Consider the following 61091-nt stretch of genomic DNA (forward strand, 5'->3'; position numbering starts at 1 on the left):
ACCAGAGGCAGATTGGGGAGCAGGACAGGTAGATTAACTGAAACACACTGCTAAGGGGAGCAGCAGGCGAGACAGGAGAGGTTAGCGCTCTGGCTGGGGATCATAGCAGTGATAGCGCTGAGACTTAATCCCTAGGCCAGTAGGGAGGCCCAGTATTCTTCTTTTAAATGGGTATCACACTGGTGTCCTCTTAGACAACCCTAAGCTTATATTTAAAAAAGTGAATGCACATAAAGTACATAGCATGGCACCTGGCCAGAGTTTGTGGCCCCAAAATGACAGCTGGCAGCATTATATTTCCATTTATATGTCCTGCTCTGCCCTCAGTCACACAAGAGTATGGCCCTTAGCCCACAGGAAGCACTCCCCCTAGGGATGACTAGAATCTCACATCTCCACCAATGCTGAGATATGTTTGTTCCTGGAAAGAGGGGCTCTTCGAAGCACACAAACCCACAGTCGCTGCATCCTCCTTCCTGGGGCCCAGGAGACTTCGTTTACCATTTCGGTTGTCTTGGTCCTTATTTTAAAACTCACTAACAGGTTTCCATTAAGCTGAATTGAAACTAAATACCTCACCAGCTTGCAGTTTCCGTTTCTAAAAGAGTAAAAGCTCTCGGTCCCAAAGGAACAGTAATTCACAAACAGATCTTCCGCTAGCTATACTGACTGCATTTCAAATCTCTGAGCTTAGTCCTTGTCCAAAGTACACACAAGGCACTCAATTAATGTAGCTGAAAGAGATTTCAAAATTTTGAAACACCAGATGAAGTGTAACAGGCTCTATTGTACACTGTTGTGGGACTGCTAACACAAACTTTTTGTTGGGCTGTTTGACAATATCTACCAAAAATTAGATATTTTTTGGTTTTATATTTTATTTCAGTTATTTATTTTTATTTTTCAAAATAGATTTTTACTGAGGTTACTTTGGTTTATAACATTACATAGTTTTAGGGATACAGCATAATAATCTGACATCTGTATACACTAAATCATGATCAACATCCAAAGTGTAACTTCCATCCATTAACATACAGTTGAGGGCCTCCCAGGTGGCACAGCGGTTGAGCGCTGGGTTGCGAAGCTGCCCCCGGCCTCTGCAGCGCCGGTTTGATCCCTGGCCACCAGAGAGGGTCCCACATGGTGCGCAGACCTCTCCTGCTGCCCGCTGCTCCCCTCAGCAGTGTATTTCGTCAGTCTGCCTATTCTGTTCCCCGCTCTGGCTCTGGTGAGTTCTCTCACCCTCCCGCGCTTCTGACTGTACCCAGTGCTTATACAAATAAATAAATTAATTAAAAAAACAACAACAACAACATACAATTGACCCCTCCCCCCATTTTACCCACTACCATTTACCAAAAATCTACCAAAAATTTAAATGGAAACACCTTTCCACTCAGCAACTCAACTTTCTTCACTATCACACAGAAATCTGTGTGTATACGATTACTAGCTGCAGCATTATTTGTAATATATTTTTAAATTTAATTTTTAAAAAAGATTTTATTTATTTTTGTGTAGAAGAACTAGGGTGTTGATCAGAGCTGGGATGGGGGTGAGAGGATTCACCAGAGACAGAGTGGGGAGCAGAACAGGCAGATCTACTGAAATACACTGATAAGGGCAGCAGTGGGCCAAACAGGAGAGGTCTGCTGTGCCATATGGACTAGCTCCGTGGGCTGGGATAGAGCTCAGCCATGTGGTGGGCAGTCGCAGTGGTAGTGCTGGGACTTAACCCCTATAAGATATTAGGCATATTTTTAAGAAAAATGAGGTAAACTTTTATATATTGTTATAGAAAGCTCTCCAAGGTATTTTGTTAAATAAAAAAGTAAGTTATATGAATAGATTCCCCATTTGGTTTACTTTAAGAATAAGTATATATGTGTTTGTGTATACATACAAAATTTCTGGAATAGACAGAATCTCTTGACTATTGTTTGGTTCAGGGAATATGACGGGAGAATTGTGGGGCGGGGGACCAATATTGTTCATCTTATTCTCATTGTTATGGTTTTAACATTTTTAATATGAATGCATATTACTTTTACAATTTAAAATGCTAATTAAGAATTTAAAAAATCAGCAAAGTTAAGGAGGGTTTTCTTTCCTATTAATGCAGTGTTAGCACAGTACTCACAATGCAGGAAAAATAACTACAAGACAAGACTCATGCATCCCTGGAAGCCCAGGAGGTTGGAAGCCAATTCTAAGGGACCCTTCTCAACTAAGGCTGCATAAGGGAGGGTAGGGGAAGTTTCAAATACTGGAACTTTAGAGTAAGCTTTGGCTGGATGCCTAACTCTGGCATAAATGAGATCTTAAGCAAAATAGTTCATCTCTAATCCTCATTTTCTCATCTGTAACATGAAGAAAAATATTAATGCCCTCCTTAGAGTTTCTGTAAATATAAAATAAAGGACACCCAACTCAGAGTCCAGCACTCAATAAGTCCTCAAGTAACAGTGGTAGCCTTTGTGGTTGTTATTGTTTTATTGCTCTATCATGGTTTTCCATGCAATTGAGTCCCATAATGAGGACATTAATTGAATAGTTGAAAAGTACTGTCTAAGTCCTAAGAAGTCTTTACTGGAAAGGAGCCTACAAATCTCAGGTGTTCCAATAGAGGAATAACAACATTTTCTTTCAATTAAATAGGTTCCACAGCAACCTAAGTGCTCACTGATAGAACACTGGATTAAGAAGATATGATATATCCACACACAGAATATTATTCAGCCATAGGAAAGATCAACTGTCGCCTTTTGCACCAAAATGCAAGTTGGCTGAAGGAATTATGTGCATCAGGGCAAGTGAGAATGACAAAGACAAATATTGGACAACTACATAACAAATGATTTGACATATAGGTAAAATCATTATCAAAATTTGTGGACACCAGTAAAGCAAGTGAAGTTTCTGAAGTAAAGAGAGAAAGGTGAGGGAGAAAGGGTAAGTGGAGTCTGAGGGATGGTGGATAAATAAACACATACACAAAACATGAATAATAATGATTTTTAAAAATTTCCATTTTTATATCATCTTTCATCATATGATTGTTTTCCTTTTTTCTGGTAATGTGAAGACCTTGAGCTAACTCTGCACTATTGTGATAAAACCTCTCTTGGTTTGATACATTCTTCCTTTTTATATTACTCAAACAGATTTGCTAATATATATTTTTTTTTTATAGAGGCATGCTTTATTTGTTTGCTGGTTTGTTTGTTTGTTTTTGTTTATACATGCACTGGGTACAGTCAGAAGCATGGGAGGGTGAGAGAATTCACCAGAGCCAGAGCGGGGAGCAGAGCAGGCAGAAGGACCGAAGTACACCGCTGAGGGGAGCAGCGGGCGGCAGGAGAGGTCTGCGCGCCATGTGGGACCCTCCTCCGGTGGCCGGGGAGCAGCCGGGGATCGAACCGGCGCCGCAGAGGCCGTGCGCAGCTTCGCAACCCAGCGCTCAACCGCTGCGCCACCGGGGAGGCCCAGATTTGCTAATATTTTGCTGGATTTTATTCTTATATGTCCACAATGGATATTGGTCTATCATCTCCTTCTCTTGTAAAAGCTCTGATTTTATATCAGGGCTGTGATGGTAGCATTACATGACTTGAGACTTTTCCCTTCTCTGTTTTCTGAAAGATTTTGTGTAAGATTTATTTCTGGCAATTTTGATACAGTTCATCAGTAACACCACTTGAGTTTGGATTTTCTTTGTAGATTTTAAATTATGAGCTCAATTTCTTTAATTAGGTATGGAATCTTCATATTTTCCGTTTTTTTTATATCAGTTGAGGTAAACTATATTTTTCAAGAAGTTTGTTCATACCATCTAAGCTACTGAATTTATTGCCATAAAGTTGTTGATAGTATTCCTTTATTATTCTTTTAAATGTCTGTAGATTCTGTAGTAATGTCTTGGTTTTCATTCATGCTATTGGTTATAGTGCTTTCTTTTTACCTTGATGAGATCTGACTTTGTAATTTTCTCTATTGTTTTCCTTGCTGTTTCTATAAAACAGTAAGTGAATAAATCAATAAGATAAATGGAATTGATGAAAATAAATTTTGGCTCTATTGTTTTCCATTTTCTTAAGATAGAAATTTAGAACATTTATTTCTAAATGATTTATTTAATTAAAAAATTAGAATTTGTTTTAGATGTTCAATCATGCCATTTAGTTTATTCTGTATGGGGGGTGTGGGGGGGCTATTTATTTTTATTGATGTTAAATTGGTTTACAACACTGTATATGATTTAAAGGTATGGGTTCACCCCTGTCAAGTGTTGTTACCTCACCACACCCACTACCAAGATGCTCATAGCCCTCCACCATAGTCCATAGTGCTTCTCCCCAGAACATTGATTTTAAATCTTTCTTTTTTTCTAAAATAAACATTTAAAGCCACACATTTCCATTAAGCACAACTTTAGAGCATCCCACAGTTTGTGATGGTATATTTTCATTGCCATTAAATTAAAAATATTTTTTAAATTTCCAATGAGCTTTTTTTTTTTTACATAAGGGTTATTTAGAAGTGTATTCTTTAACTTTTAAATATTTGAGGATTTGTAGGATATTGCTATGTGTTTTATTCATTTATTATTATTATTATTTTTTTAATTTATTTATGCATAAAAGAACTGAGGGATAGGGCAGAGGTGCAGGGGGTGAAAGGATTTACCAGAGATAGAGAGGGGATCAGAATAGACAAATCTTGTAAAATAGAGAAAGACCAGAGTGGCCATGATAAGTTAGAGACCCAATAAAGTTAAAAGGGATTTGAAAAACTACCGAAAAATTGGTTAATGGGGAAATGAGAACAGAGAATGAAAAGCAGCTGTGAGTAGATATAGAGAGTCTATGAGAGAGATGGAAAAAGTAATTAGTACCTACACCTGTTTCAGAACCAGCAGTTTTCCAATTCCAATTCTAGGCTATGTGTGTATTTATAATACTCACTACAACCCCTCACATACCCCTCCTCCTCCTCCCCTTTCACCCACCCCTCTTTTAGTTGAGGTAACTTGAGTGAACCTCTGTTCTTTGCAATTTAAAGAACTTAATTAAAATATATGTGGTGGCACAAGAGGTTAAGACGCAACCTATGAAGCTGTCCTCAGCCACTGCAGCATGAGTTCGATCCCCAGCGAGGGAGCTACCCACATAGTGAAGCAGACCTCTCCTGACTTGCCCGCTGCTCCCCTCAGCAGTGTACTTCAGTCAATCTGCCTGTTCTGTTCCCCACTCTGTCTCTGCTGAGTTCTCTCACCCCCTACCCCAGTTCTTGTATGCATAAATAAATCTATCATATATATATGATAGATTTATTTATATATATAGATTTATTTATATATATAGATTTATATATATATATATATATATATATATATATATATATATATGAGTTAGAGTTTGCAAGGCCCAAAAAGTATTGGAGGTAGAAGAAAGACTTGGGCATTGTAGACAGAGGGAACAAGATCACTAACATAGATATGGAGGCTTGGAACCACAGGTCTATAATGCAGACTTTTCTATCCATTTATATTCCGATTTGTTCCAAAGCAAGATTTCTGAACAAATATATAAAATATGGGAAAAAATAACGAAATGGGAAAATGGATGTGAAGTAAAAAGAAAACTAGGAAAATTAGCTTAATACTTCACATAATTATTAACAGAATTAGGCTGTTTAGCGGGGATAAAAGGGGTATAAGCTGCTTCTTCTGGTGGTCAGAAAGAAAATAGTGTTCAGAGTATTGTATTACATATCTTTCTGTCATTCATTTATTTGCTCATCAACGAATTCATTATTCATTCATCCCCCATTTATTAAACATGTACTATGTGCCATATCCCAGGATGATAGCTAAGGAAGAACAAAGGTTGAGCTGGTCCCACTTTCAGAGTTCTCAAATCTGGGAGGTAAGTTTATGAAGGATATACATACCAGAATCCAGTGACTTCATGAGCAGGGCAAAGTGTTGTGTGACACAAAGCCATGAAATCAAAGTTTGATTGACAGTTGTGTTCTTTGATTGTTTGTTCCATCCAACTCTGTCAGTCCTTAGCTATTGGGAAGATTGAACCCTTCATACAAATTTCTAACTGGCAGAAAACACTTTTGTGTGGTTCACTCACAGCTGGAACCAAATTACTCTTGAGCATCAGCTTGCAGGCTGCAAAGCCCAGGGATAAGCACAAAAGCTCTCTGCCATTATTATTCGAGTACCTGGCGTGCACTGAGTATTAACAATGTGCTAGGCTCCACCATAAACAGGGGAGGAGACCAAGTTCTGGCCTCAAATGCTCACAGCTGTTTTGTAATCTGATAATTGTGCATGACAAACCTCAGACCATAACTCTGAAAATAGCATGACTATAATCATAACAAAATGGAACAGCCATTGGCAAAATTTGTTTTCTAGTTATCACTTCCAGAAGGAATTCCATAACACTAAGGGAGAGAAGAGAAAACTCTCAACTTCCTGCCACTAAACTTCTAAATTATCATCACATGTATCCATCCCTTCCTTCTTTGTCCTCTCCTGTTACAAAGTGTTCCTTCTCCTGTCCACAGCTGATCCACTCTTACCTTCTCAGAGACTTCCCTCTAGTCATTATTATGTCTGTCTCCTTCATCTTCAATTTCTCTCTCTATGCATGGGTCCTTTCCCTTGGTATTCAATATTTTCAGATCTTTCATCTCTTAAAATTCCTGATTTATATGGTTTTTACTGCCATGTAAATAGCTCAATTCAATCTTTTACCTCTGAAATTGTTTTTCCAAGCTCCCAAATGACTTCCTCATTATTAAATTTAAGGGTTATAGTAGTCCTCATTATCATTGGCCCATTAGAAGCAACATGCGATATAGCTGACCATGTACTCTATAAAACTCACTATAAATACACTCTTTGGCTTCTAGGACATTCTTATTCCTTGTTGTTTTCTAACTTCTACGACCACTGTTATCCTATAGTTTGGACTCTTCTTCCTCTGTCTAAACCTTAAAAGTTGCTGTTCCTCCTAGAAGTCTTCCTCCTAGCAGTTAGGAGCTCCCACCAGTTGCTTCTATACCCTATGCTACCTCCCCAACCACATTCCATCATTCATTCAATAATCAGTCCATTGAAGGCTGTTGACCTGATGGGCACTGTGTTGGGAGCTGAGAGTACAGATATGAACAAAAACATCCATAAGTCATACTCTTAAGGAGTTCATAGTCTAATGGGAGCGGCATACAATAATCAAGTAATTACACAAATAGTGAGCAACTACATATGATGCATACAATGAAAGAAAGGAACAAGAACAACGAGACTGTATTATAGAGGAAACTTAACCCTATCTTCATTAACAGGACGGGGGCACTGAAGTGAACTGAGGGGATTGATATGTGAGGTGAAATTGTAGGAGTAAGTACCTGTGTGAGGAAGGGTGTGAAGATAGAGCAGACAGTACATAAAACTAAAGTAAGTGTGGCAGTGACAGGGAAATAGTAGTACTTGTTAAGGCTTAGAGACCCAAGCAAGCATCAACCTACTCATGCCCTGAAGGGTTATTTAAAATTTGGCCCCTCCTCCCCTGGTGGCGCAGGCGGTTGAGCGCTGCGCTGTGAAGCTGTCTGCAGCCTGCAGCGCCTGCGAGGGTCCCACTTGGTGCAGCAGACCTCTCCTGTCTTGCCCGCTGCTCCCCTCAGCAGTGTATTTCAGTCAGTCTGCCTGTTCTGCTCCCCTGCTCTGTCTCTGGTGAATCCTCTCACCCTCCCCACCATCTGGCCTGTATCCCAGTTCTTGTATAAATAAATAAATCTTAAAAAAAAATAAAAATTTGGCCCTTATCCTAACAATAATGGAAGTCATGGAAGGTTTCTTAGTGGGGGATGACATAATCAGATAGACAGCTTGAAAAGAGCGCTTGATACAGAATAGAGAATGGCCTAGAAGGGGCATGCATGAAAGAGGGGAACACCAGCTACAAGGCTTTTGTAGCCCTGTGGGTGAGAAATAACTGTAGGTTGGGTTAGGGAGGTGGCAAAGAATACGAAAAATGTGGTTTGATCCAAGAAATATTTGGGAGGTAAAGAGGCAAAAGTTCGTACCGAAAGCTTGAAGACGATAACAGGTAAGGATGACACTGAAAAGAAAAGTCAAGACATGAAGATACCTTCTTACTTTGGACATAAAGAAACATATAAGCTTTGCTTAGATTCGCCTCACCTCCTCCTGTCCTTTCTTCCATGGGCCCCAGGCCCAGTCACCAGGCTAAAAATCTCTGAATAGTCTATGTCTCTCTTCTGGCTTTAGACCCACGCACCCCTACCCTAGTCATCTCTCATCAACATCAATATTTCTAAAGTATAGTCCCAGAACGGCCTCTTGAAAGAGCACAAAACGATCTGAGAACACAGGCCTTTTATTTGGCTCTTACAGGAGAATCATGCAAAATTCCAGACTTTGATTTTTTTTTATGGTAACCAACTGAATTATAAAGGAGTACTAAACTTTGTTAGTCATAAACTAAAATTAGCTTTTAACTGGAATTCACAGAAGACTCTAATTCAGTTCTCTACTAAGAAGTCTGGCTGCCAGGCAATGTTTGGCAATGTTGCAAAGCTTCTCTTGCACATATACGCATGCAGTCAGTTGGAATTCTCACAATTTTCAGGAAGGACAATTTGTTATTGGGGCATTACCAGTGATGTTTTGAGCTGGTCATGGTTTATGATGCCTGACATTCATGCATTTTAATTACAAATTATGATTCATGGAGCGCCATTATGATCAACTTAATATGCCATGGGTTATTTGATTAACCCTATGGGACACAGGGGTGCACTCTCTGCCATTTCCCCCTCCCTTCCTTGATGATCCAGAACATGTGCAACAAGCTCCCATCTCAGGAACTTTTTTCTTGCTTTGCCCTCTGTCTGGGATGTTTTTCTCCAGACACCACATAGCTAACTCTTTCAGTTCCTTCAGATATTTTTCAAAGGTCATTTCTGTGAGGTTTTCCTTGACTACCCTATTTACATCAGAACCTTCTGGTTTCCTAAGCTCCCTAGTCCACCTTCCTGCTTTATATTTCTCCTTGATACCTATCACCACCTGATAAGCTATTTTATTTGTTTATAGACAATCTACCTCCGCTAATAGATAAATGTCATGAGAGCAGGGACTTTCTTTGTTCCTGTATCACCAATACCTAGAACAGTACCTGGCACATAGCAGGCGCTCAATAAATTATTGTTGAATGACAATGAATATTTCCAGCAGCAGAATTTTTGATCTCTTCACCTCTAACAACCAGCTCTTAAAGCATGGTGTATGTCATTCAAATTTGAATCATTTATAATCTACTGCCAAAGCAGAGATAAATATGAACCCAGGAAAACATGCTTTTACAGTGATATTTCCTTGTTATCACTCCCTACTAGTCTTCCCATCTCAGGCTCATCCCTTCCTATCCTTCAAACACATTTAGATAAAAATTTCCAAAGAATAGCTCCAGGCATTTGAAATTTGTATTTAACTTATAACTTTTCTCAGGCATTGTGCTGGATACAGAGAATCAACAATGAATGAGACAGACATGACCTTGCCATCACAGGTTTTATAGTCTAGGGAAATATCACTTTATCCTGACTCTAGAAGGGGGCTTAATCCCTGGTAGGAAAACAGGATGGCTAAGCTGAGACCTAATGTATGACCAGGACATGAAGGAGAGATTTGAGGCTGGGTAGCACAGAGCAGCTGGCAGCAGACAGAAAAGACTATACCAAGCAGGCGGAGGAAACAGCAGTTCGAAAGGGCTAGGGGAGAAAGTATAGATGTCACCTTTTGGGAAACAAGGGCAGTTCAGTGTATACATAGAGCAATGGTGATATCCAAAGTCAGGTGGGTAGTAAAGCTAGACCATGCAAGGCCATACCAAGCAGGCTGGACTTTAAGGACTTTATTCTGAGAACAAAGGGGCAACATGAACAAAGAGTTCAGCCTCTTCTCTATCCCCTAGCATACCCAAGCCTGATTGTCCCTGTCCACTGCAAGCATCTCAGTGCTACCCACCTTCTCCTTGAAGTTCTTCTGCAGCTTCAACTTGCATGTCTCTTTCTCTCTCAGCCCAGGGGTCCCCCCACTCCTTTATCTCTGTATGCCTATGCTCTGTCTCCCCCACTGAACTGAGGACGGGGACAACTTCTGAAACATCTCTAGGTTGTCCTATATCTGGTTTACAAGGGGGGTGACAAAGACATCCTAACCCAACCCAACCTTTACTCATACCTCACACACCAATATTTACACTATGGTAAAATAACCCTTCCCTCTGGGGGGCTGATATGTGTAGGGGACAAACATCTAGGTTTAATCCAGGTTGCTCTGCTTCCTAAATGTGTTGGAGACTGATTACCAAGCCAGTTCAAACTGCAAGTGCTAAAAAAGATAAATCTAATCTGTAGTGACAGAAAACAGATCAGGGGTAACCTGGGGTTAAGGAGAATTGATAGATGAGGCACAAGGGAACTTTTGGGGATAGAAGAGATGTCCTGTATCTTAACTATGGAGATGGTTCACATGTGTATAAATTTGCCAAAATTTGTCAACACGTGCAACTAAAATGATCCATTTCATTGCATATAAACTGGACCTCTGTAATGAAGAATCACAAATAAACTGCATGTAAATGAAGAAGAACAAGTAGGTCCAAGCATGTATTGAAGTTCATGAGCTTCAAAACACAGCTCAACCCTAATATACAATTAGGACTTATTGTGTGGAACGTGCAGCCTCCCATGGTTGTAGAGATTGAGGAAAGGTGCTGTGGAAGGCCAGGGGAAAGAGTAAAGCAGCAAAGGCTAATGCGGAGGAAGCCAGACCAAAGTATGCGAAGCCACAACCGTACAGACACAGATTTGCTCACTAAAGCCCCAAACACCTAGGCCCGAGTGAGGGAGATTTAGAATAAATAAATAGATCTGCCTCACAGAGCCAGGAACTGCATATTCGTCCCAGGATGGTAATTTATAAAGCGGGTGGGAAAAGTGATTCTTGAAGGACTGAGTGGCTTCACCATAGAGGGCTCCTCAAGAATCTGGGACTTTCCTTTCAGGGTGCTGTTGGGGAGGAAAGCAGAACTCTGCGTTGTGAGGGTAAGGGAATGACTCTTGGGTTTCCTGTGAGAAGGGATGACATCTGGCTAGGTGGCATGAAGAAACAATGTTCACATAGCCGAGTGAGTTACAAGAGTGGACCAGGGGCTCACAGAAATGAGAGACATATAAGAAAGAGTGGGGGATTAGTGTTTGAAGTGTGCAGTGCATAAATGGTGGGGGGCAGGGAAAGGAAAGAGGTCTCGCTCCTTTTCTTCTTAACCTGACCCCTCTCTCTTCTCAAGTCTCCCATCACAGAAATCTCCACCAAATCCCTGTGTTTCGTGTTTCTGTGTTTCGTGTTTCTGTGTTTCATGTTTCTGTGTTTCGTGTTTCTGTGTTTCCTATACAGTGAATTCTCTTGTACTCCCTCTGGGGACTCCCAAAGGGCAAGGCACAGCTAGCCCAGAGCTGCACACACAGCAAAGGGCTGAAAAATTTTTTTTTCAGGACAAGCACATGAGGGCAATGAGGAATGTATGAGTGGGAGTGGGGGCAGGAGGCTTGGGAGACTGGGTGGTCAGGATGGGTCTGTAGGGTGGAGTGAAAGAATGGATGGTGAAGAAAGGACAAGAGAAAGTCAGGAAGGAAACAACGGGTCAGGGGCAGTGTGGGAGAGAAGGCTAGGGTCAGTGAGAGAGAGCAGGGCAAGACTAGAGGTCAGTGGGAACACGGGCTGGGGGTCACAAGGAGAGAGAAGGTTGTGGGGTAACAAGGACAGGAGAAGAAGAATCAGTAGGACAGGATGATCAGTGATCGCTGGTGGGGAGGGTCGGAGGTGGCCGGGAGAGGGCCTGTCGGAGCGTGTGTTACCTGCTTATAAGGTGTCGGTTTCGGAGGCATCTTAGAAGCAGCAGGAAGCCCCTCAACACCTGGAGCGCCTCCCAAACGCTCCCCCGCCTGAGGACAAAGGTTTTGGCGTCCTCTCGGCCACGCACAGAAAAATCCGGATTCTCTTTCCCTTCAATTTCCAGTCGCAAGGGTTCTTTGGGGACAACCGTCGTTGTGGGTCCCCGCACCCTAGTGGGAGGAATTCGGCTCCTCCCTGACGCGGTTACCTAGCAACCAACCGGCAGGAGGGCGCAGGCGCTCTGACGCCCCCGACGCCCCCTCCCGCGTCCGAGAGGGGGCGGGGCTGGGCGCGCCGGGAACCTCCAGCTCCGTTAAGTCCCGCCTCCTCCAGAATAATAGGACCCGCGGCCGCGCGTCCTCGGAACTCCCGCAAGTGGGAGGGGCTGGGGCGCCCAGGCCCCGCCCCCTCATGAATAATGCAGGCCCAGGCGGTGTCCCGGACCCGGAAGTGGAGTTGCCGAGTCACCGCAGTGGCTGAGCTGCTGACAGGAGGCGGCGGCGCCTGAGGAGGAGGCGAGGCGAGACCTGCGGCTCCGCCGGGTCACAGCCGCGGCAGCGCGAGGCGAGCCCACGGCGTCCCGCCGGCCTCCGCCCGCCAGCGAGCCTCCCTCCCCGCGTCCCCCCCGGTACCGGCTCCGCTGTCGTCCCGGGCGGCCTACTCTGCACCCCCGCCCCGGCTCCTGGGGCCGCCGCCCCGCGCGGTCCCGTCGGCGTCCCCGGCAGCGCCCGGCCCCCGGCCCGCCCGCCCGCCGGCACCATGATGGAGGAGATCGACCGGTTCCAGGTGCCCACCGCGCACTCGGAGATGCAGCCGCTGGTGAGGGGGCGGGCGGCGGGCAGGCCCGGGCCGGGAGCGGGCGCCGCCTGAGGGGGCCGCGGGGCGCGGGGCCCGGGGACGGCGCGTGAGGGCCGCGTCCTGAGGGCTGAGGGCCGCGGGCGGCATCCCGGGGAGGGGGAGGCAGAAGGGGGCGCGAGAGGCGCGCGGCGGAGCGGCCTGGAAGGTCGGAGGGCGCCGTCCGCAGGAGCAGGCCGAGCGAGGCTCGGGAGCGCCGTCGGGGGGCCCCTGGGGGGCACAGGGGTGCACACCCTGGAGGAGGGCCGGGGGCTGGGCTGGGGGGCAGGGAGGACGGGGGGAGGCATTTAATTCAGCCCCAGAGGCCTGCGATGCTCCGGGCGGGGGCAGGGCCGGGAGGGGCTGGAAATGGGCTTATTTAGGGCAGGGGCCTGCCCACCGATGCGCTGGGTGTGGAGGAGGAGAGCGCAGCAGTCTGGGCTGGGGGACCAGGTCTGAGGAGGGAGCGCGACCACGAGATGGAGAATCTGGGGGCGCCAATGAGAGAGCTGGGGAACCAGCGGAGAGGGGCGGGGCCCTCCGGAGCCGCCGGTGCCCACCCGTTCAGACAAGCCCCCGCATCCTAGGCCTACGTGCTTCGAGGCCTCGCTGGGTGCCGATCCTGCCGCCCGTCCGCGCGCGGGGAGTCAGGGAGGAATGATGTCATCGTACCGGCACTGCACGGAGGGGATGGAAGAGGGGGGGCGACTCGGCGCACGCAGCCCAGGCCTCGGGGAGACCATGCCCCTGGCCACTGCTGCGGGGGAGGAGGTACCCTGACCGTCCTGCCTGCCTGGTTGTAGGTAGGGCTGGAGATGCTGAGGCCTAGCCAGCTGGTATAGGGACAGGAGGAAGGGGCGAGTTTCCTTCTCCTTTCTCCCTTGGAATTTGAGGGGCAGCTGGAAGGTGGCAGGATAGGCCGTGAGGCTAAAGGTGTTGGCCTTTTTCTCTCTGAACTCAACTGGAGCCAAGCAGAGCTCCCCGATTTCTGAAGTTTCTGGGATTCCCAGAGCTCTGAGTTAGGTGGGGAGGTGAGAAACAGGTTCTCCCCTCAGGCTCCCTGGCTGACAGATGTGCTTTGTGGTGTCCTGGGCAAGGAACCTGCCCATTATAGCAGCCAAGATGGACCTTGGTGGGGACCCACCTTGTAGCTCATGACTAACTCAAAGTCACACCTTTTGGGGTAATGGTTAAGAGAATTAGAGGACACCTAGCAGGAGATATAGGTGGTCTTTCCTCCCTTTTGTGAGTACTTGGTTCTAGAAGCCAAAGCCTCAAAGTTTTATGGAAATCTACAATATTAAACTGGGGAGAGAGATGCTGCAGGACTTTTTTTCTTAGTCTGATGTCATCATTGGGTTATTTAAGGGGCAGAACATCCTGGCGAGGCATCTGTCCCTATGAACTTTAAGAACTTTGAGCTGGGTTAAGAAAACTTTCCTTTCTGGGTTACCTTTGCAGTCAGCCTGACTTGTCAAACTAGATTGCCTTTCCAGTTTTAAGCATCTAATCAAGAATCCAGGGAGAATGGATGGAAAATGAGGTCCAAGTGGATTAGGAGAAGAAAGCAATGAATAGTTCTCTTCTATCTGGGGTTCCTAGGAAGAGGGGCCATAGCTATCCAGGCAAAGCGGTGAGGGAAACCAAGCTCTCCCAGTTGTCCTTGGTGCCTCTGTTGTTGCCTGAAGTTCTTAGTGATGATTTTACTGAGTAGTGGCCCGAGAAGGCTCGAGCTATTTCTAATCTGTGTCACTCTGGAGTAGAAGTGCTATGGCAAGGCGGCACTCATCAGAAAAGCTGTGGCTGCCTTCAGACCCCTCCCCTGCCTTTTTTTGTAGACTAAAGGAGCCCTCTCTGCACAAGGGTATTTTGTTGAGATTGAGTGAAAGCCTTAGATATTGCCCTGTAGCTCTATGCTTCTTGACCCCTGTTCCCAGGTTGAAGTCTAGAGGATTTCCAAAAACTCATCAGATGCTCTGTACATTATTGAGACCAGCAGAATCTGGTGTGGAGTTTCCCCCAAGTCTCATTTGGGGGCATAAGACATCAAAGTGTCATCCTAGGGAAGTAAAGGACCAAGGAGAGGAGCAAAAATGGCTCTTAGGAGTTTTTAGGTAAAGTGTGAAAACAAGGGTCCCAGGCTCAGCTGTGGCCTATTTCATTTTTTGCAATTATTCAGTGAGACCTTGTGCTGGGTCTGAGACCTTGTGGAAGTGTCTCCTCTACCCTGTTCTCAGTTTTCCCATTCATGAAATGAAGACAATCTATCTCTTTTAAAGTTTAAACAATAGGGCCTCCCCAGTGGCGCAGGGGGTTAAGACACAACCTATGAAGCTATTTGCAGCCACTGCAGCATGAGTTCGATCCCCAGCTAGGGAGCTACCCACATGGCGCAGCAGACCTCTCCTGACTCGCCCGCTGCTTCCCCTCAGCAATGTATTTCGGTCAGTCTGCCTGTTCTGCTTCCCACTCTGTCTCTGGTGAATCCTCTCACACCTCTGGCCTGTACCCCAGATCTTGGATGCATAAATAAATATTAAAAAAAATAAATAAACTTTAAACAATAGCTCCTCATTCTTCCAAAGAACATTCTAGTGACCTGATACCATTGATTCAGCAAATTATTTCACCAGATATTTATTGAGCAACTGCTCTGTTCCAGATACATACTAGGCACTTGAGAACACAGCAACACAGACCTAGATAAGGCCCTGCCCTCCTGTTCAGCTCCCAGGTCAGCAGAGGTTTGCTGTTCTTGCTCACTCTCTCAGTGTGTGCTCTCTGAAGGTGGAGTAGGAGCTCTCTCTGCCCCTCTGGACCAGTCAATGCTAATAGACACCTATCACATGGGTTCCATCATCAAATAACCTTCTGCCCCACAATGGTGGGAAAAATCCAGTGGTCATTCATACCTGGCAAGATGAGCTGTACGGAGAGAGCATCTTTTATTATTATTGTTATTTATTTAAAAGAGAAACTCAAGCTTGAAAGAGAGGCCTAAGGTTGTGGCAGGGGCTGAGAGAGAAGGCACAGCCAGCAGATCTGGGTGTTTCCAGGGTGCTAATTTAAGCAATAGTTCTCAGCTAGTGGGAGGAAGAGGAAGAGTTCCCTGCTCTGTTGTTGCTATTGCCACAGCTGCATGGAACCTCCTGTCTGGGGTGGGAGATTGCCTGAAGGGAGTGGCCTCCCTTGTTTCCCCATCTCGCCAATTATTTAATTGGCCTGGCTGCATCTCCACAGCTGAACCAGGCCTAGGCCTATCCCTGAGAGCTCCCCAGGGTCTCTTCCTGTTTTCTTATGAAAGAAATTAGAGCTCCTCTTGGAGACCAAGCCTCTGGGCTCCACTCCTCTGTGTCTATCTCCTAGATAACCCTGAGTTTTTCTTGCACAGATATTCCAAAAAAAAAAAAAAAAAAAAAACAAACCAAAAACAAACGCTGCCAGTTCTGATCTGTGGGACACACCTCATAGACTTCTGGAAACTCCCAGCTATCCAGGGTGCTCTGTTGAGCAATTGGGTTGAATTTGGGCTATTGTTTGTGTGAACGGCAGGGATAGCTCTCTGGCCTGGTTGTCTGTCTGCTAGACTGGTGAGTGCAGTCTCACAGGCTATGTCTTCTCTTCAGCTGCAATTGAAGAGAAATAGTTGTTGCAAAAATACAAATGGAACTTTTAAGCACTCAATTGTGTCAGGTAAAATACTCTGCCTCCTGTGCAGAGACCAAAGAGACCAAAAGAAAAAAAAAGGAAAAAAAAGGCATGTGGCACCAGACAGGGTATCTGTATGCTTGAGAGAAATGCTAGTCTGGTCTCCCTGAAACCTAGGTTATCCATTAAGTCATTTGTTTACTTCATGACAATATGCTCAATTCCAATTCTCCTGGGCAGCAGGAGAAGGGTGGGTTCAAGGGGCTACAGGAAGATTTTAAATATATGTCAGGAAAGAGTGGAGATCAATGGCGGGTGTTCCCCAGAAAGTGTACACTTCCCTTGGGAGAAGATTAGGAATGCTGAGGTCCTGACATTTTGACCATGTGAGCTTGGAATGGCATTTTAGATTCTCCTGCATCCTGACACCCAAGCATGGGAATGGCCAGGATACTAATTCAGTGACTCCTAAAAATGGCAGAGAAAATGCTGTGAAGATAATCAGAAGTGGCTATGGAAGATTCTATGATCTGGGAGCTCCAAGTTGTCTCAGTCACATGACTTTTTGATTCAAGGATAGATTCGTTCCTGTGGTTCATGACCCAGAAGTGTTTCTCACATTCTAGGAAAAGGCACCCCCACTTTCTTCCTATATTGTAAAGTGAGAATCTGGTTTGCTCAGACCTTCAGCTCCTCCCTTCTCTTCTCAATGAGCAAACATTAAGAACCTGCCTTCTGGGCCTCCCCTGGTGGCGCAGCAGTTGAGCACTGGGCTGCGAATCTGCCCGCAGCCTCTGCAGCGCTGGTTCGATCCCCGGCCATCGGCGAGGATCCCACATGGTGTGCAGACCTCTCCTGTTGCGCCCGCTGCTCCCTTCAGCAGTGTATTTTGTCAGTCTGCCTGTTCTGTTCCCCGCTCTGGCTCTGGTGAATCCTCTCACCCTCCCGCGCTTCTGGCTGTACCCAGTGCTTGTATAAATAAATAAATAAATAAATACATCTTAAAAAAAAAAAAAAACACCTGCTTTCTGCCAGATGTGCTCAAAACAGATTGAGGCACTATAGGGTAATGAGCACTGCAAGAGAAGAAAGGACCAGGTCCAGCAGGACCAAAGGACAGCAGGAGGGGCTCTCATCAAGTGGTCAGCAAGCACTTCACAGAGCTGACCTTGCTAAACTGTCCTTTACAAGAGGACTAGAAGCTTGACAGACCCTTACGATGAGATGGGGCAAGAGTTCCAGGCAGAAATTATGAGGAAGTAACAAAAGTGGTGGATGAGAGATTGGAGAAGGTGAGATTGGAGGTTGGGTAACTAATGTGAGGTGTGTATAATAATCTAGGCAAGAGATGATGAAAGTCTACCCTAGAGCAGAAAGAGAGGAGGGGACATAAACAGCGGCTACTAAAGAGGAATAGACAGGGTGTGGTAACTGTTCGGAGGTGGGGTGGAAGAGTAGCAAGTCAAGGATGACTCCTAAGTTTCTGGCATGGACATCTGGAGGGCAAGAGGGACCATCACCACCTCAGGAGATTTGAGGACCTATGTACCTCTTGTCCTCAGGAAGTGCTTATAGGGGAGAAGGCTGCTGTTTTCCTTTGCTCTACTACTGAAGTTGCATTCTTGGATTATAGAGGATCCAGGAGTCCTGCAAAACCAGAGAGCAGAGTGACACTGCCCCCACAACCTCAAAAGTGAGAAGCACTCACCTACCAGTGAATACTTTTCCATACAAACTGCTTTGATGAATGCAAATAAACTGGTGGTGGCAAGGAGCCGCTGTGGGTTTTTTTTCCCCCCAATAGCACTTTGATAAAGGGAAACTAGAATCCTTTGTTGACTGAAAGAGTGTTTCATGTTTCAGTTTCTGACCTAGCCTTTTACCATCATTCTGGTCAAATGTATGGCTTTCTAACTAATTGGCTGAACTGGGTCCTTTCATGATTTCTTCTAGAATGGATGTGTGAGTTAGTGCTCAAAATAGAAAGGAACATGTACCTCCCTCCTCCAAGGCCACCCTGGAAGCCTTCACTAGGGGTGTAAGCAGCACTCAGGCTACTATCTTCCAGACAGGGTGTGCCAAGGAGCAGGCTTCTGGGATAAGATTGCCCAGAGGTGACTTGGCTTCTCAAAGGCCTGACGTGTAGCCTCTGCAGGCAGGCACTTCCACCATGGCTGGGAGGCAGACTGAGTCACGTCTAGCCCCTGATTGCCTACTGTCCTTGACTGACTATAACCCAGAGTGAACAGAAATGGAAACAGAGACTTTCTTTGCTTGAACCTGATTAACCTCAGGGACCCTCCCTACTCCTTGAAAGGGCAGATGGAACCTTGTATCTAGAAAGGGACAAGCCTAAGAGATTCAGCTTCTTTTTTTTTTTTTTTTTTAAAGTTTTTCTTTTTTATAGAGGCATTTTTTTTAAATTTATTTGTTTGTTTGTTTTTGTTTATACATGCACTGGGTACAGTCAGAAGCTCGGGAGGGTGAGAGAATTCACCAGAGCCAGAGCGGGGAGCAGAGCAGGCAGAAGGACCGAAGTACACTGCTGAGGGGAGCAGCGGGTGGCAGGAGAGGTCTGCGCACCATGTGGGACCCTCCTCTGGTGGCCGGGGAGCAGCCAGGGATCAAACCGGCTCCGTAGAGGCTGCGGGCAGCTTCGCAACCCAGCGCTCAACCGCTTCGCCACCGGGGAGGCCCGAGATTCAGCTTCTTAGGCTTATCTGCTTCATGCTTTGTAGCAGACCCTGTCAGACTGGTGCAGGGAGCCGCAGAGTGGGTGGGAAGGGAATCATCAGGGTAATAGACACCCAGAAGTGCTGATTGAAGGAAGCAAGAGGCGTGGCTCAGCCGGCTCCCAAGCCATTGTTTCCTAAGGAGACTGATGGAAATCTGGCCATCTGGGTGGGATGAAGGAAGGAAGGAAGGAGGCAGAGCTGGTCTGGATTTGGCTCTGCACTGGAGTTCAGAAGTAAGCACATAACCCACATACAGAGTGAATGCCATGTCTTTAGGGAGGGACTCTGGACTTGGGAAGGTGGCTAGGAAGGAGGCAAGGAAGCCCCACGGTGGGTGCGGGTAGGGGAGGAGGCATGTCTGGCCTGGCATCCAGTAGGAGTTTCCCCCAAACTTTACATTTTCAGGAGCCAGTGGTAGCAAATATGCACTTCCATTTATTGTCATGCAGAGATGTCAAATTGAGAATGAGATATCAACTTGTGATTCTTGAGGATCAATTTTAAGTTCAGTGATGATGATGTATGAGTGGGCGCACAAGTGAAAAGAGACAAAAGGCCACAAAGGATGTTCTCTGCCGTATCATTCCAGCCCTGGGAAGGGTAAGTATGACAAGAGGCCACCGCCAGACAGAACCAGCCCAACTACTGTGGCTCCTGGCCTGGTTTTACCTTTTCCATCTCCAAGCTCTTGGCTGTCAGTACCAGAGTCCATTGGCTTGTCTCTAGAACGATACTGGAAGGGGTACTTTGAATTAACTGCACCCAAATGATGGTGTGAGAACCACATATATGATTTATAGTTCTATACTGATTTCCAATTTTGTACTTATTAGAATTGGTGAAGTCTTCAACTGAGGATGACTTAGACAACCTTTCCTATAGTATGTTATTAGGAATATTGGTCCTTCGAGACACTTTTGGGAGTGGTAGGGGAGCCAGAAGGATCTATAGATAAATCCCTTCAGGAAACACGACACACTCTGCCCTGTCGTGATGTTTCTTGACATTGTAAGGGCTCTGAGAGGTCCTGCAGTAAAGGACTTTCCAGCTTTGTTTAACCCAGTGTTTACCAAGTTTATTTAACTATGGAGCATTTTTTTCATGTTATCTCTATTAACATCTTACAAAACCAGTGTGTTTCACGGACTACTCTTTGGAAAATTCTGGCTTCGAAATTAGTCTCTAATTCTGAGCCTGTCTAAATTTATATTTTGTTCAGTTCTTTTGAACCTCTGCTATAACCCACATTATTTAGCCTCAGTTTAGTCTCTAGTGAGATGTTGCTACTTTGTCAGGGTCTACGCATGTAGCTATGAGTAGATAATTCCTAGTGAACTTTGGTCAGTTACAAAAGCGAAACCTGAGTACCTAATTTTTCTCATATTGCAAAGAGAATTGAATTTCTCTTCAAGCCCCTTTACTATATGCTGGCTTGGTGCTTAACATTTGAGGGGGCAGCTTTATTGAGATAGTCATATACTGTACACTGTGCCCATTTAGTACTTTACCTATTTGTATAGTTTAATGTATTTTAACAGCAAACTTAAAGGAACAGCACGGAAGACAGACAACACTAAAAACATATTCTTGCCTATAGGACAACTCAATTAGAAAAGTATACTGAATGGATGGAATCTACTGTATGATAAAAATGCTACATGTACCATTTCGTTGCCATCAATAAGAAATTTACTTATTTTTAAATAACCAAATGCTGGCATTCTCAAGAAAAAAATTGAACAGCTTTATTTATAATTATTATAAAGTTGAACTGCTGAAACTTGTTCCCTGAAACATTTTGACTTGCATTAATGTTTTATGTCTCCACATTTATATTAAAATTTAACACAAAAATTTAAATGGAAAAACTGCCAGCACCTGATTTCTGTCCCCTATTTTCCCATTTGCAATCATATACTTAGGTACCTTATAGCCCCTTGGTGGAAAAATTTTAATGTTGAGAACTACCAATAACTGGAAGAAGAGAATGTTTTTTTAGAATGAAATGTTCCCATCACAGTGGATTCTTGAACACATTCTCCACATATGTGGAGCTCGCTGACCAGATGTCTTTTTGGCATAATTGTTACACGTTTGGCATGGATAGCACACAGGTTGGTGTCTTCAAAAAGACCAACCAGATAGTCCTCACTTGCCTCCTGCAAAGCACCAAGAACTGCATTCTGGAAGTGAGATCTGTTCACATCCTGAGCAGTGGCTCATAGCAGATGCTGAAAGCGAAGTTTGCCCATCATAAATCCAGTCATCTTCTGATAAAGTCTAATTACAGGGAGGCCTTATTGGACTGGTAACAGTGAGGTCTCTTTACCCCTCCACTAGTGGGAGTGCTCTTGTGAGTGGCTTTTATAGCCAATTGCTTCCTTGGTCCTTCACCCCCAGGTTTATTTGCTGGCAGTCTGATTTATAGGAGCCTGGATATAAAAACCACTTTACTCACCCCTTTTTCCTTCTGCTGGTGCTCAGTGAGCTAGAGGCAGCCAGCGCTATTTGTTAGAGAGTGACGGCCTAATATTAACACCTAATACTTTATGTTTAATGCTGGTGTGGCTGCAGCATGCCTCAGTTATATTTCTATTGTTTGTCTGTGGTCTTTGGTCTGTGCTTTGTGTTCTGCTAAACAGAAGATAAAAGTGATAGTCCAAATATCTCATCAGGAAGAATCCCATCTCAGTTGAGATTTAAACTGAAAACTGATTCTCTGATTAGGGGATGCTGCAGTACTTCTCTGCAGTACCTTTAAATGTCCCCACTACAGCTCAAGAAACATTTCTACATAGTCTCTCTTTTTTTTTTTTTAAAATAGAGGCATGTTTTATTTATTTATTTGTTTTATTTATACATGCACTGGGTACAGTCAGAAGCGCGGGAGGGTGAGAGAATTCACCAGAGCCAGAGCGGGGAGCAGAGCAGGCAGAAGGACCGAAGTACACTGCTGAGGGGAGCAGCGGGCGGCAGGAGAGGTCTGCGCGCCATGTGGGACCCTCCTCCGGTGGCCGGGGAGCAGCCGGGGATCGAACCGGCACCGCAGAGGCCGCGGGCAGCTTCGCAACCCAGCACTCAACCGCTGCACCACCGGGGAGGCCCTCTACATAGTCTCTTTATGCCCCCTCCTCTGTGGGGCACATGAAGCATGATGACTATTAGACCTCACCCCGCATGCCAGTGCTCATTGGTCAGTAGGGCTGCCTGGAGCTGGTGTTAAGATGGATTTTGAGGCAGAGTCCTGGTTCAGTGAGAGCGACATGGTTGCACCTCCATGGTCTAGAATGGTCTTCAACAGAGGAAAGAGAAGTTCTGGTGATGTGCCTGCCGTCCTGGCAGTCCTGAATCATAGTTATCCTACATCTACCTTAAACTTACTCATTGATGCTGGAGCTAGCTACCGAAGGCTTTTGCCCTTCCCAGCTGGCCATATGTCTACCATTCATGCCAACTTTCTTTCTGGTAGGTCCAGCCAGGTCCTTTACCTCCTCTTGTCTCTTGGCATCTTGCAGCTACCTCTTCACTTAAGACTTCTTTCCCCTCTCTTATCTCTGCCTGTTCCACTGCTCCCCATTCTCTGATGGCCAGTGTAAACCCCCTTTCTTCAGGAAGCCTTTCCTGACTGTGCTAGTGAGTGCTCAATCAATCTCCCACACCTCTGTGACCTCTAGCACACAACTCAAAACATACAATATTTTGATCTGTCCTAACTTGGGGGTGTCTTCTTTGATATGTTTTGTTGTGTGTTTCATCACTCCAATTTCCCTTTTAACTCCTTGAAAGATATCTTCTGCCCCAGAGCTTAGGCTACTGAAAAAGATACTTGCTCTGGTGAAAACTATAGACGGACACAGCTAGTTTTGGTAAGGAGGAATAAGAGGGGAGCAGTGGGAAGGAGGTATTTCTAAGGAGGGGATAAGGAGAGATTCAGAGAGGTGTGTGAGTAGCTGCGAGTTAGCGAGTGGAATAGGAGGTACCTGTGAGAATTGTGGGAGATTTGGGGGAATACATGGATTGGGGCACTTAATCAAGATTCGAAAAATGTCTTTAAAACATCTCCTGCTGCTCCCCTCAGCAGTGTATTTCAATCAGTCTGCCTGTTTTATTCCCCGTTCTGTCTCTGGTGAATCCTCTCACCCTCCTGCACATCTGGCCTGTACCCCGGTTCTTGTATAAATAAAAAAAAAAATCTGCTAGGTACAAGAATGTACCAGACACAGGAAATAAACTTATGAATAAAGCAAACCTGGTCCCTGCCTTTCTGAGAGCTGTCTCTGAGTGGGAGAGACAGAAACTAAACAAATAAAGTGCCCAAACAAGATTACAATTACTGTGAACTTGTACACAAAAACTGTGACAAGTGATAGGAACATTAACAAGATAGTATGAGAGAGAGAAAACAAAACCTCCTACATTACAAGAGATTGGGGATATCAGATCAGGTGCCTATCACAAAGTGATGTCTGACTTCAGACCACAGGATGAGAAGGCTCTGAAAAGGCAGGACTTGCTTTTCTCACCCTGGGGTGTGTGTGTGTGTGTGTGTGTGTGTGTGTGTGTGTGTGGGACCTCCCAGTTAAGTCAGTATTCTGATTCCCTTACAAATTAGTCTTTCTGCATGCTTTTCCTTGCAGCATTAGGTAAATTTTTAGCAATAAGAGGCATAGGAGAGCATGACAGGGCCCATTCAGCCCGTCTCTGATTGGTAGCACAGCATATGCCAGTGAGGCTGGAGAGCTAGTAATAGAGTTGTTCAGTATTTAGTGAGGGAAAACTTGAGCTGAGCTAAGGAAGAGCTCCTACCTGAGTGTTGCAACATTGTATAACTTGTACACCTCCTCCTGAAGTGCCAGCCTGAATGTTCTGTTCTTTGTGTGTCAGGCATGGGATTCTCACACTCACCACAAGAAAGCAAGTGCTATGAGCTGTTCGTCCAGGAGCAGGCTTTTTCCAGGTGGAAGAGCCAGCAGCCACATTGGCATGCAGATTGAAGCAGCTGGTGAGAGGGCTTTCCAGTGGGCATCTTTCAAATCCTGAGTTGTTCCCCAAAGATTTCTGCTTCTAGAAAGTCCTTCTCCGCTCTCAGTTGGCCTGCTGCTTCTAGCCCTGGTTCAGAGGCCATCATAAGCTGAAAGGCCAAAGGGAAATAATCATGTGGGGAGGAGTATTGAACAGTGCTTTAGGGAAGCGAAAAGAGTTTATATGGAGTCAGGGAGGGAGACCAAGTTGGAGGGTGAAATTAAGAGGCAGCAAGCATTGGCACCAAAGGGAACCAATAGTAACCAAGTTTGGCCTTTGATCAGCTTCCTTGTCCACTTCCTGGGGTGAGCTGCAGCAATGAGGCCAACTAATCTTGGAGTAGTCCCTTGAGAGGAATTGGTTTGACTATCCTTAGCAGGGTGTGGATATCAGGGTGAGCTAAGGAGGGGTGTGGGCAGGGCAGGAACTGTCCACAGTAGTGGTAGGAAGTTGGTGGGGAGGGACTACAAAAGTAGCTCTGCTACTTTTGTTAAGACCTTTGGCCAGGCTCCCAACCTCTTTTGGGTTGTTTATAAAATAAATAAGGTCATGAAAACAAGCTGCAAATTGCTGCATCATTTCTGATCTAAGGATTGAGGGTGATTGATGATTAAGGGGTAGGTGATTTCCTTTTTCTATCAGTGGTTGCCAAGGGATCTTTTGCAGAAAAGGTGAGGAGGTGGTTTACTCTTCTCATCACCAAATGAGAAGAGTTCTTGGCCTCTTTGGCAAGGCCGTGGCTGCATATGGAAGTGTTGTAGGCTCCCACTGATTCCCAGAGGGGGTTCTATTGAGTAGGCCTGAGCCAGAGGAGGCCCTGCCCTGTCGCTCCCACCACACTGTGCTGTTGCAGAGTTCTCTTGTTCTCTTGGTGGAGTGGGGACTCCCTGGAGGGCCCTACTGCTGATGCTAGTGGAGGGTATCCTACTGCTGTTTCAGCTAACAAAGACCAATCAATTATCAGGGCTCAACAGGCATTTGAAGGTCCACATTGTTACTACTCTCCATGGGTCAGAGGGGCAGAGAAGGAGGCAGTTCCAGAAAAGGAGGCAGTTTCCAGCCTGCTGACCTTCAAGTTTTTTTTTTAACATCTTATTGTGAAATTTTTAAAATATATACAAAGTAAAGATAAAGGTAAAATGAACTCCCTAATTCTCATCCCCCAGCTTTATAAACACAAAACTAATCTTGTTTCACCTATACCCCACCTACTGGGTTACTTTGAATAATTATTTCATTTATAATCTTCTGTTTCTCATATTTCTGCAAAGATAATTAGGTCTCAAAGTTTGATTAGATTCAGAGTCAACATTTTTTGTGAAAAACATTTCTGAGATATGCTGTGTACTTCCTATTGTATTACATCAGGAGGCACAGACATATAGTTGTCCTTTTTTTTTTTTTAAAGATTTATTTATTTATGCATACAAGAGCTGGGGTACAGGCCAGAGACGCAGAGGGTAAGAGGATTCACCAGAGAAGTGGGGAACAAAACAGGCAGACTGACTGAAACACACTGCTGAGGGGAGCAGTGGGGAGACAGGAGAGGTCTTCTGTATCATGTGGGCTGCTCTCTGGCCGCCCGGGTATTGAACTCGTGCTGCAGAGGCTGCGGTTTGCTTCATAGTGTGGTGCTTAACCCCTTGCGCCAGCAGGGTGGCCCCTGTCCTACTTTTTTTGTGATGCTCAGATTGATTAGTGGTGGTTAGCCTGATCTCTCTATCACAAAGGTTCTCCTGCAACCTTTCACCCTAAGTAGCCATTGATGGTCATTGCCTCAGTCCATTATTTCATCAGGCGTTTCCTTCATATTTGCACAGCAGAGAAGCCATGTCTGACTTCATTCCCTATAGATATCCCCAGCCTTTTCTCCTTCAAGTTCACTTTTTCTGTAACTTACTCTTTACCACCATTTTCTTCCCTATATGACCCTAGGATATCTTCAGAGCGTGTGTACCCCCAACCTTCACTGCACCCCTGTGTTTCTCTGAGGGAAGGGACCTTACTTGGTATCTTTCCTCACTGAACTAGCACTCTCTCCTCTCATGAAGCTCCTGGGTATGTTCTCTATGTCTCCTGTTATAGCCATGCTGAAGCACACTGGAAGGGGAGGTGGTGTTAATCTTTTCCTTCTTTGGGAGAGAGTTCAGCAGGGGCTGGGTTTATTTTGCCTTCCCAGGGATTTCTGAATAGCCTTCTATGCTGAGAGGGCCTCACTTACTCACTTATTTCCTGAACTTCCTGCCCCCTCATGGATCCTGGCAGTGATCCAAGCTTGATTTCCTGTTTAGCTGGACTGTGGGGTGGGAGAGGTTGGAGGTGGCGCAGAGCGGACAGCTCTAGTACTCTTAGACCCTTTTTCTCTTTCCAGTCAAGTTCAAAAACCTTTGAGGGCTAGAACACAGCTCAACTTTCTGGTACCTTAACATTCCTGTGCTGCCTGGGATTTCCACCAGACTTTCTGTCCTCACAGAGGAGAGAGTATAGAGACACTTCTGTGTGTGCATGTGCCCCAGACAAACACTCACAGTGCATTCATCATGGGTACAGTGAGCCAGCTAACTAGGAAAGCCCACTGAGGTTGAGATCTGCTTCTTGCAAGCCTGAACCCACCCCAGGACCTGTCCTTGTTCAGAGGGTTGCTGTACTTCCACCACCCTAGCTTAAGAGCTGTTAGTCCTTAGTCATTGTGTCCAATGCAGTAGAGAATCTGATGGGGCAGCAAGTCTGAGAGATGGAGGTTGGCTAGGGGCCTGGCTCTGCAGCAGCCAGAAATATTAGAAGTTCCGTAGTGACTATAGTCTATCGCCCTTTATAGGATTTCTTTTCTTTTTTAAAAAAAAGATTTATTTATATATGCATATAAGAATTGGGGTACAGGCCAGAAGTGTGGGGGTGAGAGGATTCACCAGAGACAGAGTGGGGAACAGAACAGGCAGATTACCAAAGTACACTGCTGAGGGGAGCAGCGGGCGAGCCAGGAGAGGTCTGCTGTGCCATGTGGATTGCTCCCTGGCCGGCTGGGGGTCGAACTCGTGCTACAGAGGCCGCAGACTGCCCCTTAGTGCGGCACTCAATCCCTTGCGCCACCAGGGAGGCCCAAGACTCAATTCTTTAACATGGTCTTTTCTCTCCAGCTCATTTCCCCTGAACTCTCATCATCACATCCAATCTCACTGACTATTCCTACATTTATCTCATATCCAAGGTCTCTTCTGCTTTAGGACCCATGCATATGTTGTTCCTTGTACCTGGAAAGCCACCTCTGGGCCTTCTACCTTTTTTTTGTTGTTGTTGACTTTTATTCATCCTTCTGATCTTAGTTCAGCTATAATTTCATCATGGAGGGCTTCCCTTAAACTCTAGACTGGGTCAGTGGCCTTCTCCTTAATGCATTTTTTACCTTTATAATTTTATATTTATTTGTATTATTATCCTATTCACATGGCTCTTTCTGAGGCTGTTTCATGAAGGCATAGACCATATCTATTTTTTACTTCCTATGATGTCCCTTGTGCCTTGTAAGGTCACTTTTACATGGTAGACACTCACTTGATATCTATTGAATGAGTCAGTGAATGAATGAATGGATGTGTGGGTGGATGGATGAATTCTGTCTCCTTGTTAACCCCACGTCATATCTTACTGTCACATTCAACTGTACATTCTGCAGGCGTGTGTTCTACTCTTTATGAGCACTTACTATGTGTCTGCCACCAGATACACATTTCGTTTAATCCATTCGAGAATATGAAAAATCTACAGAGAAGGCAAATGAGCTCCAAGGTCACACAAGTAAGAAGTGGCAAGGCCTTGTTTCAAGCCCAGATGTGTAACGTCAAAGCCCACGCTCTGAACTGTAGCACTACACTGCCCCCTTTTGGTAGTTTGGAGAGTTGTCATTGGGCCCAGTTAATTTCAACTGGTTAATTTCAACCCTAAATCGATGTTTTTTGGAATTTAAACCTCTAAGAAGTCATGATCTAGTTCTAGCCCTCCTGCTGTGGCCAGAGCATAGTAGGACACGGTAAAGGAGATTCAATCTGGACTCTCCAAGGTGCGTATGTCTCAGGGGCTGCTCCCATCTGTTTTCCGTCCACCCCTTATAACCTTCAGGGCTTAATGCAGTGTCCTGTTCTAAAAAGCAGAAAGGCCAACAACTGAAATGGCCTGATCAGCAGTGTCCTGGGGAGTAAGCATGGCCTGATTAAGATCCTAGGGAAAAGCACCAAGAAAGGGAGTTTGTCTCTTTATGATTTAGTCACTAAAGATAGAGCTCTGGAAATTGGCTTTAAGGCTCTCCTGAACTCAGTAAGAGGACAAAATCTCTTGCTCTTGATTAGAAAAATCTCGAGCTAGCCAGTATCCTAAACTCCTTTTGGTGACTAGGGAAATTGGAACTGATAAATACTTTAGACTAGATGGAAACAAGAAAATGAGGAGAGAACAATGTAAAACAAAAATCATTTTCCTTTATGTCAGGCATGTTGTAAAGTGTTTTACATACATTATATCATTTAATTTTAACACTGACCCTGAAAATTGGATGGAATTACACTTACAGACAGAAAGGGGTGTTGAGAAAGGTAACTTGCCAAAGTTAAACAACCAGCTGGTCTTAGAACTATTCCAGATCTTTCTGATGTCAAAACCCAAGTACTCCCCACACCCCATTGGTGAGAGTACATATCATCAATAACTTCTTTGGAAAGACAGTTGGCAGCACAGAGTGTGCTTGACATATTCCCTCTGATCCCCACATTAATTCCACTTCTAGGAATTTATTAAGCTAAAGAAACAGTCAGACCAATGTATAAAGACTTTTTCTTGTATCATTATAGTTATAAGCATATATAATGTTATAAGACTATAACATTATAATAGTTATAATTGCTACATTAAAATAGTGAGGAGAAGCAATAAAGAAAGTAAACGGTATAAGTCTCCATCAGTGGGGCCTGATTAAATTATTGTACATCCATCCCACAGCCCATATATAGTCAGTCCTTTAGAACAAAGAGGTAAGATCTAATACAGATTGACATGAAAAGATGTTCAAGAGATATTTATATATATTTTAAAGATTTATTTATTCATACAAGAAGTGGGGTACAGGCTAGAGGTGTGGGGGATGAGAGGATTCACCAGAGACAGAGTGGGGAACAGAACAGGCAGACTGACTGAAATACACTGCTGAGGGGAGCAGCGGGCGAGTCAGGAGAGGTCTGCTGCGCCATGTGGGTATCTCCCTGGCCAGAGATCGAACTCATGCTGCAGTGGCTGTGGACAGCTTCATAGGTTGCATCCCAACGCCTTGTGCCAACAGGGAGGCCCAAGATATATATTTTTTTATTGTGATAAAATGTACATAAAACAAGGTACCATTTTCACATATATTTGTAATATATATGATCTGATTCATTTATGTTTAAATTTATATATGTTATTACACATTTTAAAAGTCTGAAATTAAACAGTAAACTGGCAACAGTTCTGATTCACAGGGCTTTCACATTCTTCTATGTATTTGAATTTGTTATGACAGCTAATATTACTTTTCCTCTAATAATTTTTTTCCATCCTAGAAATCAAATGGTCAAAAATCTTTCTATTGTATCATGCCTACATGCATGCCAATGAGTTGGTGAGAGGAATTGGCTGTGGAAGTGCTGCCAGGTACCTATATACCACCTATCTGGCTAATCTTATTTTTGTTGAGCGTCCCCAGTTTTGGCCACATTTGACTCAATTCTTCTCACTTCTTAAGTTCTGCAGAGCCCTGTAGTTTTAGGAGAAGGGTTGTTTTTTTAGAAGTAGAAAGCCATCCACATTAATAAGATACATTCATGTCTCTTATTTCCTGTTTAGAGGTCTCCTGCAGTCTCACCTTGACAATAAAAGAGAACCATGGGGGGGCCTCCCTGGTGGCACAAGAGGTTAAGACGAAACCTATGAAGCTCACCGCAGCCACTACAGCGCAAGTTCAATCCCCGGCTAGGGAGGTGACCCACATGGTACAGCAGACCTCTCCTGACTCGCCCACTGCTCCCCTCAGCAGTTCATTTCAGTCAGTCTGCCTGTTCTGTTCCCCACTCTGTGTCTGGTGAGTCCTCTCGCCCCCCAAAAAATTTAAGCCTGTACCCTGATTCTTGTATGTACAAATAAATAAATCTTAAAAAAAAAAAAGAGAGAGAGAGAGAACCATGGGGACAAATTTATTTTCACATTCCCCAAGGTAAAGCCATGGTCACTAATGTGTCAACATTCTGAGTGGTTCTCTTTAACTTCTGGTCTTCCTCCCATGAGTGTTGCTGCTTATTGTGGTTTTCAGTGTGACCTTTTTATGCAATAAAGTAGGGAAGGGGTCAAGATACTTGGGATCAAGCCCTAGCTCGAGGACTTGAGAAGAGTTGCTCAGCTTTACATGGTGTCAGCAGCTTTCTCTGTACAATTGTGATAAATAATAGATACTGGATTTTAGGGCAGTGAAAATATTCTATATGATACCATAATAATGCCCCCCCATGTCATCTTACATTTGTCCAAGTCCATAGAATGCATGACACCAAGAGTGGACTATCATGTAAACTGTGGACTTTGGGCGATGTGATGTGTCACTGCAGGTTCATCAATTGTGTGCATGTATGACTGTTGCAGAGGATATTGCTAATGGGGAGGCTAGCTAGGCATATGTGGGAACAGGGGGCCTATGGGAAATTGCTGGAACTTTCCCTCAATTTTGCTGTGAAGCTAAAATTGCTTTGTAAAAGTCTTAATAGAAAAAAATAGATGCTATTTCTATATCTTAACATTGCCAGAGGACAAATGAGATAGTAAATAAGGAAAAAGCTTTGAAAGTGTATGTTGCATTACAAATATTATATATATTTTTTAATTTAGCCTTTTCTGATTTTTCTTTATAAACTCTTAAGAAACATGTCTCTAAATCTGTTTCCTAGGATGTAGGAATTTTATAGGGCCATAGGAAAGATGCCAAGCAGTCTGGAAAGGCCACTTCATTCTCAAAACCCGCCAGAGGAAGAGGGAGGAGAGAGGAGAGGATTCATTTTCTGTTTTAACCACTTCTGTATTATTTTAACTTCCCTCATTGAAAATGTATTACTTTTCTAAGTTAAGTAAACCAATAAAGCTTTTTTTTCTAATGGCATGTTTGGGACCAGAGAAATAAACTGGATGTCATCTGCATATAGGGCTGACATCTGGGGCAAAGAAAACAGGATTTGAAAAGCTGAGCAATTGGAGAAGCATCCATCTTGGGCCATGTTGTTAAAAACTATTGCATATCAGACCAATGAGTTTTTAATAGCAGGAGCCATTGCTGGGACTTGAGCAAGGAGATACAGTAAGCAGAGTGGTGTTTAATTCCCCCCCCCAAAAAAAAAGTAACTTTAGAGTAATGTACAGGGTGAGTTGGAGGAAGAAGAGGTACATTGGGAAGGTGAGCGGACTGCCACTGCGGTGGTCCTGGGATAAAATGATAATGACCTACAGTAGAATGTTGACTGAGAGAATGTTTAAAAAAAAAAAGAAAAAGAAAAAAAGTGATGGGAGCTATTTTGAAGAAAGTGTTACAATGGGTTTGTCATTGGCTTGTGAGGGGTGGGCTGGGGGCAGGCTGGGAAAGAGGCCACTCAAAAGGAGATGGAAGCCAACTTGAAAGAATCCCCAGTGGCCAAAACTGGAACAATTGGAGCAATAAAATAAATAACAATAGTATTGGGTTAAACCTCCAAAAGAAAATAAATATACTTCAGTTCCTACTGATACAAATAAGTGATCAATAAAGAAACAAACAAATTGGGGAGAAGGAACAAACCTTCCAATTTCTTTCCTGAATTCCATTAAATTACCTTTAGGACATCGTAGTAATAATTTCCTCTGGCAAGATTGTTAAAAATAGTAGGTGAAATTTTAAGAAACAAGATAGCCTATAAAGTATCTCTCTCAAAATATGTATTACTATGGTTTTTTTTTAAAGATTTATTTATTTACTTATTTATACAAGCACTGGGTACAGTCAGAAGTGCGGGAGGGTGAGAGAATTCACCAGAGCCAGAGCGGGGAGCAGAGCAGGCAGAAGGACCGAGGTACACTGCTGAGGGGAGCAGCGGGCGGCAGGAGAGGTCTGCGCACCATGTGGGACCCTCCTCCGGTGGCCGGGGAGCAGCCGGGAATCGAACCAACACTGCAGAGGCTGCGGGCAGCTTCGCAACCCAGCGCTCAACCGCTGCGCCACGGGGGAGGCCCTACTATGGTTGTTTTTACATATGCCCACAAGTTCTTTGATACTTCTCCTTAAGAAGTGGAATTTAATTCTCCTTCCCTTGAGTATGGCCTGGATTTAGTAAATTGCTTCTAACCAATATAATAGGGTCAGAATTACATTAAAAATAATAACTTTATAGTAGAGAAACCTGGCAGACACAAGCTAGGTGATAAAAGTTAACATCACCAGTAATAAGTCATGCACCCCTCAATGTGTTATGATGTGAAGAACTCATTACCCATGTGGTTTTCCTCCTGAAAATCCATACCCTTAGTTTAAGCAACATCAGGCAAACCCAAATTGGAGGAAAAGTCTAGAAAATACCTGACCAATACTCTTTAAAATTCAAGGTCATGAAAGTCAGGGAAAGACTGAGAAATGAAGGAGACAAAAGGCAATACATCAATTAAATGAGATATGGATCCTGCAGCAGGAGAGAGATATTCATAGAAAAATTGGAGACTTTTGCATGAAGTCTATAGTTTATAGTATTGATTTTATCAATGTAGATTTGATAAATATACCATGGTTATATAAGATACTAATATTAAGGGGAATGGGTGAAGGGTATACAAGGATTCGGACTGTCTTGTGTATTTCTTCTGTAAATACAGAATTATTCAAAAATAATAATGATCCCTCCTTTTTTTCAGTTTATTTAATTGGGAAAGTGATTATTCCATTAACAAGATAAGGCTAGTTAAGAGGAAAAACTAGGCTATGGGAGGGGTAGGACATGAATGACAGTAGTAGGTAATTCAAAATGTGGGTCTGAAGCTCTGAGAGTTTGAGATACAGATTTGGGAGTAACATCCAGAGAGCAATTTACTTGAAGGAAGGTCTACATTATTATTACTATTTTTATATGCCAGGAGAGAGCTTGTGGAAAGAGAACCAGTAACCACATTGAGGGAAGCACATGCCCACCACACACATGCATATACACACAGACTCAGGCCATGAGCCAGGAGGTTAACTTGGGATAGAACTCTGCATGGTAGAATTGAGGGTGATTCTTTTCTTCTTTTGTTATTATCTGGACTTTTTATAGTAAACCATTTTCCTCTTAAATTCAGGGATAAAAATAAATTTCTTTATTTAAGTTTTTAAGTTTTGGTGCTCTTTGCCAAATTTCTGTAATGTCCATGATGGGGACAAGGCACCAGGTACCCTTTGCTCAAGTGCAGACAAAGTAGATGCTACCTTTTCTGGAGTAATACAGGCTCTGCAGTGACAGGATGGAGAATCTGGCACATGTGTGTGTACATGTGTGTGTGAGGTATGTGTGTGTGAGAGAGACAGAGTGTGTGCAGTGGCCACTGAGTTGGGGGAGGAGCCACTGATTTGTCTGACGTGCCACATGTAAAACGCTCCCTGCCCACCTAGCTCCAAACCAGGTCAATTTAGTCCTGAGCTTCCATGGGAACTGAGAGATATTTTTTCACACAAACCAAGATCCTCAACCTCACCCATTGTTGGAAATCTGGCCAGGGAGTCAGGCTGCTGGCTTGAAGCCTACGCTGCGTTCAGAGAGAGTGATTGGAGTCATGGTGAGGCACTTCTGGCCATGCGGGCCATGGTTCCAAGCAGGCAATCAGTTGGTATTGGAGATGAACAGAGAGGGACCTGGGGTATTTAAGGTCAGCATTAACCAGCGGGTGGGACTCTTGTCCAGAGCCTCCAAGGTCTTCAGGGGAGGAACCCTGAAGTCTTCAGTTCAGAACCTTGGATAGCTCCTAGAGTAGTCCAGACCCTATCAGGTCTGAAAAGTCTAGAAGCCTGAGTCCTTAATAAAGCCCTTGATTAATTAATTTTGAAGCACTTTCCCACATGTCTCTAGCTGTGAAAGACTTCTGTTTCCAAGGTCAGCCTTATGCTTCCAGGAACTCCCCCATACCGCCTGCAGTCACTGCCCCATCTCCCCCCACACACATCTATCCTGACTGAGCTCTCTGTTGAGGTCACCATCATTCTGAAGGTGAAATAAGCTTTTAAGACAACCATGTCCTCTCCTAAGCTATCCCTGTGCAGGACATGACACCCTAATACCTCAGGGCTGTAAGACTCTGGGTGGAGGGGAGGAGAAAGAAAAGGTCTAGTGGAACAAGGTCATGTTTAAAGAACCTTTGTCTCTAAGACCAAGGGCATGCCCTCCTCTGTGGGATTGGAAGGAAGGGTATGAAGCAGGGGAAACGAAGGAGAAGTACTGAGTCTGAAGCAGGAACCTTTCATGAGCTGTCACTGTGCAGGTATAGCAAGTAGAAGCAGAAATGAAACTAGTGAGCTCAGAGGCTCACAGCCTGGCATCCCCACCCTCAGCCATGTACATGGCCCCCAGGGAAAAGATCGTTAAATTAGCACTGTAGAGGGAGTGGTTTTCTTCCTGATTCTCCCAATCGTCTAGAAGAAGGGTGTTTGTGAGGAGTCTGGAAGGGCAGATAAATGATTAGGGATTGAATTTTCTAGTCTAAAGTTCCTCTTCTACCTCCAGGCCTCTTCCATGGTTAAATGAATCAGAGCCAGCAAATGAGGTTACAGTGCTCTCACTTTAAGATTGCCTGGGTTGGTGAGTAAGGAATAAGCTCGCTTGTGTAAAAACACTCCAGTTTCCATTCTTCCCAGCCAGCTCTGCTCTATGCAGGGGCATCCTCCTTTTGAGACCTGTCTTCACCTCTCGTGGACTCCTGGTCCCTAATTGAAAATGCATTACGTACCTTATACCTCTAAGAACTTCCCGGTGAAAGAAACAGATGCTGAAGCAATAGTGGAAAATAGCTTCAGGCTCCCTCTCATAGCACCACTCAGTCATAATGGGGCAGGGAAGAACAGGGAGGAGAAAAGGACATTTTTTTTTTTTTTTTTTGCTGAGTCATGAGTGGATCTGGTCGCATTTGGGCTGGAAGGCTAGAGTTGCTTCCACCCCACCTAAGAGGTCTAGCTGGATACCATCCTGGAGATGGGAGTGTTAGCAATGTTATGACCCCTTTGTGGATGAAGAGATGCTCAGAGGATCTGGATCCAGTCTGTCCCTCAGCCTGGCCCCTCCGGCCTGTGGAAACTGTTTTGGCTTCTAGGAGAGGTCCTTACTGTGGAATGAAGCACGGACTTTCCATGCACAAGGAAACCTGGAGAAGAAATGAGAACAAATGAGGACTCTGCCAGATCCCAAGAGAGTTGTTTGTGTTGGCTTTTGTTCAAGTAGAACAGGCTCACCTCAGCCAGAGTTTGCTTTTGACCTGTGCTCTCAGGGGCAAAGGTGCCCCCAACCCCATGTTTGCCTTCCTTACAGCGGATGCTCACCAATCATAGTTTCATTTAGGAGCAGTGATTATGTGACCACAAACCTTACCAAATTGAATACAATCATAAGCATTCAAAAGAAGAAACAGTTCAAGACTCAGGGGAGGGAGCAGCTGGCTGGAAAGAAGGGCCCATGAATTCTAATCCCAGCGCTGCCATCTGGCATTGACCTGGGACAACTCATTTACTTTCTGCCCTGGAGGCTCATTCTAGAATCTCAGGGCCTGAATAAAAACAGACCTGGAAGCTCAGAGAGTGAAACAACCTCTCTAGACTGTCAGTCGGCACAGTGCACAGGCCCCGCTCTCTAGCAGCTTGTACTTACTATTTAAAGAGCTTTCTTGGATTTCCCTTCGCCTTCTCCTTGTCCTTACATCATCAGAACTCCCAAGAGCTCCCCTGCCTTGGGCAACTCACTACCTGGTAGATAGGGTTGTTAGCCCAAGGTTGTCAAAAACACTGTGGGTGGACAGAGGATCAGAGCAGCCCCACCCTCCACCGGGTTTGCTGAATATTTGGATTCCAAGTTGGCTGCCCACTCCTCTAGTACGCAACAGTAAAACTTGGGCTTCACTCATTTAATGGTGGAATGTATATATGCAAGCAAAATCTGAGCCTGGAGAAAACTGTTTGCTTAGCTGGTGATCAGTCCCCACGACTTGACCTGAAATTGAGCTACTACTTTGGGCATGGACCTTAAGTGGGGTTTTAACTAGGTCAAGTCTTCAGGTGAGAGAGTGAAGGAATGTTTCAGGGCCTCCTATTTTGGGTGTTCTCCAGAATATCTTCCTGGAAGGCAATCATTCAGCCCCAAGCCAGAAACTTAACATGGAATCAAAGAGCACACAATGTAACATCTGCGTGGGACACCATTTGACACGGTCCTGGCATAGTGCGGCAGGCCACCAGCCTTTTGTCACCTCTCTGTTACAAAAAGATCCTTGCTGTGGCTTCAATCCAAGGAGAAGGCGTCTATCTGTTACCAGGTGACGATCCTTCATTATCTGTGCTAAGCACTGGGAGGACATAGTGGAGAGAGGCATAGTCCCTGCCTTCATGAAAATTTATTAAACAAATTTTACAAGCAAGTCATTTAAGTAAAACTTGATAAGTGTATGGCAGAAACATATTGGGAGAGGATCTGGGAGAGTTTATTACAGAAAGAGCTAGCCTAGTCTGGTATTCATGGGAAGATTCTTTTAAGAGATCCAGAAGGGGAGCATTAGGTGGGAAGGGCCTTGGTGCTCCATTGGGGACGAACACAGGTGATGCAAAGTGTCAGAAGCTTGGGGAGGGGTGATGCAAGAGGAGGGTGGGGGAAGGGAAGGGAAGGCAGTAACCTCCTCTTTGCCATCCTTTGTAGCCAGGTCTGAGTGACTCCGGTCCAAAAGGGCTCAGTGGAGGCCACCCAGACTACTATGGCACAGGCCCAGGAGAGGCTGGTGTCTGTTCCATCTCCGTAGCCTAGGGCACTCACGGGGATGCTCAGGAGAGGTGCGTCAAGCCCTGGGGTTCACACAAATGGAGTGGTCCTTACCTGGCAGCACCGTTCAGAGGAGGGAGAAAGCAAGAAAGACCAGGCACTTACTTGCCTACAAATCCTCCCTGTATGTTTTTCTATTGCTTTGAACTGTTTATTAATACATGACAGAAGCCATTTCCCTATTTAGATGGTTCCGCTGGGAATTCCACACCATCACCCCCCCTTCCTGAGGTAGATAAAAAACATCAGCTTTCAAGATTTTATACTTGGATTTCAGAAACTAAATTACATTACTACGTCCGGTGAGACGGCGCCATGGCCTGTCCCTATCTGCCTGCTGCAGGCACTGGGAGGCCGATAACATCAGCGTGTCGAAGCAGCTCGATCCAGACAATTTGCAGCTGGCTGGAGCAGGGCCAGAGGGGGGTGGGTGGCAAAATTCTCTCAGAATCCAGAGCAGCCCAGAGTTGACTGCAGAGTGGGATCCAAGATTTTCATGTTCTTTCCATCGGCCATCAGGTCTCCTGTCTATAGAGAGAAAACTCATTTCAGCCCCATCTAAAAATAACAAGGAGTTGAAAATTACTCTCCTAAACATAAGAATGGAGCAAAATCACTGAAGAGCCAGTGCTGAGGTTTTCATTGGACTGAAGGGCAGAGTGGAAGTTATAATCTGAACAAGGCAATTGCTACTGCCTGTGAAGTTAGGTGCCCGTATTAAAGTCAAACTACTCCTGGAAATGGTTATTCTCTGCCTCCTTGAAGCCCATATGTGAGGCCTTTTAACCAACCTTCTGACTGCCACCAGGTTATGAAGTAAATGGAGAGAAAGCATTGTTCTCCTGCCAGGAAGCAGAGGCACTTTTGGACTTTTCCTTTCTAATTGTAACCAAGATTTAACTCTTCAGAACAAGCATTCCTTTCATGGCAAAAAAAAAAAATCTGATATATTGAGTTATTTCAAATGTATCAAATAGCATAAGACATTCATTCAACTCTGGCAGCATTTGCAGGCCTATTTTTGTAAATAGCCAAACACAGTCACTTCATCCCCCAGACATGATGTTTTCAACATGCAGTAGGCCCTCAAGGTCAAGGTTTTGGGAGAGATCAATCTAACTTCATTGAGGTTGCCAGTCTGGGCAAGCCCGACTTTCCTGTGCCTCAGTGCCCTGCCTGCTCACCCATAGGTTCCAGTGTGTGGATGCAGAAGGTAGAACTAGGATCTACTCCTAACACTCACTGCACATTTCTTAATGTCTCTTACAGTGCAGGCACACAGCTTACTGACTCCATTACTAAGCCCAAGGGATGAATGAATAATTAAGTCAAGTGATTCTAGGTTTCTCTTTTGTTTGCTTGTTTGTTATTATGGAAAAGTATTATTGAGGGTTTTAAAAGTGAGAAATCATGATTACCACATAATCATCATCACTTGGGAGTGCAGATTGTATAGGTTCAGCTGAATGTTCATGGTTGGTGGAGCAGGTGTTCTGGGTTCTAGAGAAATCTCAATGCAGGCTGCTCCTGGGTATCTGTAGGTATGTGCCAGCCTCCTGCCCCAAGGCTTAGAAGCCGGGGGAAGTTAACCCAAGACTAAGTCACAGTGCAGCCAGAACTCGGGGCAACTCTCCACCCCACTTCTGGCTATTTTGTGGAAGTTGGCCAGGTGCTGGTCATCCTCCCATGCCTTCAGTCCGCCCTTGTCCACAGTAGTAGGTTGGCCCAGCTTTCTGAACCATGGCTGTACTTACCTATTGGAAGACTTTTCTCTGTGGAAATTCTTCAGTTTTCCAAGGATAGGACCCATGATTTTTGAGAACAAAATTAAGTCTTTGCTAAAAGGTCAGCAAACCTTAGAACAGAGTGTTTTGTGTTTTGAGTTCTCTTTCTTGACACCTTCAGACAGCTGACCCTTCTCCACTGGCTTTTCCCCAGCCTCATCCAACCTTCAGTCTCTCCTATTACGTAAGAGCCCCACCGGGGCTCTGGTTCTGCTTCCTCTCTTTTATATTATCTTCCTCAAAACCTTCTCCTTCCCAGATATCCGTGACACCTCTCCTTGGTCCACGGCCTCTCTGACCGCCCCTGTTAGCCTTCTTCTGCCTACCCCTTCAATTTTGATATTTATTCCCCATGTTCTTTCCTCCCGTTCTTCATATAGATATATACACCACACACACACACACCAAAATCACTTGAACTTAACTCTTAATTCTGTTTCTGTTTTGTGTGGTGACATCACAGTTCACCATCACCTGAGTCAGAAGGAAACCTGGGATACATCTTTATCCAGGTCTTTCCCTCAAACCCAGCTCTTATCAGCCACGGAGCCCTGATAGTTTAACCTTGATAGGTTTTTCTTCTCTGTCCCCTTTCCTCCAACCCCATTGATTGTGCCTTTTTCCAGCTTTTGTCACTTCTTGCAATGCCTCTCATCCGATCTCCCTGCCTCCAGTTTAATCATTGCTTCCCATTCTTTTCACACTGCTCCCAGAGTGATGTCTCTATAAATCTGACAGTGGACTTAAAATCTTTCAGTGGAGTCCCATTATTTCCAGTTAAAGTCCAGAGCCCTGAGCATGACTTACAAAACCTTCAGGGCTTTAAGCTGCCTCCCATTCTTATCCTATCACCTACCGCTTTACCCGCTACCATTTAACATTCCAGTAAAATTGAGCTCTTCCTTTTTGCCTGCTGTATAGTCATGTGTGTCTTCCTCCCCACTTGTTTCCTTTTGTTTCCTATTCTTTTCTTCATCTGGTTCACTTCTACCTCCTACTCACCCTTCATGTCTCAGCTTTCTTTGGAGAAGCCGTCCATAATTCCCAAAATTGAGATAGATGTTCTAGCCTGTGTACCTATAACACTTCATACAAACCTTTGCTTTAGCACTTAGCATATTATTAAAATTATCTCCTTATTCCTTTGCCTTACTCGCTGGCCTATGAGCTGTACATGGACAGAGATTATATTATCTTTGTATCTGCAGGATCCAGAATGCAAATGCCCCTAGAATGTGGCACCAGAACTGATTTGGCGATTGAAACCATTTCCTCTCTCTTCCTTGTGCTGCCCTCTGATTTTCCTCTCCTGGGATCAGTGTTCTCACTTCCCAATGCTTATGCTGCCTGCCAGTCTTTCTCTCCCTCTTCATCTGCAGTTATTGACTGCTTCTGTGGCTCCAACATTTCCTCACTATGGAGAAGTCATTGAGCAGGAGATTGGTAATCAGGAGGCATCCATGCAATTTTCTAAAAAAAGAGTGTGTGGAGAGCTGGAGATATGTTGAGACTCGTACCAGTCTTCCAAGGGCCTGATTACAAGACAAGTTCTGCGGTCGTGTAAGTGCCGATGTGTTAGTAATATCATGACCCTCTTTATCTGATGTTGCTGAGGAAGGGCTGGGATATAAGAAATGAACAAGTTAGGGTCAAATCCTAGTGTTACCCTTTAGGAGCATATTATTTTCTACAATCATTCATCAATTTTAAAATGATAATTAGGATTAAATGAGTTTATATATGTATGTTATATACATGTGCGTGTGTGTATCACCATAGCTCCACGTATAGCAGTTGTTCAAGCAATATTAACTAAGCTATTGGGTGAATTCAGAATAACCATACCTGGGTGAAGTTGTTCTAAAGAACTCCCTGCCTGGGCCCAGTCAGAGCTCTTACCAGAGCTGCTTCCCCAATATAAGGTTTGTATAGTTCCTCCCTCTCATCCCCCTCCAAATCATTGTCCTCTCTTGGCATAAGGATTTAATAAGGTTAAGGTTGGGAAAGAAGGCCCTTTGAGGGACTCTGGGGATGGTGTGTGTGTGTGTAGAGGGCTGATCTAGAGCCTTGCTATTCAAGTGCTGTCCCTGTTCTGAGAGTATTGGTTGGTATCCCCTGGGAGCTTGTGTGAAATGCAGACACCCAGGCTCCACTCCAGACTTGCTGAATCAGAATCTGCATTGAACCAGTATCCCAGGTGATTTGTGTGTGCATTCATGTTTAAGAAGCACGGTCCTCGAGACACATAGATAGCCTCAGTAGGCATGGGTGGATGTAGGCTGTGCAGGTGTGGAAAAGCTCGCTAGAAGAGGTGAAGTCTTCATAGGTGGGGAGGAGCTAGAAGTGTAGTGAGAGCAAATGAGAAGTCCCTTGCAGGTGCAGGATGCGGAACTGTAAGGCAGCTCTATGGGTGGGTGTTGCTTTTTCGTTGTTCCAGGGCTCCTTCCTGTAGATGCCTTGGGAAAGAAGTTGTATCCCTTGAGCTAGCCACTCAGAGTCCCTGAGCCAGCCAGGGAGCAATGGGTGGGTAGGAAAAGGCTATCACCCTGAGCCTGGGGAGACCCTCCAGCAGGTTCATCAGGACCCTGTAGCTTAGCAAAAAGCTTGTTGTTTCCCAGGAGAGATGCTTAGCCAGCAACTGGCTGGCTTCACAGTTGAAAACTTGCCTTGAGCTTGTGCTAGGCTAGGATCTCCCCTCTCATTACTCTTTCACCATCACCTGCTTGTCTCTCTCTCTTCTCTCTCTCTCCCTCCCCCCCCCACTCACACACACACACACACACACACACACACGAACTGACTTCTTTTTAGAAAGTCGTATGGGAGTCCATAGCTTTTGTGGGGTTAATCCTCTCCTTCCCTTCTTTGACCTTCTTTTAGTCATAGGCTTGACCTGAGCCTCTGGGAGCCCTTGGCATAGACCTCCCTGCTGCACAAGCAGGTCCAGTGAGAGTAACTGCAGACCATAGGCTTGATTGGAAGCAGTGAGAGTTGGTTTCACCAGAGGGAGCCTATTTCTCTTAAGCACTCTTAGGACTCTGAATCCTGGTTTGCCTTTCTAATGAAAACATTTCCCAGTCACCCACCTAGAACCGTTTGACCCCTGCAGAAGAGTTACTTGTGTAGCTCAGTGGTAAAGGAAACGCCTTGCTGTACTTGATCCCCCAGAAATGGACTGGGCTTATAGTGCCTTGTGGCAAAGAAGTGGTTGCAGCTACAGTAGCAACTAAAAGTAGTGCGACTAGAGTCCTCAGCCTCAGCAGCCATTGCTCTAAGCCCTCTCACCAAAGGGCCGCCTGACTTAATAGCCCAACTTCCAGTGTAACTGGGCTTCTGCCCAGGCCTAACTCTCTACATCAGGAAGGATCACAAACGTCCACTGCCATTACTCTCTCCTCTGTGCTCCCGCACTCTTCATGCATTACTGCCCCTCGTGCTCCCCTCTCTGCTTTAAATAGGCTGATTTGTATACCTGCCTTATACCCATCTATAGACTAAAGTCTTCTTGGCAAGAACCAGGTCTTGATGTTTTTCCCTCCCCAAAGTACATTGTGCCCTTGCCTGCCTATTGTTGGTGTTCAGTGAACATCAACCTGTTTTTTGTTTATTTTTAAAGAAAAACAACAAAACAAATGATAGCTCATTGATGTTTAATTATTGGTATAACAAAAATAGAAAAGATGAGGCTCTGGCCAGAGAGCTGAGCTTTAGAGATGCAAGTAGTATTTGTGAGTGGAAAGTGGTGCTTGCCAGATTTAATGGAGGTTAGAGAGTTAGAACAAACTGAAAACGAGGAAAGGTGGGGCAGGAAATACTCGAGAGAGGAGATACTTGGCCTCAAATTCTTTGTCAGTTGCAGACAAGTAGCTCTTTACTCTTCCAAAGCCAAAGAAAGGGATCAGAGATGGCACCTCTGGGAAGGGATCCCATAGGCCACCAGACTATTACTTTGCTTTCTTGGGAAATCAAGGAATCTAAAAGATTCACAGTCAGTACAGGCCAGGCTCAGTTCGTTGAATAACTGAAGCTTACCAGAAATCTTCAAGTGAGTTTTGGGGCCAACTTCTAGATGAGGATCCACAAGTTAATCTAGCCCAAATCAAACATCAGCTTCCTACCTTGTGTAGGGTTGAGGGGTCAGGCTCATGGCCTCTCCAACCAATAAACGCCTTCTGTTGATTCCTGGGCAGCATCTTTTCTCAGTGTCTTACCTCTTTTCTTACCTGGGGGAACTGGAATATACATCCCGACAGGAAACCAAAAGATCTTCTGGACCAAACTCCCCTAAGTTCTGTTAGTTCTGAACATCTAGATCCCTCTTTCCCCTCCTCTGGACTCTGCCTAAGTAGAAGGCCCCCAGAAACCCAGCCCAGAATCCCTAGGCCCTCCAGCTCCCCTGATTTTAGAATAATTTCCCCTTTTCTATGAACGGGCTAAGGGCTTACCCCCAAGTCTCTTGGCTGAATCTGGCTGAAAAAGAAGAAACCACCTTCTCTCTACTGCCCACCCTCACGCCATCTTCTTATATCTCAGGCCCTGACAGTCGACCTTTTTTTTCCTTCACTTTGTTGTTGTGGTAAAATATACATAAACCTTACCATTTTAAGGTAGTCGATCTGTCTTTAAAGGATATTATATCTTTGCCCATTTTTAATTAAGTGAGATGGTCATTCCCTGTTGAAGTTGTGGTGGGAGGTGGCAAGATACGGGTCTCAAAAACCTTGTAGGTCACAAGACTGTAGACTAAGACTTAGGTCTCTAGCTGCTCCAGTGTAACACAGGGCACTCCTTGACATCTGATTCAGGGTGAGCAGAAGGTTCAGCATGAAAGTCAGTGACTAGGCCAATCCAAACCTCTTGGAGCAACCAGTTTTTTTTCCCAGTTCCTGGCTCTGGTTTCTACCTCCTGGGTCATGAGGCTTGTCCCCTAGGCCTTTATGCACAGGCTTCCCCCAAGCCATGCCACAACTGCTACTGTGGGTGCACCTGAATTGAGGTATTTGTTCTGTCTCCCAAATGAAGACTTTTTGGTCACAGGGTTTTAGGTGAGTTGAAATGGGAATAAATAGCAAACTATCAGTCTAGAACAAGTAGTCCTCATCATGATGAAGGCATAGCAGAATTTTAATCTTTTTTAAAACTCATGGTCCCTTGTCTTTCCATTTCAAAAATGAATCCAGGTTTTTGCCATCCCATTTGCTTCATATCTTTTTCCATCTTTTCCCTTCCCTGTTTCCAAGTAGCTATTTTTTTTAAAACTAAATAATATGTAAAGGAGTAGGAGCTGCCATTCCTGCTGGGGTAACTCCAGAGCCATTTTGGTTAATTCTTCCACCCCAAGTTTGAAAGCAAGAGACCTTCCCTGTGAGTTTTGCCTCCTGCCACAGGCCAAGCATGGTAGCCAGCTACTGAGCCATACTAGTGCCCCATTTAGCACCTTTTCCAGGTTTCAGGGTAACAAAGTCTTCCCTCCTTTTGTTGGCCTCAAGTCAGAAATATTTTATTTGGCAGGTAATGCCCAGAGGAAATTCTATTCTTTGAAAGAAGATTGCCCAGAGGGAACCAGGTAACTAAGGACTGGAGCAGAGCCTTCTTGGAAGATGATGGATAGCTGCGATGAGCTGAAACTCCCTGGCACACAGTGAAAAATAAAATATTAAAAACCAGCAATAGCTCTCAGTCATGACTGGAGGCACTGTAAGTTACAACAATCCTTTAGGAAAGCAGTTTGGCAATATTTATCAATAATCTTAAAAGCACTTGTGCTTTTTGACTTATTCTATTTAGGAAATGCAATTATATTGAGATTTCAGTGTAGCATTATTTATAATAGTGAAAAATTGCAAACAACCTGAATTTCCAAAATAACTGAATAGTTAAAAAGTTATTGTGCCTTCCTGCCATGGATATTTTCTATTGCCCCCACCCCCTCCTCTGGGGATATTAAGCAGCCATTAAACTGATGGTTACCAAAACTATAAACATGTGGAGAGTCAATTATGTTCTAATATTAGTTTTCTAAAACACAGACTATACAGTGTATTCTTTTTTTCAGTACACATGCCTTAGTTGCTACCCCCTAATTACAGTAACAAACTCCAACTCAAGCTAATTTAAACTGAAAAGGAAACTCAACCACAAGGACATTAGGGCTTCTCATAGTATCTAAGGGCAGGCATACAGTTAAACCTTGAAGATGTAGGACAAGCTCTAGAACCAGAGCGTGACAACTAGGGGGCACTGTCTTTGTGCCTTGTGTTTGCTTCTTTTGGAACATCAGCTTTATTCTTGTCTCCTGCCCAGTGAATTTCTCTGCTACCAATCCACAGTCTTTGAGCTTTACATTTCCTCTTAGACCCTCTGCCCAATTCTACGGGAGCCTCTGATCGACTCCACCTGGTTCAAGCAGGGGTAGGCCACATAGAACCAGCTTGCCACCTGGTAGCCCACCCCTGTGACCTTAAGGGCAGGAGCAGCACCAGCTCCCAGAGAAGAGAAACCTCAGAATGTTGTTACTGCAGTACACACACAAGACTCATAGGCACACTACAACATGAACAGAGGTTATCTCCAGGTGGTGGAACTAAAAGTGATGTTTTTCAGATTTTTATGTGTGTTACTTTATAATAGAAAAAAAAAAATCTGTCAAACTTTCCTGCCATGACTACAGTTGTTACTAGACTTAAGGCTAGCTGCCCGGTCCTCTATTTTAGTTCTCCCAATGGCAACCATATCAAAGATACTAAAACTTGTTTTGGTGATAATTCCATTGTAGGAACTATTTACAGAGATAGAAAATCTTTAAGCTTTACCCCTAGCATCATAATCCTTTCTTCTTGCCTGCCCACTTTTGCTCTGCAGAAATGTGTGGATAAAGAAAAGAGGCTTTCTTTCCCTCCATTCTACCATGAGCACTTCATCCAGACTGTGATCACTTAGAGAGTGTGATCGCTCAGTGTGTTGACTTTATTTGAGTTGAGTCTTCTTTTAGAGAAAAACCTATACAATTGAGAATTTGAATAAAATTTGAGAGGCCTCCCTGAACTAGGCAGGAGATTTTTTCCCTCTCCCAAATTCAGGTATCAAACTTTTCTCAGCTTTTCTGATCTTTCCCTTTGTAAGAGCCTTGTAAGAGCCACCAACAACACTTGTAGAGACTGTCTGGTCTCCCTTATGTCTCCCTGATCCAGCAGATCTCCCCCAAAGACCCTCCCTGTGAGGGGTCTTTATCTTTTCCTCTAGGTGGGACTCTTAAGGGTCTTAATATGTCTCAGGAGGATAGAAATCCTGACCAATTGCCTAGCACTACAAAACAACAACAACTTTCTGGGAGAAGGGAAGATAAGGAATAGAAGTTGGAGCTGCCCAACAATTGGACTCAGGAAATGACACTCAGGACTGCAGGTCATAGCCCAGAGGAAAAGCTGTCAGTGACCAAATGATGCTTATATTGAGTTAGGGAATCAGAGCCAGTAGTGCCTTAGAGATGGAATGAACAGCCATCTTCAGGGAAGTAGAGGAGTCTGACCAATACCTATATTGTGATTAAATATTCTTGGGCAGGAGGTTAGTTCTCTGCCCAGCTATGGACATTGGACATAAGGGCATTGAATTTATTTTCTAGATATTTCTCTAAAATACTACATCTAAATATGTGTTCCCTGTCCACTGCCAAGAGATGTTTTGAAGGCATGGCATAACCCTGAACAGGGGTCCACAGCCCCAGATAGTTTCTGAGCTGACCTCTGAAAAAACTGCAACAGAAACAGGTGATCTTTGGTGCCCTATCTTGCTGTGTCTACTTGTCAGAGGATGACCTGGGCTCCAGGCTTTCCTGCTTCTCTGTTCCCTTCTCAGCAGTATCTTCCTGGCCCTGTTTCTGCTCTAGGTCTGTCCTGTTTCCTGCCTTCACACAAAGGAACTGAACAGGTTTCAGACATGGCTTTATTCCAGAGGTAGTCTTTCAGCATTTCACAACTCAGAAATTACCTCCACCAATTCTCTCCTAAAACTAAGATTCATGTGTGTTTGACATAGAAAAGTTAGATAACCTTAGTACAAGCACTTTGCTTCTTCATACTTCATTCCAAAACCATTTAAATTTCTCTCTTCCTGATAATTAGTGCTTAGAGATGGTAGAGGTTACCTTTCTTGTGGGAAAGCTAAAATTGAATCATGCCTCTGCCCCTGAATCATCCGTGCTTAGTCCACAAGACAAAGGCAGAATTGTTCAGCACCACGGAGAGTTCCTCATGCTGGCAACGAATTCATGGGCGGGTCAAAGATGAGGACTTGTAGCTGGGAATTCAGCCAGTGTGTGCTCCTTAAACTTCTGGCCCACTCCCCGTGTCCCTCTTCCCTCCAACCCCTTAACACTCACCCACTTTCTTTACCTAACTTGATTTTTTAGGATGAACTCCCCTAACTTTCCACACACCTTGCTCCTTCCATGTTAACTGCATTCCTCCACCTCATCCCCTGACCCATTTACTTCCCTTTATTCTTATAACATTTTGGTTCCATCTTCTCTTGCTTCCTCAGAAACCATGCCCCATCAAGCTTCTCGTTTTCTTTCTTTTTTTTTTAAGATTTATTTATTTATTTATACAAGCACTGGGTACAGTGAGAAGCACTGGAGGGTGAGAGAATTCACCAGAGCCAGAGGAGGGAGCAGAACAGGCAGACTGACAAAGTACACTGCTGAGGGGAGCAGCAGGCGTGGCAGGAGAAGTCTGCGTGCCATGTGGGACCCTCGCCCAGCGGCTGGGGATCGAATCAGCGCCGCAGAGGCTGCGGGCAGCTTCACAACCCAGCGCTCAACTGCTGCGCCACCGGGGAGGCCCAAGCTTATCGTTTTCTACCCAGTTTTCTTCCCCTCACTTTAGGACTGTGGCCAGGTGTTCTCTAGCTCCAAAGTCCCCTCTTGCTGTTAGCCATTCTCATTCCTTCCCTTCTCAGTCAGGATCCTTGAAAGAATAGCCTGTTTTCACTCTTTTTTACTTCATCTTCTGTTGCCTCCTAAATCCCCTATAATCTGTTCCTACTCTTTAACTAAAACTGTAGTTGTTGGGACCACCTATGACATCTTTACTTCTAAATATTGTCTTTATTATATGTTTATTTAACATGGTTGATTTCTTCTACCTCGAAACTGCTTGAATGGCTTCCCAGACTTTTTTTCCTACATTTTCTCTTTCTGCTCCTACCCAGTCTCCTACTCATTCCCTAAAGGTGGATGGATATCCCCTAGGCTCCACCTTGGTTCTTGTCCTTTTTATATTTTCTTTTTCTTTTTTTTTTAAAGATTTATTTATTTATGCATACAAGAGCTGGGGTACAGGCCAGAGGTGGAGGTGGTGATGAGAGGATTCACCAGAGACAGAGTGGGGAACAGAACAGGCAGACTGACTGAAATACACTGCTGAGGGGAGCAGCAGGAGAGTCAGGAGAGGTCTGCTGTGCCATGTGGGTGCACCCTGGCCAGGGAGATCGAACTCGTGCTACAGAGACTGCAGATAACTTCATAGGTTGCATCTTAACTCCTTGCACCGCCAGGGAGGCCCTGTTCTTGTACTTTTTAATTCTGCTCATTATCCTCTGTGACTTTTATCACCATCAGCCCATATTACTTTCCTGAGATTCCCAAACCTCAAATCCCATTGACTAGTGATGTCATTTAGGTGTCCAAAAACACTTCAAAACTCTACATATCCCAAACTGAATATATCTGATTTTCCCTGACCTTCTTCATTGTCTGTCTTGGTAATTAGTACCCTTTCCCTAGTTAATCCAGACAAAAAGCTAAGGTCTTTTTGTCAGATCTCCACCCCCTACATCTTATCTCTGGAGTCTGCCCATTCTGTCTAGTTTAACATCTTCCTTTCTGTCCGGTTTTCCTCTGCTTCTGCTTAGTTCAGCTCCCTGTCCCCTCTCCCCTTAAAGATTATTTATGCATAGAAGAACTGGGGTACAGGCCAGAGGTGTGGGGGGTGTGAGGATTCACCAGACAGAGTAGGGAACAGAACAGGCAGATTGTCTGAAATACACTGCTAAGGGGAGAAGCTCCCTGGCTGGCCAGGGATTGAACTCATGGTTCATAGTGCTGTGCTTAACCCCTTGCGCCACCAGGGAGGCCCTCCCTGTTCTCTTGCTGATACTGTTGCAGTCATTCCCTAATTATCCTTAATTCCAGTTATAGTCACTTCCATTCATTTTCTACATGACAATCAGAGGGTCCTTCTCCACTTCAGATCTGGTCATGTTAGTTCCCCAATGATATTTAAGACTTCATTGTCTCCTCATCATCTTCTAATGAAAGAACAAAATCAAGGCCCATCTTCACCATGATCTGCGCCTCCCTTACCCTACAAGTTTATTTCCTGCCACTTTTTCAGCCTACCTTCTAGATTTCAACGATGACAAAATACTATTTCTTGAATATACTGCCATAGTTTCATGCCTCTAAGCCTTCATACTTATTACATGAATGTCTTTCCTCCTTCCTTTGACCCTCTCCTCTCATCCCTTTTCTACTTTTTTCTTGTTATTTTTGTTGCTCATTCCAGGGAACTCTTTAAGTATTGGCCTATTTTCTATTTATCTGTATGAGCGCCAGGCCTATCTTTATTAAATAAGTGAGGGAAATGTAGCATAGTGGAGTGATGAGAGAGGGGTGGCAGAATGCCCCTTAATCGGGGACTCCCTTGAGGGAGCAGTTTTTCCACAGATATCGCCACATGTAAGCCAGGCCCCAGCCTATGTGGTACCAGGACTGCAGCTGTGAGCCCGTCACTCCCAGGGCAACCTGTGCATGATTGTGTGGGCCTCACCAAACCTATACTAATAACAACTTTTTAGGGACACAGATACAGTGCTCAGTATGTACTATACTGAGTACTATCCTAATTACTTTCATATATTAGCTCATTTTATCCTCACAAGAACCTTTGACATAGGTAATATACTAGCCCCATTTTACAGATGGGAAACTGAAGCCCAGGTCACATATCTAGTACATTGAGGAACCAGAATTTATAAAAAAAAAAGTGGATTGATATTTGTTGAAGCTGGTTATAGGTAACTAAGATCTCACTATACTATTGCCTCTATGTAAGTTTAATAAATTTCATAATAAAACATTTTTTAAGACCAGATTATATCAGTGGATTTTTAAAAATATTTTATTTTATGTAATTCTTACATCATTTTTCATTTTTGCACAATGTATGCATTTTCATCTTGGTTATATTCCCCATACAATTGTACCCCACCTTATTTTGATCCTATTCCTTCCTCTCCCCTACCCCATGTGTCTCTGGTTTATAGTTGCTTGTTGATTTTGATTTTTACTTTATTAAAATTAGATTTTTTCCTGGTCCCTTATTTAGTTTTCTAGATTCCTGCTATGAGTGAGACCATCCGGTATTTTTCTTTTTCTTTCTGGCTTATTTCGCTGAGCATGATCCCTTCTAGCTCCATCCATGTTGCTGCAAACTGCATGAGTTTATCTTTTTTGATTGCTGAGTAATATTCTATATAAATGGATTTTAATCTTTTCTTTTTTAAGCAACAAAACCCTTTCTGCAACCAAAATCTCCCAGAAAGACTGATGAGCAAATGAAATGAAAGTAGATCTCTTCTGGTCGAAGGAAGCCTGACTCTTCTTATTGCTCCTCTCTCACACTCACCATACCCCACCCCCCAAAAGGATACAGAGTTCAGTAACACAGTTTAATGAAAATCACTGAGCCAAGCTAACTCTCGGGATTCCTCTGGCACGCTTCCCGTTTGTCTTCCTCTAGTAAGACTGGCTGCGTGCTAACCATTAGCCTAGACAGCCTGTCTCAGATACAGTGAGACTGGGCTGTTAATCATCTCTGCAGTCTTTGGAGAGTTTGTTTGAAGGTTTGCAGAAACATGGGTTGGTCTTAGAGATGCATTTCAATGTTTGTCTCTGCTGAGTGTTTATTAATAATCTTGCTAATCCCCACTCTAGTTCCCGGATCTAGCTAACTCCTGTCAGATGTCCGTGGGGGCAATTTTTATTCTCCCTGATTTCTTGGAGCCAGATGCTTCCTTCTGCCTGGATTCCTCTCGGATACTTATATTCGTGATGATTTCACATTTAATCTTCCTGATTATATTTCCATGTGATGGTCATGGTGCATTAGCTGCGTTTCTCAGGGAAGACATACAGGAAGGCCACAGTAAGGGCTTGAGTTTTCAGGCATAGTGCCAGAGATCTTTGCTCTTGCCTCTAAGACAGAATTTAAGTGACAAAGGAGAAGTTGAATGGTGGGCTTTGCGTGGGACCTCCCAGCCTAGGGAGCCCTGGCTCGTGATCCAAAGGGCTTGGCAATTTCACTCAGGGATCAAATGTCACCAGGATCTACGCAGTAGCCTCGGGAACCAAATGTCACCAGGCTCTACGCAGTAGCCTCGGGGACCACATGTGGGTCTCGGTGACCCGAGTTGCTCAACAGCTTCCCTGTCCTTCCTGCAGTCTCCCTCCAGTGTTACCACAGCTGCCCTGTAGCTCCACCCTGGGAGGGAGTGCCGATTAACTCATCTGCACTGAGGAGAGAAAAATTAGTCCCCAATGCCTGAAGGCTCCTGTCTTTAAAGGCAGCTCCAGGGAAAGGATAGTGATCCCTCAGTCTCTTGGGATGGGCGAGGTGGGAGGTTACGTGATATGGTATTGCAAAGCCGTAGATTTAGAAGTCACTAGAGTGAAAATCTTAATCCAGACTGTTGGAGACATTAGGATTCCCTGAGGAGAGGAGGGCTGAGGGCAGGAGAAGGAAAAAGGCTGTGGGAAAAGACAGAAAAGGTGTCAAAGAGGCAAGATGAGCCAGGGAGCAGAGTGTCTAGAAAGCCAGGGGAGGAAACCTCTTAGTGGATTAGTGTATGTGACATGTGACAAATGTTACAGAAAAAGTAAAGGTACGTGACTGAGGAAGTTGGAAATGTGTCGGTGCTTTCCTACTAGGGTCCCACACACTTGTTCATGGGGCTCAGCCTTTGGGAAGCCCTCCCTCAGGCTGCTTTGGGAGTGAGTCCTTCTTGTGGCCAAAAGGGAAAGTTGGAGTCCAGCTGTGGTTCTCCATCTCCCCTTCAGGTGACTCTGTGAGGCTGCTTGGCCACAGAGAGACATGGAAGGACCATGAGAGGTCTGCTTCTCCAAGGTGGGAGAACGGACATGGGATGCAGGTACTTTAGCACTGACCTTTTCTGAGCCGAGCCTCCTGCTCCCTCCTCCTCAACCATCTTTAAGGGGGCAGGGATCAGAGCAAAGGAGGAGGCCTGAGTCTGTCCTCAGGAGCATAAAAACCACTGTGGCAATACACCCAGACTGAGCTGCACTCTCCATGACCTGAAGGAATACAGACAGGGCCAAGATTTCCCTCCCAAACATTCTAGACTTTTCACTTTCCTCTGGGTCACAAGCATGTTTTCACCCTCAGCTTCTTCATTCTAAAGGGAATAGAAGGCACTGTAAGGTTATATATCCTTGCCTTGCTGGGTCACCAGCAGCCACTGAGGTCCCTGGGCTTGACATGGTGGGGCTAGTCTTGAAATGTTTCATTTGCCTATCTGTCTGCGTCCCCAGAGGCAGAACAGGCACTGATCCCCTCTGAAATCCTTAAACCTCACACTTAGGACTCTGTGTCCTAGGCAGACACCTGGGTTGGCAGCACCCACATCAAGGGTTGCTCCTCAGGGGAAATATGAGTGTCTCCAGCCCTGTCCAAATGACAGAGGCAGAGGCAGAGTAGGCCAGGGCCCTGTTCTCTGTAGCAGAGGTCAGGTGTTTGGAGGAAATAGAGAGGCTAGATTCAAACTCTGGTCAGCACAGTGTCCAACCCAAAGAGAGGAGGTCAGAGAGGAGGGTGGACCCCAGACAATATACAGAATGCATACCTCCCTTTTCATCTGGAGGATTGGGCCCCGTTTTGCACTCTGGGCTGCACAGGACTAACTGATGACCAGCTGATTTGTCAGTATTTGTTTTCTCACCTACCATACCCAGCCAGCCTTTCACATTCTCCCAGTAGACACTCTCAGACTCACCTTGCTGGGAGGAATAGAGAAGTCCTCATTAAAAATTTTATTTTGATTCAGTGGCTACAGCCTTCAAGTCTAGCCTGACATGGCCAGTCAGTATACTCTGAGTCCTGTGAAGGGATCTGTCCAGTGCTAGAGCAAACACCGGGAGAAGGCCTCTCAGGGAGCATCTACTCCAACCTTAATTCAGACTTACACTCACAGGAACCTAGAAGGACCTTTCCAAGCAAGTACACAAAAAGGGCCCTGGGAATCAGGGCAATTTGGAAGCTTGGAGGAGAGCCTGTGGATTTGAGGAATCATGGTGGACTTTCTGGAGGAAGCTAACTTTGAAACCAGACTCTCTGGTGGATGAAAGTGGGGCCAAGATGCTTGACTCTTTTACTCAACTCAGGGCCTTCCTTCCATGGTAGAAGTGTCTGCCCCTTCCTCCCTGAATTCCTTACCTGCTGCCCCCAGAAACCCAGAAAGCCAGATTCAGGCCTGAAAGCACCCCCCTGTGTTTGCTTTCTAACAACTCCTATTTCTCTGCTTTTATTCCCCCCAGGATCCAGCCGCCGCCTCCATCTCAGACGGAGACTGTGACGCCCGGGAGGGTGAGTCAGTAGCCATGAATTACAAACCATCCCCGCTCCAAGTGAAGCTGGGTGAGTGTGTCTGGGGGGTGAGGGAGATATGGGGAGTAGACAAGGTACCCCGGGCTGGGTATGCCAAGAGATGCCACAAATAAACCAACTCAGGTCAGAGGATACCAAGACTCAGGCCACCAAGTTTTTGGCACCGCCAGGCACCTATCTCCTGCAAGACCAAGAAGGAAGTTAAAATTCTCTATAGGAACCCAAAACTCTAGGAGGCTTCTCTGAGGTCAAGGCTACGGGCATTCCAGGGGATAGCTGCAGGGATAAACACATGAATCCCCAGCAAGAAGGTGGGAAGTCCCATCAAACACTGGACCAGTGGATGTCAGCTGCTATGTCAGAGAGGTGGAAAGGGATGAGGTTCACAGAGCCCAGAAGCTGGCCCCTTCTTCCCTTTCTTTCCTTCGCCCATCTCAGATCTCAGGGCCTGGTTGACTCCTGTTTGGGGGCACGTCCCATTAGTTTCTTAGTAAACCCAAATATCTCCCCCTCCTTTCTTTTTTTTTTTAAAAAGATTTATTTATGCATTCAAGAGCTGGGGTACAGGCCAGAGATGCGGGGGGGGGGTGTGTGTGAAAGAATTCACCAGAGACAGAGTGGGGAACAGAACAGGCAGATTGACCGAAGTACACTGCTGAGGGGAGCAGCGGGTGAGACAGAGAGGTCTGTGCACCATGTGGGTAGCTCCCTGGCCAGGGGGATCGAAGTCATGCTGCAGAGGCTGCAGATTGCTTCATAGTGTGGTGCTTAACCCCTTGAGCCAGCAGGGAGGCCCCTCTCCCACTCCTTTCTGGGGTCACCTTTCCCTTAGGGGTTTAGCTCACATCCACTCCGAACACAGTTTATGCTGCAGCTTTCTCCTCTGAAGTCTTGGATCCCAAAAATCACTCATAGTCCTGCATCTGCTCTTTTCACTTCACCCTACACCAAGCATCACCCCTCTCCCCTCGGGGACCAAATCTTCGCTCACCCAAGCCTGCTGTGTTAAACTTTGGTTTCATGAAAAGAAATTACAACACAGTGCATGCAGGAAGCTTCCCCCACCCCACTTGCTTCTCTCCTTTCAAAGATACCCCAGGAGCCCCTCATGCTGCTTTCCTAAACCACAGGGCAGTTCTCTCCATGGAATTTGTTCACCTTCCTAGGACATCAGACTTAAATTGCAGTCAGTTTTATTTATTACTCTTTAATCATACACATATTTTAGCAAGTGTGAATTCTTTACTTTCCCCTATCACATTCTCCTCCCTAGATGTAATTATTCCCATATTTTGTTTCCGTTTTCTCTAGCTTCATACTGTATGTTGACATTAAGTGATATCACACTGTACATTTTAAGGAACTTGTTTGTTATTTTCCATTTAATATCGTGGCGGTCCTTCCGATATCAGTACATACAGAATGACTTCATTCTTTTTAAATGGTTGCGTAGTAGTCCATAATTTGTTTTGCCAGTTTATTGTTTGCATTTTCTCACTATTTCAAACAATTCCAGCATGCTTTTAAAAATAACAGTTTTTCCTCCCTATTGAATTATCACCCAAGATCTTGAAAAGTCACAACCTTGTCTCAGTTGCACCAAGAACTTTAAGGCAAGTCGCACCCCCTAGAGGCTTGGAGTGGTAATGACACCTGCCTCTTGTGGGAAAGAGGCTAGAAAAAGTTTGAAGAGTCAAATGAACAGTGGCAAAGAAATAGGGTAAGACTCAATGATACACACCTTAAACCTGTATAATTTTATAATGCAGTGTTACTTTCATAAAAAAAATAAGGTCAGATATTGGGATATTAGAGACTCAGAGTCATGAAGGTCAGGGGACAGTCCAGTCATGGTAACTAAGAAATGCCCTGCCCATCCTTCCTTTCTGAAGCTTGTGGTTATTTTATGAGCACCTTACCCTAGAATTCCTCTCCACTCAGTGGTCCATTTTCCTATACGTGGGCTGTGCTTAAGATGAGTAGGAAAGCCTCCTTCTAGACCCAGGCAGCTATGGCTACTGGTAACAGTACCACACACCAGGCAGCGGGCCATCTGCTGGCCAGCCTCCTGATCCCGGTAGACACTGGAGCCTCAGAGGACTCAGAGACTGACAGAGGAGGCAATAGCCAGAGGATCCCCCAGCCTCCTGCCCTCTACCCTACCAGCCCCATTCTGTCAGTGGCACCTTTTCCTTCGGCATTAATTCTGGCATTCAGAGTCTTCATGCTCTGAGTTTGTAATCAAAGGAAGCCCCCAACCCCCTAGTACAAGACCTGAGACATGATTGGTGACAGATGTTTATGGAATAAATAAAATTTTAGGGCCCTACTCTTCCAACCTGATCTTCCTCCACCTTTAATTTGCCCCTCCATCCCATCCAGATCCACACTTACTATGCTCACTTCTGAATGCATTTTGTTTACACTATCCCCCCTTTCTAGAATGCCCTCCTCTCTCCAGTGTTATATCCAGGGAGCCCTTCTGACTACTCTGTCCTTCTATTCCATCTCTCTTGCCCTAGCCTTTCTCTGGCATCAAGCACATACTAATTGACCCCACATAGGAATGTAGTTCCTGGAAGCTAAGCTTCAGCCTAGCCTCCTCCCTTCTCCCCTCACTATCTGCCTCAGGTTGTGCAGGGCCAAGTACTACCTCCACCAAACAGCAGGGCCTGGGGTGGGGATTCATTCCTCAGTTTCTAGAGAAGTGAGATTTTCACAATGGAAACCCAGCCAGGCTACCTGGATCAATAAGGTAGGGTGGTCCCAGGGGCAGGACACAGCTTCCTTCCCATGTTCCCCCGCAGAGAAGCAGCGGGAACTGGCCCGGAAGGGCTCCCTGAAGAATGGCAGCATGGGTAGCCCTGTCAACCAGCAACCCAAGAAGAACAATGTCATGGCCCGGACAAGGTAGAAGACCCTCTGCCCTACCCCACCTGGACCCTGCCAACCAGCACCTATCTCTGCTAGTCCTGAGCCTCCTCCACCTCCCTCCCTCCTCAGGCCCAACTCCTCTCTCAGAGGAGAGCATTTCAACAGGACCCTTGGTGGGGGTGGGGAGTGGTGGTATAGAGCCCAACCCAGTTCCTCATCAGATTTGTGTTCTCCAGTTGCCAATCCAATCCCCAAAATTCTCCACCAGGCTGGTCGTCCCTAATAAAGGCTACTCCTCGCTTGACCAGAGCCCAGACGAGAAGCCACTGGTAGCTCTTGACACGGACAGGTGTGTACGGGGATGTGGGGGCAGCCAGGCAGGCCAAAGGAACCGATGTGAACACACAAGGGGGCTGTGCAGGCCATAGCTGCTGTATTATCAGAATTGGGGTGTTTTTCAGACAGCCAGGAGCTGACCGGGGTGAATCCCCTAGGGGCTGGAGGTGGGGAGAACAGAGAGGAAAAGGGTGCTGTCTGCTGCCCTCCTGGGACACCTGATCTGATGACTGCCCCTAGTATGGGGCTGTCTAATACCATCTCAGCCTAAGGCTAACTTCCCCCCACCCACTAAGGGTGAAGCCCTATACTGCTGGGAATATACCTACCTAGACCTGGACTTTGAGAAAACCCAACAAACCAGGGTGATCTGAGCCTAGGATAAAAGGGGAGGAGAGTGGCTACTTGTTCAGAAGGGTAGGGCTAGGGAACCTGTCTTAAAACTGCATTAGCACAGTGAGCAGTTTTTATTTAGAGACTTTGTACGTTTATTTGGAACCATGGGGGAGGGGTGGGGTATTGATTGAGTTGAGGGGAGGTGGGTGCAAGGAGTTTTCTATTTAATTTCCGGGAGTCACTTCCTCTCCATCTTCTTTCTTCCACCGCCAGCGATGATGACTTTGACATGTCCAGATATTCCTCCTCTGGCTACTCCTCTGCTGAGGTGAGGCCCTACCCCTTCCCACCGTAGATGTACCTGAGCAGGACCAGCTCCGTGTAGGAGAAGAGTAGGACCAAGGCCAAATCACACCTGCGGGAGGCAAAGGGCAAAGCTAGGGGGGGGAGCCCCTGTGCAGGCAAGGTCTGGAATAGGATCAAGTTTGAAAAATGAGGTGACCTTCAGAGAGGGAATAAATAGAATGGGCCCTGAAATACAGGCTACACCTAATGGGGGCCAGAAATAGGAACCAGGATGAAAGCAGGAGCTTAGAAGGGGTGGGACCTGCAGTGGGGAGGGCCCTGACAAGGATCTCCCTGTGTGGAAATAAGGCCAGACCTGAGGCCTGAACCTAGTAGGATGGATGTCTGGGGCCACGGAGAGCCTGGGATGGCCTGGAACTGGGAGCTGGTGGCCCTGAGCCTGACCTCCCTCCCCTTTGTCTACAGCAGATCAACCAAGATTTGAACATCCAGCTGCTGAAGGACGGCTACCGGTTAGATGAGATCCCTGACGACGAGGACCTGGACCTCATCCCCCCAAAGTCCGTGAACCCCACCTGCATGTGCTGCCAGGCCACGTCCTCCACCGCCTGCCACATTCAGTAGCGGGTGGGGCCGCAGCGGCCTCCCGGGGCAGGGCCACCGCGGGCCAGGTTGGACCGGGCAGGGGCCAACCCCTCCCCAGCTCATCCGCCTGCCCCCGGCCCCCGTGCCCCCTAAAGTCGCCAACCTCGTAACAGTCATTGCTTCCTCCTATGGTAGGACGTGTACCTCTGTGTGTTCATGGAGCCGGAGAAACCAAAACGGGGTCTCTCTCCACCCCGGGGGCGCTGAGGCAGGGTGGGGGTTGTTTGTTCAGTTACTTGGGGGACCTCACCCAGCCCCCACCCCCTTCCCCAAAGCTGCAGTCCAGTCCAGGACTGGATGGCAGGGAGGCCAACCATAACGAGTATGGGGAGGGATCGGAAAGCCAGGACTTGGCCCTGCCCCAGTGAAGCCATGAAACCCTCAGCCCCAGCCTGAGTAGGAGAGTGGCTCCGAGGGAGAAAGGCCCAGGGCAGTGGGGCAGGGCCCAGCGCCTCGAGCCCCCTCCCCGCGCCCCCTGCCGGCCCATGTACCTATTTGCATTTTCCCCCCTCAGCTCCAGACGGGAAGCCTGGCAAAGCTGCCCAGCTGGAATCCCCACCTCCATCAGATCACTGCCTCCTTCCTCTTCCTTGTTTTGCTCCATTAGTCCCTCTGGGTTTCAGGGGAGGGAAAGGCTGGCCTCAGAGACTGGCCATAATTTGGGGTAGTATAGTCAGTCTGTCCTCACCACCCCAACTAATGCAACTCCCTTCCTGCCTCCACCCCCTCCCCACCTGCTTCTGTTCATTGGTCTCTGTCCCAGGCTGGAAGCAGGAGGTAAGGCTGACCTCAAATGCCCCCATTCTCATCTCCCTCCGGCCCAAGATCCTGGAGGCCACTTCCCAGAAGCAAGCTTAGGAAACTGCAGTGACTGCATGTTGTGTGGTAGAGAGCCGGGCAGGTGTGCATGCCTCAGGCTGTCACGGTGTGTGTCTGTGTCTCTGCATTGGGCCTGTCTCTCCAGATGTCTATTCCGGTTATAGACATGTGTCCACGGCGGGATTATGACTGTGTGGTCTGTTAACTGTGAGAGGCGGCACATTTCTGTGATGGACTAAGGGCCCAGGATTGGAAGTCAGAAGGCTGGATTCTGGTTGGAGCTCTGAAAGTCTCCCTGGGGCCTCCAGCAAGCCACTTGCCTTCTCCTGGCTTTAGTTCCCTCAACTGTCAAACGAGCAGCAGCTGAAATGGTTTTTAAGATCCTTTCAAACATGAAGGAATTTATTCATAGGCATTTCTATGGAGGTGTGTAAGGAAATCTCTGTGTGCCTTTGAGGACGACTAGGGGCCTCCTGATGTATGCCCGTGTGCGGAGAGGGGCAAGTTCCAGTGGGATGTGGTTATGTGTGTGTGCATGTGTTATGGCGGGGGCGGGGGTAGCTATTGTGTATGTAGCTGTTTGCGGGGTCTGTGAGTCAGACTATGCATCCTTCTGCTGCTGTTGCTGGGTGAGGGGCGGGGTGCCAGAAAAGTGAAAGATGAAAAAAGGGAAGATGTGACCAAGGCCCTCCCCTGGCACTGGGGGATGTAGATCTGCCTCCAAGTAAAGAGAAAAGAAAGCATAGATATCCTAAGCCTGCTCAGGCCTGTGCCCCTCAGATTCCATATCCGTGCGCCAGGCTATACATGCCTCATTCCTCCATGCTGACAGCCCACACCTGCTCTTCCATCCACTCTCACATATACCATTCACATGCTGCAGGCATGTAAAGGCTACCCCCACAGTATACTCCTGGGATGTCAGTGCTGGAAGGTGGGTGCTAGAAGGGGAGTGGTGAGAAGAGCATGACGTCCAGGGGCTGCCAATACCAAAGTGTTGGGATGCAGCTCTCCAACCCAGCGCCTTCAACCCACCCCCACTTCTGCTAGTGGAAGAGCCCTGGTTAGATGGTGAGGAAATGCCAAAGGGAGACAGAGACAGACAAGGCACTTGCAATGCCCACAAGGCCCATTCTGAGCCCATTTCTCCCACTCTGGTCAGCATTTCCACCTCCAGAGCCAAGCCTCCCACTACCATCACTACCCCAGGCTCCTTGCCTCACCTTTAGGAACATGGTGTCTCCTCTTTTCCAGGCAGGGCCCCTACTAGGGCTCATTTTGACTGCTGCCTTTGCTGCTGACTTGCTGTGTGACTCTGACCCACTGCTCAACCTTTCTGGCCCTAGGGAACCAGAGAAAAGCTCCCTCCCCAGAGGACATACCTAGTGCCCTGGCAAGCCAGGGCTTCTGACTGTGGCAGTAGACAGGTGGCAGAGAGAGGTAGACCCAGCACCTTCTGGGTCTAAGGAGAGTGTGTGGTCCCTTCTTCCCTGTCTGGGAGGTTGGAGGAGAGGAATCGAGGCCTTAGCTTACCCCCCTGCCAACCTTCCCCCTTGTAGATACTGCCTTAACAGTCCCTCAACCCTCAGCTCTGGCTGCCACCCAGCCAGGTTTCTCCGTGCTCACTAATTTATTTCCAGGAAGATGTGTGGAAGACATGAGCCGTGTATAATATTTTTTTTAACATTTCCATCGCAGTATTGACCATCATCCTTGGTTATGTATCGTGTAACACAAATAATGATATTAAAAGCATCAAACAAGCCAGCCTCAGCTCCCTACCTGGGTGTGGGCAGTGGGCTGAGAAAGGGAGAGAATCGATGCTCTGAAAGCACATTTCACCCTACCTCTACTCGGGGGTTCCTGGGCCAGGCCTGCCGCTGATCTGCTGCGTGACTGCAGGTGAGTCACTTGACACCTCAGGATCTTCGTCTCTTCACCAAAGTGTAACCTTGGCCTGAACATCTCCAGGGACTCCCTGGACTCTTGAAAAT

At 45.7% G+C, this 61091-nt stretch overlaps 1 protein-coding gene across 4 annotated transcripts; it reads left to right on the top strand.

Moving 5' to 3' along the window:
* Positions 1 to 12766: 12766 nt before the first annotated feature.
* FAM219A (family with sequence similarity 219 member A) lies at positions 12767 to 58257 on the top strand (the record flags this gene model as incomplete). 4 transcript variants are annotated; one of them, XM_084236579.1, is made up of 6 exons in its annotated part: positions 12767 to 12826; positions 53712 to 53811; positions 56589 to 56691; positions 56924 to 57004; positions 57601 to 57655; positions 58099 to 58257. In XM_084236579.1, the coding sequence occupies 6 exons, from the start codon at positions 12767 to 12769 to the stop codon at positions 58255 to 58257; spliced, it is 558 nt and encodes a 185-aa protein (XP_084092705.1). The 4 variants fall into 4 exon arrangements, with proteins under 4 accessions (XP_084092705.1, XP_084092706.1, XP_084092707.1 ...); XM_084236580.1 differs by having other exon boundaries at positions 58102 to 58257; XM_084236581.1 differs by having other exon boundaries at positions 53712 to 53760.
* Positions 58258 to 61091: the final 2834 nt, after the last annotated feature.

Source organism: Talpa europaea, assembly GCF_964194135.1.
Source record: "Talpa europaea genome assembly, chromosome: 7".
Classification (NCBI taxonomy): domain Eukaryota; kingdom Metazoa; phylum Chordata; class Mammalia; order Eulipotyphla; family Talpidae; genus Talpa; species Talpa europaea.